This window comes from Mustelus asterias, unplaced genomic scaffold, assembly GCF_964213995.1.
Source record: "Mustelus asterias unplaced genomic scaffold, sMusAst1.hap1.1 HAP1_SCAFFOLD_475, whole genome shotgun sequence".
Classification (NCBI taxonomy): Eukaryota; Metazoa; Chordata; class Chondrichthyes; order Carcharhiniformes; family Triakidae; genus Mustelus; species Mustelus asterias.
Window position 1 is genome coordinate 127,481 of NW_027590427.1, and position 72,089 is coordinate 199,569.

Sequence of the window (72,089 nt, forward strand, 5' to 3'; positions counted from 1 at the left end):
GTATTGGTCATCTCAAATTATCCCATCGCACTCGCCTTAATTTGGAAATTTGTAATCTATTATCTGCTTATGTGAAATGCACCCCAGTCTCTTGGTTTCACCTCATGGTTTGCACCTCTGCTCTGGATGTGTTCTCTATCTAGCTTGTGGCATGTCTGCCTTGTAAGTATTTCATCGGACGAAATATAGAGAGATTTACACTGTTAACCCACGCTGCAGCGACACTGATAGTTTTTTTAAGGGGCAGTGTAAATGAAACTATCTTCTGCCACACACTGTCCTGCATCGGCCTCTGATGAAACAGAGCCTTTGCTTTTTAGAATTACCTGAAACTCGGTCAGTGGCAGACCAGTTTATGAGTGAAATCACCGCGGTTCTTCTCATTGTTCACTCGCTCTGTCTCTGGATTTTATCATAAAAAGGCAGAGATGAAGGTGTCTTTATACGGATTGGCCACTGGGTGGCGCAGTGACTCTTTCACTGAACAGCCTTGAGTTCAAACACATCCCGCACAGAACTGGGCCAACAGACATGTCTGGGAAAGAGGGGAAACCGTATAACATGGAATATGGGGCGGAGTTGATGGGCTTTGGAAAACGGAATTAAGCCAAGCCAGAGATGGTTAAATTTTCATTCAATATTTATTTTAAAAATTCAGAGAATATTTTACAGCGACATTATTTTTTAAAGTTAGAAAAGTGAATTTAACGATCGAGCTTCACATTGAGAACACAACACATGCACAGGGAATCCGTCAATATTTGTACATCTGTCACATACACCAGAAAGAGAAAACAGGACCTTAATAGAAGGAGGAATTAACAAATATGGAAATGGAATGAGAAAAGTTTCTTATTTATACATGATATTTAAACGATGGGGAAACTGTTAACCACAATTACATTATAACAAAAAATGCCTCGTACTTTTCACTTTGAAAACTGAAATACCATCTACGATTGTCTCAGTTACAGATTCAGAATGATAAACTGAGAGAATTTTACTGATAGAGTCACCGAGAGCAGATATTGTATTTGTGTCATACAGAGATCATAATAATCAGCTGAGGGAAATCTGCAGCATCCAAAATTCAACCCATCACTTGATCTGTAAAAGAAAGATACAATAATGAAGCAGATGTTTATGATGCGGGACATTAAAGTTAGAGTTTTTAATCAGTGGAACATTGAGAGATTTTTCAAATCCATTCTGTCAGTTTGATATGTGAGTGCATTCAATCATCTCACCTTCACCAGAGTGACCGCAGTGCTGTAGAAAATGCTCAGGAAGAACAGGACAATGAATGTGGAAGCCGTTGTCCAGATGTTACTGTTATCATCCTCATTGTCTTCAATCCAGATGCGGTCGGTGGAGTCTAGGGGACGGAGACCAGGATATGAAATTAGATTACTTTATTTATCCAGGTAATCTTATTGTTATTTTTCTTTTCCCCGTTCTCCTTTTTAAACTGTTCATTTATTCTTGAACCTAATTTTCAATGTATACCTATTCTTAAGCTCAGGACACTCAGTAACCGATCTCCGTAACTATTTTCACACCTGATCTTTATTGACATTCCTTGGACAGTCCATGTCAGAAAGCACTGAAGGTGTTTTCTTGAAAATCAGTTGATTTTTTGACAATTCGGAACTATCCCCTATTGAAGAATATTATCACTGATATCGAGGAACGTTCACTGATCAATGATTGTTTTCACAGATGGTTACTGATCTGTAAACTGTGAATGTTGTTGTTTAAGAGTTGGGATGTAATTTTCGATCTGTGCTTCTTTATGGTGGAAATATTTAGTAGATCGTGAGCTTAATTCAGTTTCTCAGCGTGTTTATCTGTTCATTGTACATTGGGATAATAAATCTGTGGATATCTCCATTAAAAAGTCACGTTTAAATTGTACTTTCATCATTTGCCTACCGTTTCTATTGAAGATTTTGCATTTGTGTGCGTATGCATGAGCATCTCGTGCTCTGCATTAATCTTTGGCTCTGAGTTAATATGTGATTATGAGTGTTAATGTACGCGTACATTTGCCAGTGATTGTTGATTTGTGTAGTTGTGTGTCTGCATCTGTGCGCATATTTTATTCTTTTGTCATTGTGTGTATATGACTCTATTATTGTGTGAAGTCTATGAATATATATTAATGCCATTCTTAATGCGTGCACATGTGTTTATGCCTATTGCTATGTGTTAATTTCTGTCACTCTAATAATGTTTGTTTTCCTTTCTGTGGAGTTGCCGGCGTTGGACTGGGGTCGGCACAGTAAGTAGTCTCACAGCACCAGGTTAAAGTCCAACAGGTTTATTTGGTTGCACGAGCTTTCGGAGCGTTGCCCCATCATCAGGTGACTACTTACTGTTTCCCTTTCTGTGTGCGTCTGTTTCTCCATGTGTCTGTGTGCACGCCTGTTAACATGTCAGTGTATGTATACACGTGTTGACATTCTTTATAACGGTGTGTTGATGTATATTTGTGTTTCGATGTGTAGTAATGTGTGCTATGGTGTTCTGTTCTATGAGCATGTTAATGTTTGCGTCTACATGTTTGTGTGTAAATGTTTTGCTGTCTGTTCTTCTATATGCAGTCTGGTGATTTGTTTATATATATTTCCATATATGTTTGTGAATGTGTATAACATTGTGTGTCTTTATATCTATATTCCTATCAGCGTGAACGTGTGCTAATATATGTATTTATTTGAGTCTAAGTATGTGCTTGTGTATTTATGTGGGTCTGCATGCGTGTGTATCTGTCTGTATTGTGTCTATGCATGTATGTGTTTGTGTTTGGGTCTGTACCTACTCACGTATGTGTATCTGTATGTACTTGTCTGTTTCATGTGTACATGTGTGCGTTTGTACATATTTGATTATGTGTGTGTATGTTGTTGTTTTAGTGTCTGTTTGTACAAGAGCGCGTGTCTATGTGTTCGTATGTGAGTTTCAAAGGATGAGGGGTGATCTTATAGAGACATATAAGATAATGAAGGGGCTGGATAGGGTAGAGGTGGAGAGATTCTTTCCACTTAGAAGGGAAACCAGAACTAGAGGGCACAGCCTCAAAATAAGGGGGGGCCGGTTCAGAACAGAGTTGAGGGGGAACCTCTTCTCTCAGAGGGTAGTGAATCTCTGGAATTCTCTGCCCATTGAAGTGGTGGAGGCTTCCTCGTTGAATATGTTTAAATCACGGGTAGATAGTTTTCTGATCGATAAAGGAATTAGGGGATATGGGGAGCAGGCGGGTAAGTGGAACTGATTCGCTTCAGATCAGCCATGATCTTGTTGAATGGCGGGGCAGGCTCGAAGGGCCAGATGGCCTACTCCTGCTCCTATTTCTTATGTTCTTATGTTCTTATGTGTGTGTGTGTGTGTGTGTGTGTGTATGTGTGTGTGTGAGAGAGAGAAAGAGAGAGAGAGAATGGGTGTGTCCCTATGTATATTTGTGTACGGATGTGTTTGTGTCTGGGTGTATTTTTGTGTGGGTGTATTTGTGTAAGTGTGTATTTTTGTTTGTGCATGTTTTGCCCATGAGTGCATTTGTGTGTGCATTCTTGTTTCTCTGCATGTGTGTTCGTCTGTGCAAGTATTGAGTGTACCTATGGTGTGTGAAAGTGTATCTGTTGTGTATTTGTGTGTTTCTGTGTCTGTATTTGAATGTGCCTGTTCCTATTTCTGTATATGTATGTGTGTGGGGGTATATGCATGCGTTTGTGTGTGTATATTTACATGTGTCTTTCTGTATTTGTGTGCATATGTGTGAGTATGTGTATTTGTGTGTGTAGTTGTGCATTTGTGTCGATGTGTGTGTATGAGTGTGAGTGTGTGTGTGCGCTTATGTGTGTATTTATAATTGTGACAGTTTTGTGGAGTATTGTCAGTGTGTGTATTTTTTAGCTGTTGCTCCAAGTTTCACCGCAATCATTAACTGAAAATGATCCAAACAATACGAATAATGGAGCATATTTTCAATGTTTTGCTGTATGAATGTAGTTTATGTGAGTGGCACGGAGATATCAGGAGAACGAATGAAATCATTCATTGATGCATCTCAGAAACATCAGGGACAGAACAGTAAAAACCGGGGAGGATTCAACCATTTGTTTCAATTTGCATTATGGGAAATCAATGCCAGGACATGATTAACAGGAACAAGAGTGCAGAAACATTTTAAAATTATGTTGCATAAGTATATATGCATCACATTGATTAGGATAATGATACTTCAAACTCTGCAGCAAATAAGCCAGAAGCTAATTTGTACTGTTGGCAACTGGGTTCTTCTAGTAGAGAGCTGGTCCCTTCCAAACACGTTACTTGCGAAGAGGGAGGAGAGTGAGTTCATAATTTCCCTCTCTCTACCCGGTGAAGCAATGTGCCTGATGGTTCTAACCACTGACGAGGTGGAGGTGAGTGGATTAAATAATGACATTCCTCCTCTTTTCATTGAGGAAGTGGTGGTACATGGGTTAGCTACTGCTCCTCCCCTCTCTTTGTTGGGTGAGTAGGAATCCGGTATGTTAACAATTTCACTCTCCCTCTCTCTCTGATGGGGGATTGTTGCTCCATGTTTGTGTGTGACCCTCACTTCAGTTCCCAGTGGGTGTGGTGCAGCAGCTTAAAGCTGACATCAATGGTAAAGGCATGGACAATGAGAGAAGCAGGAACACCGAGATCTAAATTGTGTTTGTTTGTCAGAAATGTTGAAATTGTCAGATTTCTCCTCAGTGGGAGGAAAGTCGGTGAAGATATTTTGCAGAATCCTGTAATGAATGTGCTCTACTCTGTCTCTAACCCAGGGTGTATCTGAGCTGGGTGCACTGGTTCAACAAGGCTTGGGCCCGAGACGTGAAAATACCTGACTCAAACCAAAGATACATAGTGGAAGTAAAATTGAAAACCAATCAATTAAGCAATTGGGTATTTCATTTATCGTTGGAGGAAAAAGATTTTATTCTTTTTATTGAAGTTTTTAATGTAACCGAGTGATTCTCATTGACATGAATTAACGGTGTCCATCAGTGCAAGGGAAATGTTCACAAAACTGGGTTTACCGCTGGATTTGTCAACTGTTCTGTTGATGATCTTCAAGGGGATGGCTTCATGTCCCACCACACAGGAGTAAGAAGCGCCGCTGGACCATTCCTCTGCTGCAATGGATAACAGGCTGTACATGAAGAAGGAGCTATTCCCGCTCTCCGCGACCACCTCGGTGTTCTTATAGTTCCCAGGATTCACTGGCTTGTCGTTGACGGTCCACTTGACGAAGATCTCTCGAGGGGAGAAACGTCTCACTAAGCAGCTGAGGGAGACGAATCTCTGAGCGGAGACTTCTTCTGCCGAGGGCAGGAGGACAGAGACGAACGGTTCCCGCGGATTTGGATCTGCAGAAAATGTACAATAAATGTCAATAAACTGGAGAATTCCGGAGAGAATGTAACCACTGGCTCGATATCAGAAAAATGTGCTTCGTTTCGATTTTAAATGTTTCCATTTTTGACTTCCAGCTTGGAGCAGAGGTGAACACAATTATTTTCTCAAATAACTCAGGGGGCTGGACTGGGAAGTTTCAGAAATTTTACAGCACAGAATCAGGCTCTTCGGCCTGATTCCAACTGATCGGCTTTATTTTTGGTTTTCTGGTTTTTATGCTCCACATCAGGCTCCTCCCTCATTATTCGATCTAAACCCAATAACATCGCCTTCAGTTCACTTTTCATTCATCAACACATCAAATTTCCCCGTAAAAATATCTACAATCCCCAGTTTTTAGTTAGTGGAGTTTGCACTCAGGGGAGACCATTAATGCACTGAATACTGAATATTGACCAGTCCACTTACACTGGAAATAGACACAGTGACGCATTTATTGCTTCACATCTCTCAGCTCACCTGTTTCCTTGTGGATGGATTTTCTTAAAGGAGTCGGCAGATCCTGATGGCTCACCACGCAGTCAAACACAGCCGCACTCAGCCAGGCTTGTGTCGAGATGTTTAAGTTGCTGACCACGCTGTCAAGATCCGCTCCAGGCTTTTCGGCAATCTCTGATTTCAAATACTTCCTGTCTCGGATCCAGGACACGTTGACTCCATAAGGAGCATTAGAAATGATGCAGGTTAAGGTCACGGTCGCCTCCAGTAAGACCTGTTCTATTGGTGGTGGCTGTATCGTCACTGTGGTATCAGGGCACTGGGGAGGATCTGTGAATGAAAAATGAAAATCAACCCGAGTTCCCTCTTCAGAAGCAGGACAGCAGTCTTCAGCCTGAAGGAGACGAAGTTGCCTTCGATATATCAACCTCTAACTATCACCTTTCAACCTCTCTGGAGGATGGAAAACCAGCCTGCTCTGTGAAATTATTCTCTTTTTGTTCAAGTATTTTAGCAGCGGTATCATTCTCATGAATCAACATTGCAGTATTCCCCAACAAATATACCATTCCTGAACTCAGGAACCAAGTACTGGCAGTTAGTTTATAAGTAGGGTGGATGCACTTCCCAATATTTTACCCCTATGCTGTGACCTGTGAAACAGTCCGACACCGACTGTCTCTCCAAATCTTACCAGCTGTCTCAGGAAAAAGCTGACATCAAGACCACCTCGCTTACTATATTACTTCAAAATGGAAGGGAACACTATTTCAAGGGGAGACAGTGGCATGGTGGTGTTGCCAATGGTCTTATAACCCAGGGCACGACTCTGGGGACACAGATTCGAATCTCACCACTGCAGATGGTGAAATTTGAATTTAGTAAAAATCTTTCATTAAAAGTCAAATGATCATCATGAAGCCATTGTTGTAAAAACCCACCTGGTTCACGAATGCCCTTTAGAAAAGTAAATCTGCTGTCTTTATCTGGCCTGGCATGCATGTGACTCCAGATCCACAGCAATGTGGTTGACACTTAAGTGCCCTCATATCTCATGAAGGAATAACAAAAATTGCTGTTGTGATGAAATTCTGAATGGGGCACTGTCCCAATGCAGCAAACCACATGACAGTAAATTAGAAGTTGTTCTATCTTTGTACTAACTTTAATAGATCCCTAATTTCGATTAACATCGAAATTATATATTTTATCCTCGGTTTGAGTCTCTTACCCAGAGATCCGCTGATGTTCTGAATCTGGGTGAATTCTTGATGAGTGACCTGGCAGGTATAGACCACTTTACTGAACCATTCCTGAGCGGAGACTGTCAGCCGACTGCTGGCCGAGAAGTTCCCATTCACTTCACAGGCGGGAGAGGTGACAATTCCTGAATCCATGAGTTGTCCATTCTTCAGCCACTTCACCGTCATTGACTTTGGCTGGAAATCGATGATTGAACAGACGATGGTTGCAAATTTTCTGGTGGTGATTTCTTCACTGGAACTCACGGTGAGGATAACGGTTGGGGGGAGAACGCGTGGGCCTTCAACAAACAAATGTTCAGACGTTACTTGAAGATTCAATTGACAACAATTAAAATTAGTTCTTTTATTTTAGCACCATCGCTGCCGATTTGAGAATTATATCCATGGTTTGGTTGAATTGGCAGGGAAATGGCGAATGGAATTCAACCGTCAAAAGTGCCACACAATGCATTTAGGGAGGGAAAACAACGCAAGGCAATAAACTGGAATGTTAAGAGGGATTGAGGAAATGCAAGACCTTAGAGTGCACGTCCACAGGTCCTTGTAGATGGTAGGGCAGCTGGAAAAGTTGATCAAGAAAGCATATCGGATTAGTTCCTCTATTATGTGAGGGATTGAATACAAAAACAGTGGTGTAATGATGGAGCTGTATAAAACCGAGTTAGGCCACGTTTGGAGTTTGCTGTACAGTTCTGGTCACCACGTTGCAGGAATGATGTAATGACTCTGGAGAGAGATGAGGTTTACAAGAATGTTGCCAGGGCCTGAAAATTGCAGCCATGAGGCGAGATTGGATAGGGAGGGGTTGTTCTCCTCAGAAAAAGAGGAGGCTGAGGCATGATGTAGGCAGAAATAATTCATTCCCCAAGTGGAGGGCTCAATTACCAGGGAGCATGCTCATTTAAAAGGTATCTGGGTCTGGATCTCGAGTGCTTTAACCTGCAAGGCTACAGGGCAAGGGCTGGAAAATGGGCTGAAAATGACTGGATAGTTTATTTGTTCTCCATTTTGGCTAGTACAGATATGATGGGCTAAATGGCCTCCTTCTGTACAGTAACATTTCTATGGCCCTCTGGTTCTGAGCAACTTTTCAGTCAGTAGACACTTACCTGGATTTTGCACAATTCCAATTTTTCGGAGTGCTACAGATCAGTTATAACTAAAGCCTTATACAGTTCAATCACAGCGTCCCTGTCTTTCCCAGGTTCCACAACACTTACATTGCATTCCAATGCTCTTGACTGAGCCGCTGTGTCGAACCTCACAGGCAATTTTGGGGCATTCTGACTCGGTGATGGTTAACTGGCTGCTCAGGGTATAGGTTCCCTTTGTGTTTCTCACTGACGGGTAAGTCTTAAACCCATTGGTGATCGGCTGCCCATTTTTCTTCCAGGTCAGTTTGGAGACATCTGGAGAGTAGTCCATCGCCAAACAGCCGTAGGTGATGGAGCCGTCGGGGTTGTGTTGCTGACAGGAGGAGACCAGGCTGTAGAGAGTGGGCGGAGACGGTGTCGCTGGGAAAGAATAGTCGATTGAACAAGTTAGACTCTTGCGTTTATTAAGTCATCAAACATGTTTTTACAATTATGTTTCTATATTAGATAAAGCTCTTGGGGCTAAAGGGATCAAGGGATATGGGTAGTAGGTGTGATCAGGATATTGATGAGCTCTGACCAAAGTGAATGGCGGAGCAGGCTCAAAGGGCCGAATGGTCTACTCCTGCTTTATTTTCTATGTTTCTATCTCAAACTTTGACTAGAATTATGAACTAATCCTAATATTTCCTGATCAAAACCTACATCCACCTTTGTGATTCTGTTATTTCTATCATCTGAGATCCGTCATCTCTGTAGAAACTCATATCCCTGTCTCCACCTCTATCAGATTAGAAAGAAAAAACATTCTGCTGTCCTTAAAATGACATATCATTCATTGGATTAACAGAGAAGAGCAAAGATTTTCTCCATTATTGCAACCACTATTTATTTCTCAAACAACAGCACTTTGTGATGAAGAAGTTGTCTCTTCATTCATATCATCCACTCACCTGATGAAGGAGCTCCAAAAGCTCGCAATTCCAAATAAACCTGTTGGACTTTAACCTGGTGTGGTCAGACTCCTTACTGTGCCCATCCCCACCTAACGCCGGCATCTCCACATTGTAGTTTTGGAAATTGCCTGTGTTCAAACTGACATATACCCCTTCCTCTCTCCAACTCACTGTCCCTCACTCCACAAAACGAAGATTAGTGACTTTGCTTCAAAAATACCTCCGTAATGAATACTTACTGAATGACCAGGAAACTCTAAATGTGATTATAAATTCAAATAATTGCAACATTGACTAATTGAAGGGTCATACATTAATAGCAAGAGTTGGCCATTCGGGCCCTGACGTCTCCTCCATCATTCACTGAGATTACAGATGATCTGATTGTGGTGCGAGCTCTATTTTGCACCTCCTCACTCCGCCTGTCGATCACCCACTCCCTGCCCATTTTCCCCGACTCTCTGCCCTTTCCCCTGGCTCTTTGCCATTCCCTGTGGCTCTTTTCCCCTTTCACCCGGCTCTCCGCACTTCCACCTGGCTCTCTACACTTCCCTCCAGCTCTGTGCCCTCTCCCCCTGCTATCTGTCCTTTCCCTCAGCTCCCTACCCTTTCCCTCGGCTCTCTGCCCGGTGTCCCTGCTCCCTATCAACTTTGCCCTTTCCCCAGGCTCTCTGCCCTTTCCCCCTGACTCTCTGCCTTTCCCACTGACTCTCCGCCCTTTCCTCTGGGCTCTCTTGCCCTTTTCCTCAGCTCTCTGTCCTTTCCCCGGCCTCCCTGCCCTTTATCCTGGCTCTCTCCTCTTTCCCTGGTCTCTCTGCCCTTTCCCCCATTTCTCTGCCCTTTGTCCTGGTTCTCTGCCCTTTCACCTGGCTCCCTGCCCTTTCGATTGGCTCTCTGCCCTTTCTCCTGGCTCTCTGCCCTTTCTCCTGACTCTCTACTCTTTCCCCCGGCTCTCTGCCCTGTTGCCCGGCTGTGGGCCCATTCCCCAAGCTCTCTGCCCTTCCCCCCCGGCTCTCTGCCCTTTAGCACGCCTCCTGTTCTCCACGGCTCTTTGCCATTGTCCTTGGCCCTGAGCCCCCAGGGATTCCCCCCTGCTCTCCACATTCGCAGGGCAACTCCCACATTTTAACACCAAACTGCCGCTTGAGATCTTTCTTCTCTCTCGTTGCAGACCTCCACACACAGGTTAGCGAGTGTGAGTGAGAGAATGTGAGTGCGTGAGGGTGAGTGATTGAAGGAGTGAGAGTGGATGAGTGATGGCGTGTGAGTGACGGAAGGTGGGTAACTGAGGGTGAGTGAGTGAAGTTCTTTCAGTGAGGATGAGTGATTGAGGGTGAGTGAGTGAGTGTGGGTGAGGGTGAGAGAGCGTGAGTAAATGAGGGTGTGTGAGAGAGGGTGGGTGAGTGAAGGTGGCTGAATGTGTGAGTGAAGGTGGGTGAGTGAGTGTCGGTAAGAGAGAATGAATGAGGGTGAGTGAGTGAGGATGCGTGAAGGTTAGTGAAGGTGGGTGAGTGAGAGCGAGTGAATGAGGGTGAGGAGTGAATGTGACTTAGTAAGTGAGGGTGAGAGAGTGAGTGAGTCAGGGTGTGTTATTGAGGGTGGTGTGTGAGAGTGTGAGGGAGAATGAATGCGGATGGGTGGATGAGTGAAGGTGAGTGAGTAAAGGTGTTTGACTGAGGATGAGTGATTGAGGATCTGTGAGTTAGGGTGGGTGAACGTGAGTGATGGTGAATATGTGAGGGTGTGTGAGTGAATGTAGGTGCGTGAGTCTCAGTGAGTTTGAATGTTTGAGGTGGCGTATGTGAGAGAGAGAGGGTGATTGAGCTTGAGTGTGTGGGGGTGCGTCTGGGTGAGTGAGGGAGGATAAGTGCGGTGAGTGAGTGAGGGTGAGTGAGAGAGATTGAGACTGGGTGAGTGAGGGAGGGTAAGTGCGGTGAGTGAGTGAGAGTGATTGAGACTGGATGAGTGAAGGTGGGTAAGTGGGGTGAGTGAGAGTGAGTTAGACTGGATAAGTGAGGGTGGGTAAGTGGGCTGAGTGAGTGAGACTGGGTGAGTGAGGGTGGGTTAGTGGGATGAGTGAACGAAGATGACTATGAGTGTTGGTGAGTGACTGAGGCTCTGAGTGAGTGACTGAGGGTTAGTGAGTGAGGTTGAGTGAGTGATAGCGTGTGAGTGTGGGTGACTGAGTGACAGTGAGTGAATGAGGATGAGTGAGTGAGGGTGTGCGAGGGCGAGTGAGTCTGAGTCAGTGAGTGAGTGCTGGTGAGTGAATGAGGGTGTGAATGTGAGTGAATGAGGGTGAGTGAGTGAGGATGGGTGAGAGTGAGAGAGCGAATGTGTGTGAGTGATTTTGAGTGAGTGAGGGTGTGAGGGTGAGTGACTCAGGGTGAATGAGGATCAATGAGTTTCTGAGGTTGAGTGCGTGAGATTCAGTGTGTGAAGTTGAGTGTATGAGATTGAGTGTGTGAAATTGAGTGTGTGAGGGTGGATGAGTGAGCAAGGGTGAGTGAGTTGGGATGAGTGAGTTGGGATGAGTGAGTTGGGATTTGTGAGTGGGGATGAATGAATGAGAGTGTGTGAGCGAGGGAAGGTGGGTAAGTGAGGGTGAGTGAGTCAAGTTCTTTGAGTGCGGATGAAACATTGAGGGTGAGTGAGTAAATGTGGTTGAGGGTGAGAGAGTCAGTGGGCCACCTCCACCTCTTCCTCTCCATCGATCTTTTCCTGATTCTCCACATTGATCAGCTTTCTGTAACAGGGATGTGTAAATCACCGGGCAGCTGCTTTAATGTCGGTGTCTTTCTTCAAGAAACACGTACCAGTGAACAAATAGTCAGACTGAGGGAGCTGTAGGGAAGCTGACAGCAAAACTAGGATGGGTCGCACAGGAATCAAACACCAAGTTTACACCAGTATTGGGGAGCCAGGCGGCCCTGGTCTCAGCCAATTCCCTTCTTATTTTTTGGGTGTTTGTGTCCGGTGTAACACATGGAAATTCCAACTTCTGACCTCATGTTGGAGGGTATTGTCACTGTTGAAGCAGTAGAAGATTGTTGGTCCCAGAACAGTCCCCTGCCGAAATCCTGCAGTGAAATCTGAACTTAGATGTTTGACCTCCAACCACCAATACCATGTTGCTTTGTGCTAAGTATGACTCCAAACAGAGAAGAATTTCCCGCCGATTCTTATTGACTAGTTTTACTCGGGCCCCTTGATCCCACCCTCATTCAAATGCTACCGGGGTGGGGGTGGGGGTGGGGGTGGGGGGGGGGGGCTATCGGGGTGGGGGGGGGGTATCGGGGTGGGGGGGGGGCGGTGGCGGTGGCACGGTGGCACAGTTATTAGCGCTGCTGCCTTAGAGTTGGATTCCCGACTTGGGTCACTGTCTGTGTGGAGTTTGCAAGTTCCCCCCGTGTCTGTTTGGGTTTCCTTAGGGTGCTCCTGTTTCCTCCCACAGTCCAAAGATGTGCGGGTTCGGTGGATTGGCCGTGCTAAATTGCCCCTTAGTGTCAGGGGGACTAGTTAGGGTAAATACATGTGGTTATGGGGATAGGGCTTTGGTGGGATTGCTGTTGGTGCAGACTCGATGGGCTGAATGGCCTCCTTCTGCACTGTAGCATCCTATGATTGTACTCTATGGTGTCAAGGACAGACACTCTGACGTATGTGAGATCGAAAGTGTGTGTGTGTGAGAGAGAGAGAGAGAGAGAGAGAGAGAGTGTGTGTGTCTGTGTGTGTCTGTGTGTGTGTGTGTGTGTGTGTGTGTGAGAGAGAGAGAGAGCGAAAGAGAGCGAGAGAGATAGAGAGAGAGAGAGAGAGAGAGAGAGAGAGAGAGAGAGAGAATGTGTGTGTGAGGATGCCTGTGTATGATAGAATGCGTTTGCACGTGTGTGAGACAGTGGGCTGTGCGTGCAAGAGGAGAGAGTGTACGTGAGAGAAAGGGTGTGTGAGATAATGTGTGTGTGAGAGACAGAATGTGTGTTTGAAGAATTATTCTTTGTGTGTGACAGTGTGTCTCTTCTTGAAAATGTATGTGTGTGGAGGGGCGGGGAGAGTGTGTGTGTGGGGAGTCTGTGTGAAAGAGTACTTCTGTGTGTGATTGTGTGTATGTTGATGTGAAAGGGAGTGTGTCTATTTGAGATACACGATGTCTGTGAAAGAGAGTGTGTGTGCCTGAGAGGGAGGGTATGTGTGTGGGAGAGTGTTGTGTTCATGTGAAAGACAGTGTGTGTGAGAGGGAGTGCCTATTGGAAAGCAAAATAATATGTTCATCAGTGTGTGAAAGTGTGCATGGGATGGCGTGTGAGTGAGAAAGATATGTGCAATGTGTGTGGGAGATAGAAGCAATGTGGGGTGTTTGAGTGTATGTGTGTGTGTGAGTGTGAGTGTGTGTGTGTGTGTGTGAGTGTGTGTGTGTGTGTGTGTGTGTGGAGGGGCGGGGAGAGTGTGTGTGAGCGAGAAAAAGTGTGAAACTTAGACAGAGTGGATGCGTGAGTGTGTGTGAGTGAATTGACTGTTGAGAGAACATGTGTCTGTGATAGGTGGAGTGTTTAAAGAGAGATACATTGTATATACATGTGTGTTCGTGTGTAAGAGAAGGAGAGACTGTGTGAGAGATTGTGTGCGTGTGAAAGAGAGGGTGTTTGTGAGAGACAGTGTTTGAGAGCAAGGTTGTGCATGTGTGAGATAATGTGTAAGGGACTGAGCGTGTGAAAGAGAGAGAAATATGTGCCTGTGTGAGAGAATACGTGTGCAAGTGTTCGTATGAGTGAGAGAGAGCATGGGAATGTGTGTGAGACGAAGTGAGAGTGTACGGAAGAGGGAATGTGAGAGGGATAGTGCATGTGTGTGTGTGAGAGAGAGAATGTGTGCGCGAGACTGTGCTTATGTGAGAGACTGTGTCTGTGTGTAAGAATGTGTGTTAGAGTGTGTGCATGTTCTATGTTTGTGAGAGAGTGATTGTGAGAGAGCCAGTGTGTGAGAGCAAGAATGTAGAGGTGTGAGATAGTGTGCGCAAGAAAAATAGAAATATGTGCGTGTGTGTGAGAGCGAGAGATGCGTGTGCAAGAGGAATTGTGAGAGAGCATGTGAAGAAATGTGAGACAGCTTGAGCGTGTGTGACAGAGAGTGGAAGAGAGAGAGTGCATGTGAGAGTGCGTGCGCGAGAGTGTGAGACTGTGCTTATGTGAGAGTGTGTGTCTGTGTATAAGAGAGAATGGGTGTGTGTGTGGGGATGTGAGCGCTTTTGTGTATGGGGATGTGAGAGATTGATGGAGAGAGCGAGACGATGTATGTATTTGTATTGAGAGAGTGTATGAGTAACGTGAGAGAGAGAATGTGTATGGGTGTGTAAGAGAGACCGTATGAGAGAGAAAGTAAGTGTGAGTATGTATGTGTGTGTGTGTGCATGTGTGAGAGAATATGAGAGTATTTATGTGTGTGAGAGTGTGTGATGTGTATAAGTTTCTATTTGGCTGATTCAGTCTGGAAAACACACTCACTCCACACATACTCACCCATTCACACAGTAAGTGGGAGTGACAAGTGAGCACAATACGGAGCGCGGGCCAAGGGTTGGAAAAACATTTAAATCTTTCGCAATTCGTCGCAATTGAATAATTTCCTCTTTCCTCAATGAGGGAAACCTGTAAAAACTCAAGAAATTTGACACAATCCAGGGCAAAGCCACCCACAGGATTATCCGCCCCCTCATTCACCCTATTCTCTCTCTCCATCACTAACAAGCAGTGACAGCAGTGTGTATTATATACAAGACGCACTGCAGCAACTCACCAAGGCTCCATAGTAAACACTGTCCAAACCCGTTGCCTTTATATCCTAACAGGATAAGGGCAGCAGCCACATATGAACACTACCACCTGCAAGCTCCCCTCCAAGACACACACCATCCTGACTTGAAACAATACCTCAGTTCCTTCTGGGTCAAAATCCTGGAACTTCCGCCTAACAGCACGGCGGATGCCTGCAGCATATTGATTGCAGTTATTCAAGGATGCTTCATATCAACACTTTCTCAAGGAACAATTATTGATGATTAAAGCTTCTGGCCGAGCAAATGACTCTAAAATAGCTTTAGAAGATTAAAAATAAGATGCAAATGAATTTGAACCTTCAACTGTCATACCAAACAGGTCATGGACTGCTTTACTACGGAGCATAATATAGTAAATCTCACTTTGTATTTGCTCATCGAACATTCCCAAGGCCGGTACATGACTGGTTAAAAATCATCCAAATCTCCCTCTACAATCTGACGTTTCTGCTCTCTCTGATGGTCACAATATGCTTTAGGGATCTCATTTCTGAGACGCCGAGCCAAACATCAAGTCAAACTGTCACATTTCTCACAGATACCAGTTTATTGAAGAAATAAATCAAATTTCACTCCCTGAAATACAGCAGAAGGAACCAGCAGTTTTACAACCAGTCAGGCAGTTTCCTGGCCCCAACACGGTGACCACGCGCGCAGAAACAGAACAGACACAAACGGTGCAACAATCGATTTTCCAGCGGGTAGGGATGATCAATCAGTCAATTTAATTCAAACTGTTTGATTCTAATTGATCAATGATCAATTTACAACAGAAAATCAATAACCTCTTTTAAATAAAACTGATATTCATTTCAAAACTCCTGTCGATTTTTCATTATGTCTCTCTGTCTGTCTCACTTCTCGAAAACTATGTAAAAATGTAATTTCGCTGAAAATTAGGAATCAAAAATAACAGATTCAGGACAGTTCAATGTCCCCGACAGAGATACAGTGACACAGTAAGGATTAAATAAACCAAGAAACATTTACATTGAAAATCATTACCTGATTCGATCTAATTTCTTAATTAAATGTAATCAACAAAATATTCGAGGTAAAACACCTTATCGAGCTAAGCATAGCTGATGAAAGAAAGGTTTTGTTTCTGAATTCATTTTCGATACAATTAAACATTCTCTGAAACGGATGATACTTTGCACGCCCGTGCATTATTCAAGGTATTTTGTTTTGAATTAATTAGCACCAATATTATATTTTGTTTTGTTAATTGCCGGTTACTTTTCCTGTTAGCTGATTTGTACTCCCTAATAAAATCAATTTTCAATCATTCAAAACTTTCCCTGCCTCGAACATTGTGAAGTAATTAGGTTCCAATTAAATCTTAAACAATAAACTTCAAATTACTGAATGGAAAGATTCAGACATCTGTAATTCATTTGCTTCAATCGAATAACATTGTCATGTTTTTTCATTTCCACTTTTACTCCAAATGCCTTATTATAACCTGCAAACGTGTTAAGAATGCATGTTTCTGAATTTGTATACACTGTAACGGCCTGGCAGTTTGAGGTCAATGAAGCTGCTTCCTAGATTTAATAATTTGGACCATCCATATAATTTAATTACTGAACATATTGTTTAAATTAAGAAGTTCTGAATTAAACAATGAAAAACACAATGAGGACAATTGATTCAAATCCTCTGCAACACTGAAACATGATGCACAAAATAAGTCGAGACTTTTTCTTCAGTATAACATTTAATACTAATTAAACATAATGCTCAAATAGAATCAATTCTTCCATTCTGTCATTTATTCATCCAATAATTCTATTCTATGTTCAGCAGTAATGGGAGACAGGATGTTATTATTAAATGCAGAGCAAATATTACTAATATAAAAATATTATAATATTATAAAAAATTAATTATTTGAATTTCAAGTATTAAATTGTAAATCTCTAGCCAGTTTCTGTTGACACCTTACGACAATTCAAACACCATTATATGAACAATTGTTTAGTGTGAGCGAATTCCACCTGTCAGAAAACTGTGTTCACTCTGTCACATTTATTCAAACTGTGGGATTCTAATTGATCAATTTTCAAACTACAACAACAAAAATCAATAACTTATTTTAAATTAAACTGATATTCATTTCAAAATTCCCTTCGACTTTTAACTATTTCTCCCTGTCTATCTCAAATCTCGAAAACTAGGCAAAAAATATTTTTTTTTCTGAAAATGTGCACATCAGATATAACCGATCCAGGGTAGTGTAATGTCCCTAACAGAGATACAGTGACGCAGTAAGAATTGTAATTCATGATTTACTTTAATCTGCAAGCATCAGTTAACATGAATAAAATGCTCAAATATATATTTGTTTTATTTTTTCCGATACCAGTTTGTTTTATCCTGACAAGGATGTTTAAACGCAGTTTGTTTTTTTCATTTAGCTAGAAAAAGTGTAACCGCTCAGGATCACCGAGTTGAAACAATACAGAAACAATTGATAAACACCAAACCATTTCACAAATTTTGAGATGAGATTAGTGATTAATTATCTCTGCATCCAACTACAAATTACTTGGAAGGAATGCTGCGCCTGCACAGAAACAATGTAATAATCGGGCACAAAAATTGCCAAATAGCGTTTTATTGCCAATTATTCTCCAAAACTCAGATTTAAGTGAATGCGAACTTCATCGGGGATATAACAATTAATGCAAAGTATCTTGTTGAACTGAGCGCTGCTGTGGAAACAGCATGTTATCATGGAAATAGTTTCTGGAATTATCACAAAATATTTCCAGCCGAGAAACTTTTTTGGTCATGTTAATTGTATGCAAAACACAGCAGAACTATTAAAGCCGATTAACGCGAAATGATATTAATAGAAAATAATCTTTTGTGAATATGTAGTTATGTTACCGATTAATAACAGTTTGATTTATATTAATTTTACTATCAAACTTGTTAATGAGAAGTTTGTTTTTGCAGCAACTACTTAGTGTCCGATTGAGCGTTGTAAGACATGATTTATTTTAATTTCTAAGAGTTAGTTAAAATTTATAAAAATGCTGTAATACCTTTATTTTATTTCTTTCACAACCTGCTTATTTTCTCCCTACAAGGATTTTCAAACTCATAGATTATTTGCATTTAACCAGAAAACGTGTAACCGCTCAGTGCCACCGAGTTTAAGCAATGCAGAAACACCAAAACATTTCACACATTTTAAACCTTCTTAGTGACCCAACAACAGAACCTCCTCAACAGAAACACACCAAAACACATCAATGAGGGAATGAATCCGTTTCACGGGGACGCAACTCAATTATCCATTCAACAAAATCAAAAATATGATTGCAAGGAAATCTCAATATTCAATCCAGCAAACCAGCTCGTCACCAAGTATATGAATGATTGAACTAAACAGAAATTTGGAATAAGAGCAATAGCATTGCGAGGAGGTGGAATATGTCCAACAAATTGATATTGAAATTTTACCACATTCTATTCATATTGGGTCATATTTCAAACAGATTTCAAACATATTTAAATATTGGGTGGGTAAAAGCTGCAGCCGTCAGATGCCACCGAGGTTAAACATGGCATGTATCCCAAATTATGAATGCAGTGGCAAACTATGTTTTGGACGAGTGGCATAAACCATGGTTTGGTTTAACCTGCAATTATCAGCTACGATTTAAAAAAATACAAATACAATAAAGCCTGCCTGATTTCTGTCTGCAGGCACGCGTCAAGTAGTTTAAAACCCGCAGACTGTTTGTATTCAATCACAGTGTGGAACAGCTCAGTGTCACCGAGTGTAAACAATGCAGAATCTCCGAACCATTTCACAAATTTTACTGATTCAAAGTCACCCAGACAGACAACCTCCTCACCAGAAACACGCAGCACTGAGGGACTGAACCCCGGTTCATGCAGAAGCAGCTCAATTCTACAAACAGTTGCAACAGAATCAAATTTCACATTGGCAGAAAATCTCAATTTAAAATCCAGCCAATCTAACCATCACCAAAGCAACTAATAATTAAAATGAGCACAACAATGAGATAACAAAACCAGATTGTGATTAAGCGGAACATGTTTGCAACATTAAAGCAGAAACTTTAACACATTTTGTTAATATTGGGTTAGATTTCAAACACTTGTGCAGTAGATGGTGCAACTCGCAGCCACTAGATGTCACCGAGATTAAACATTGAAGAAACGCCGAACTGCTTAACAAAAGGAAGGCATTTAAAGTAACCCAGCCACACAATGTCCTCAGCAGATACACACCAAATCACAACAAGAGACTGAATCACTCAGTATCACCTTTTGTCAATTAACAGTAGAATTCTATAACCCCCATTTTAAGCAGGATCACATGAAACATTGTAAAGATTTTCAGCACAGAATCAACCAAACCACATTACATTGAACGAATGAATTAATAAAATCGAGAAAAAGTATAAAACAAAAACTCAAATAAAACACTGCCTAAATAAATGCATGGTTCTTACCTGCAGTCACCGTCACCATGGTCCCTTGTCCCCAGTAGCCCATGTCGTCACAGTGTCACATTCTCTAGGCTGGGTCATACAATAACCATCTCTGCACAAAATAGACAGAAATCCATCAGTATTTTAAAAATTCACAAGCCAGAGGGAAAGCAAATTTTCATGAAATTATTATTGTACTGGTGGATACCGTTCGCTCTACATAAATAACCTGAATGTTTTATATTTCATAGAGGGTCACATGATCAAGTTATTGAAAACACCAACTGATAATTAAATAGTTATCATAAATTTTCCATATTAATTCTCGCTATTTGTGTAGTGCTGGGACATAAATAATACAGCACTGTAAAGAATGCTGGATTGGAAAACAGAGCACTGCCCCAGTCTCGGTCAATTAGTGCTGAGGGGTTTGTGTATTGACAGTAACTGCTGTGCCACCCCAGTTATCACAGTGAGACACAGCATGACAAATACTGTGCCCGACTCCTAACTGTTTAATTTCACTGCTGTCTCAAAAATCTGATTCTGCCTCATCCACGAGCGAATGAGTGAGATATTTCAGCTTGTCCTGGTCATTGTATTTATAAAGGGGATCGGAATGCTTTTAAACTCTCTGTGTAGATTTAGCATATCGGTAAATATAGATTTTACGGGAAGATTTTTATACCTTTTCACAAACTAATATTACTTCCACACATTATTTCACTGAAGCCTCGTTTACTTTGAAAATCCTGCTGTGGTACTGATTACCAATTTGAACAATTTTTTTTCTTGAGGTTTTTGTATGAGGATTTCGCTGTACTCAGCACTGTGACCCACTGCTGTATCACAGTGACAGACACTCGCACAAAAACTGCACTCACTCTCTGTTCAGTACTGCCGCTCAATATGTACTTCAAATAAACCATTATTTCGATGTAATTTACAATTTATGCAGCAGTTTACAAAACACAATCTAGAAACACCTCCTCCAAGTATCAGAAATAGTAAAACGAGCGTTATATCCAGGTGTGTAATTGCTGAAACTGTTAAGAGTAAGTATAAACAGAGTGAAAATCCTCAGTCCATTATGTCTGTGTGTTTTCTTGGTTTAATGTTTAATTTTCACTAAGTTAGGTTTGTCAGAAGCGTTTTGTGTTTTGGTTCTGGTCACTGTCGTTAATACTACATTTAAAACAAGCACTGACCTTCAGGTTATGATGGAAGTTGCTGAATTCCCTCTCGAGCTGTTCTTGTCCGGGTCCATCCCTGGTTCCTCTCGCTGTGGTGTCTTGCACAGTAATAGATGGCGGTGTCTTCGGTCTTCAGCCTCGTCATTTCCAAAGAGAAGATGTTGCGTGAAGTGTCTTTGGACGCAGTAAATCGATCCTTAATTGCTGGGGCGTAGTTGTTGTTTGATGAAGAGTAGTAGTAAAGCAACCACTCCAGCCCCTGTCCGGGAACCTGTCGGATCCAGTACATGTAGTAGCTGCCAAGATCGAAGCCGCTGGTTTTACATGTCAGTGTCAGGGAGCCTTCGGGACGCCCGGTCTCTGCCTCTGGCTGAGTCAACACAACCTCCGACTGGACACCTGTAAAAATAGATCAAAGGATTAATTTTGGTGACATGATTGCTGACTCTGGAACATTCCAGAGACAGACTAACATTTTGATACAGTGACAATGAGGAATTGGACAATAAAAAATACTACTCACCGGATAAGATACTCAACAACAAACTGAGAGAAATCGCCGACCTCATCTTTCTGGTGATTTGGGGGAAATGGTTGTGTCAGGAACTCAGTGAACAAACCAGCTCCCGGAGTGTTGGATTCCGGTCCCAGTGAGCGGCATTTAAATACCCGGCAGAAGGGGGCGGCTTTCCAGGCGCCGCCTGTTGATTCCCTGCTGGAGGCGGCGACTGGATCCAGGTCCCACCTTCCACACCCCAACAGAATGGACTCCCAGATTTACAATAGATTAATATTAAAATGGACATTTTATCAGCGTCGGGATATTTGTTTGGCTGAATATGTTCAATGTATTGTCTCCATTATTGCTGATGGTGATATTGCAGTTCATCATTTCTTTATTTAAAAAACTAATTCCATTGTAAATATGGTGTTTTTATTACCACGCCCCCAAGAAGAACACAAATCTAAAAATGATGAAATAACATTTTGGGAAAATAAGGAGACCGTCAGTCTGTGTTGCAACAATTCCGGGTCTCTGTCACATTACAAAAATAAAGCATCATTTATCAGAAGAATTGTTGTCGATTTCTGTAACTAAATGCGGAGTATGAACAAAGTGATTGCATTTACAGTGTGGATGGCTGTCACTGGACATTTTGGGTTTGGAGATGAGAAGAAACTCTCACACAATACAATGTTTCTCCTTATATTTGTCAAACTGCCCCAATCTCGAAGACAGCCCTTTGAAAATACTGAGAATCCCGCCCTCCTGATAATTAAATAGTGAGTTGACAGAGAAACATAAATTTAACATCGACTTTTGACAGAGAAGTTAATGAATGAACGGACACGGAGATCATTAAAGTTCTCCTTCAGCATCCAAATCATTGCAGCTCACTCTATTGGCCACCGGCTGTCGAACATTCTCTGGTATTGGGAACACAAGATATCAGGTCTTTGCTGCACATTGCACAATATCACAAGAATAAATGTTTTATCTTCCATTGAATCAGGTTATGACCTGATCATTTCTCCGCTCATTGGCAGCTATGATTGGAACTCTTCAATAATGGAAATCAGATTATACTGTACAATAGAACACGGTGTAAATCAGGTACAAGAGACGCTGCTGTTTAAATAGGGGGCAAAACTTTCAGAATATTCCAGGAATCCCTGTTGTTCATGTCAGTTTGATGATGTTCTTTTAATATTATTTCGATGCATTTTTGCCATTGCTCTGATCTCAATTGACTGGGGAATTGGGACCATCAACATCTCTCTCGCATTTCATGAAGTGGTTAATAAACAGACTTTAATTATTGGAATGACATTTACTTGGAAGTTATACAAATGAAAAAACATCTGGTCACTTTACTGTTTTGCGATGCTATTTACTCACATAATGAACAGGACATTGAATGAAAATATTTGATTAGAATGATTACTATTTAAAATGTGTCTTTCTTGTGGGAATGAAACATTTACTGTTCAAATGGCTGAATCCCATTTTGTCCATTCAGGTTCACGCTAATCTGTCCCACACAGTATTTGGCAGCAATCCAGCCTGCTGTCAAATGCTCAAAGTTATTGACAGGAAGCATCTGGGGGTGTTTGTGCAGTAGATCTGCTTCCTCAGTACTGACCGCTTGGCTGCAAGCCAACTTCAAACCCTTCACATTGTCAATGAGCCCTATTTATAAAGAAATCTACCCAGCAACAGTACTGGAGGCAATTTAATGTTTTAAGTTGTAAGTCTATATGGATTTTACCCATCTCTCAAGAAAGACAATTTATGCAGCTTCTCTGGCACCCTGTTAGCAACAATGATGATTTTTCCAGCACATCAGGATATTGTCATGGATGGATCGAAAGAATTACAGGCAGACTGAGAGATGACTCAGGGAGACGATACATGTTGTAATACATGAACATGTATGTTTGTGTATTCTTTCCCTATCTCGTTCCATGAGATGTTTGAGTTGGTGGAACGACGAGCACATTATGCCTGTCCCAAGTGCCCTTGAACTGAATGGTTTTCTATGCCACTTCTGAAGAGTCAGCCATTTTGTGTCCGTCTGGAGTCACATTCTTGTGAGTCCAGGTAGCGATGGCAGATTTCCCTCATTGGGGGATCAAAGAGGGTTATATGGTCGCCATTAGAATGTATTCCACATTTATTAATTGAATTCAAATTCCACCAGCTGCAATGCTCCGATTTAAATCCCTGTCCCATCGTTGTCCTGGGTCTCTGGATCACTGGGCCAATTAAATTAATATTACGTCACCATCTGCGCAAACAATAAATGAATGACTGTCTTGATGCAGGAATGAATGACAGTTGAATGAATGATAGTTGGATGAATCACAGTTGGATGCCTGAATATTTTGATTGAGGAATCAGTGAATGGATTGATGGATGTGTTGCGAGATGGCATTGAAAAATGCTGTTCTTCATTCCCATATTTGTGCTTGATTATTTCATAAATTGAATCAGCTCCTTTATTCCATTTGTGTCAGTCTAATACCTTCAACTCTTCCAGAGTCTCTGGGTGAAATCCATCCCGAGTTTATCGGGAGTTAGCAAGCTAATCCTCACGAAGAGAAGGACGAGATATTCCTGCCGCTCGGATGGTTCATTTCTCTGCTGATGCTGAATCTTCATATCCAAGATAAAAAGAGTGAACATGATTAGGTTGAGGAGGGAGGATTGTAATTTTTGAAACATGTGGTTCTTTGACGTACAGCAAATCACTCAACATGCCCTCACCTAAATTAGTGAAGGTAACAGGGTGAAAAGTAAATAAGGTACCAACAGAAATATTGTGAGACTCACTGGACAATAACAATTGTTACATTACTTCCCAAAACAGTGTAATACTGAATCGGGATTTAAAGATTCAGTAACTTCACATGAGGTACAGGTAGTTTCATTTATATCATCACTTTGAAAATCATCACACACTCTAGCTATGTATCAGGACATTCTGTGTGATGATGAGGTGATTACTTGTCAATGAAGAACAGAGGCTGCTGGGTCGCTGTTCATTATGCACGGTCTGAATTAATTTCATTCCCCACTGAATTCTGGGACAGATTATATTCCTTGGCGACAAAAAGGCCAACATGATGCCAATAAATGTTAATATCAATACATCCTACGAAGCAAATTACAATTGTATGTTGTATAGAATGAAATACTGAAAACAAACAGAAAATGCTGGAAAATCGCAGCAGGTCTGACAGCTTCTGTGGAGACAGAATGGAGCCAACGTTTCGTGTCTGGATGGCGCTTCGACAGAGTATTCCTGATGCGTTGGAGAGATCATCATTGTTTCTAACAACGTGTCAGAGAAGCTGCATCACTTTCCTGTGAGATGGGAATAGTTTAAGTAGTTACTGTTTAATGATATACACTATGTCGACCCGCACACAAGTTACACCAATTCAGATATCGATCCCAAATATCATATTCAACTTCTCCATCCTAACTAACCTAATCAACGCCTCAATCACTAACTATATTCTAAAAAAACTTCCTAATCCCTATCCAACCGTATCATTTCCCAATTTCATCATCCACTTCAATTTCCTCCAAATAAAAATTGGTCATCCTGACTCAAAATGTTGGCTCTATTCTCTCTCCCCAGATGCTGTCAGACCTGTTGAGATTTTCCAGAATTTATTGTTTTTGTTTCAGTTTCCAGAATCTGTAGTATTTTGCTTTTATCAAAATGCTGAATATAATTGGTGAAATAATTGTTTATCTGTATGAATTGATGATAATTGGTGAAGTGGAACAACCCCGCCTGGAAATTCCCCCCCCCCCCCACCTCCCCCCCTCCCCAAGACACTCATCAACCCCACTTGAACATATATTACCATTCCTATACTGTCGCTGGGTCGGAATCCATGAGCACCCTCCCGAACAGCACGGTGGGAGTACCTACTCTGCAGGTTTTGCAGCGGTTCAACAAGGCGGTTCACCACCACTTTACTGAATGCAATTAGCAATGGGGAACAAATGCTGGCCTAGAAAGTGTCGCCCACCTCCCATAAAGTAATGTTAAATATACTAATCTTTATGAATGAATGAGAACTGGTGAATGCATTTTTAAAAATTGTGAATGGATGGTCGTTGGTGAAAATAATTACTACTTTTCTGAACATTTATGACATTCTCCTTATCTGCTGGAAGATTTAAGGTTTGAAGTTTATTTATTAATGTCACAAGTAGGCTTACATTAACACTTCAATGAAGTTACTGTGAAAATCCCCGAGTCGCCACGTTGCGGCGTCTGTTCGGGTACACCGAGGGAGAATTTCGCCTGGCCAGTGAACCCTACCTGCATGCCTTTTCGGACTGTGGGAGGAGCACCCAGAGGAAATCCACGCATACACGGGAAGAATGTGCAGATACCGCACAGACACTGACCCAAGCTGGGAACCAATCCTGTGGCCCTGGCGATGTGAGGCAACAGAGCTAACCACTTTGCCACCCTGGCACCCACCATTCCACAAGAGATGCATGATTCAAATTCATCACACTTTTTGCAAAGTAAGCCAATGGAAGAGACTGCTGCAGCTACAGACATATCTCAGTCATGGCATCACGGGAAAGATCTTTGCTAGGGTCACACTTGAAATACATAATCTACTTGCAGACCGGGTGTTCCTGATGTGCAGTGTAGTGATTGTGTTGGAAGATTTACTCCAGCCAACAACTTCTCCATGTTCCATATGTCCATATCTTTAACGTAATTTGATCAATCTCGCAAAGACATTCAACGCCGTCAGCACGGCAAGGACTATAGGATTTTGGTGATAACTGGCTCTACACCAAAGTATCCATTCATGATACAAAAACGATAACACACTATGACAAATGGTAGCTTAATGGGCAGCACTTGTGGCAGAACTAACCTTTCAAAAATTGTCCTCTTCAATCATCAGAAAAGGTGACATATGTAAAGGAAGCCAATTTGAATTGGATGTGTTTATTGTGTGTCCATCATGTACTGTAAATGGAAGGATGCAAGTGATCATTTTGAAATTAATTTCTGTCAAACATGATATATTTCACAAAACACACGCAAACCAAGATGCTCAATTTTTGTTCCGCCAGGATCACTCGATTCCAGAAATGATTTAAAATGAGTCCAAATATAGATACAAATTTTAAATTAAAAGGTGAAGAGAGGTTGCGTGCCCTTGACATCGACGCAACATTTGACCGTTTGTCACATCAAGGAGCCCGAGCGAAACTGCAGTTAATAGGAATCAGGGGGAAACAGTCCACTGGCTGGAACACAAAGGAAGATGGTTGTGGTTCTTAATGGTCAATCATCTCAGTCACACTGCTTTGCAGGAATTCTTCAGGTTAGTGACAAAGCCCCAAGCTTCAGCCATCATCAAAGTTCATATGTGGGATGTTCACTGATGATTGAACAAAGTTCAGCACCAGTTCCGACTCCTCAGGTACTGACACAGTCTGTGTCCATATGAAGCAAGACTTAGAAAACATTCAGACTTGGGCTATTGAGTGACAAGTAACATTAATGCCACACAAGTGGCAGGCAATGACCCTCTCCAGTAAGGGAGATTCCAACCATCTCCCCCTGACACTAAGTAACATTACTAGCGCAGAATCCCTCACTATCAACATCCTGGGCATTATACTTCGTGAAAATCTGAACTGGAGCAGGCATTTAAATCATGTGGCTACAAGAGCAGGTGAGATGCCAGGGGTTCTTCGGCGAATAGCTCACCTCCTGAATTTCCAAACCCTATCCATCATCTACCAGGCAAAAGGCAGGAATATGAACAAAGAACAGTACAGCACATGAACAGGCCCTTCTGCCCATCAAGTCTGTTCCAACATAAATGATTGAATATTCTCTACTTGCCTAACTTGTGCCACTCAAAAAGCTCCATGCCATTCTGGAAAAAGTATCTGTCTCGAAGAACACCCCACCCACCAGCTTCCCAAAGCTTGCCAACATATTCTCAAAGGAAATTATGGTTTGGCAACAACAGTTGACTGTCAGTGACGTCAGAATCCCATGAAGTAATGTTAAAAATCTCATATCTCTGCTTATATTCAACTCACCTCTGACTCTGTCCGTGTTACACTAGGTTCTGCCTGGATCACATTCCAGGAGGTCCTATCTACGTTTTTATGCTGCACTCGGGTCAATATCAGCTGTTCATGTACGGAGCAAAGGCCCTGTTAATATTATAATTTCTAAGTTACGGCTGCACTTAGCCATGTCCCTGCTAATCTGACAAGAGGCCGTGTCTTAATTCTTACTGCCTCAGAACATTTACCTCTGTGCACTAAACTGGAAATACTGTCTTCATGCATTACATATGGTTCTGTCACAGTTATTTTGCTAGTCGTTCATGAGATTTTAATAATCCAAGTCCTTTTTAAGTTAATGCTGCACCAGTCCATGTATTTGGTTATTTAAGGCTATGTCATGTCTCAGTTTTATTGTACTTTGCAATACCTCCTAATTGCTGCATTGTCCGAATCTCAGTGTGCATCAGTCTAGTTCCTTTATCAACAACTACTACGAATGAAGTGGGCTCAGTATAAGTTTATATCAGTCAAGGTACTATATCAGTAATTATCACTAACACACTGGACTTTGTTTCAGTTTAAACCTGTCTCAGTCCTATAATTATTACTAATGCACTTGGCTGCATCGCAGTTCATAAAAATCTCGGTCCAGTATCATTAATTACTCGGCGCTGTCTCAGTTCATGTCGCATAAGCTCCTATATCAGTAAAACTGCGCTAGACACTGTCTCAGTTTTCTTTTCCTTGGCAATGTCATTTTTTAAAATGTTTCTTTCATGGGATGTGGCTGTCATTGGAATTTGGCATTTGACCATCCTCACATGGCACTCGGCACTAACTCATTTCTATTTTGTTGGATCTGGCCCCTGTTTATATTAAAATACAGCCTGGTTCTGTTAATACTCTGCTAGATCGAAATTCAGTTTATATTGCACGAGACACTCTCTCTGGATATGTAATATTTGATCCTGACCCTGTATATATTTCACTAGACTGTGTCAGTGTTATTCCTGCACTTAACTATGTCTCTGTTTGAATTATGTCTGTATTACTACACGATTCTGCGAGTAGAAGAGATAACATATTGGGATAAAAACATTGCTATCAGGCAAGATCCAGAAACGGGCAGTATTGGATCGACAGTATTTGGTTGGTGCAGTCTTGGAGGGCCGACGGGCCTTTCCCTGTGCGGTGATTTTCTTTGTTGTTTGTTCTTTATTGACAACGCATGCTGCACAGGGCTTGGTATCCATTTTCAATGCAGTCAGCAGAAGTAGATTTCAGATATCGCTTCTTCTTTTCCCGTGCCCAAAACCTCATAAAGTTTGCAGAGAATTGTATTCCCCCAACCACTTCCCTCATTACTGGCATTGTCCAGTGCAGTAAAAACTGAGACCATGTCCAATACAATATAAACGTGGACAGGGTCAATTGCAGAAATAAGACTGCATCTAGTTTAATGCAAATAGAGATAGGTCTATATTAATATAAACAGAGACAACGTCTCGCTTAAAATGAACAGAAATATGGTAACGTATAATATAACGTATAACAGCGTCCAATTTAGTATAAACAGATACAACATCCAGTTTCATATGAGTAGAGACAGGCAATATAATATTCTACGTGCAATATAAAAATAGTTAGGGTCCAGTGAAAAATCAACAAAGGTATGGCCTCATAATATAAGCTGACAGAGGGTAAATTTACTGTAATATAAAGAGACTGGTTCAATCCCCATGACATTTGTAGAGACGGCCGACTATCCCATCAAAAGCTTACAGGACAGGAGTAACATGGTGTTAGCTGCAGAATGCAAAGTTCCCTCTGCATTGCCAAATTAAACCCTCCCAAGGCAGGAATAGCATGAGTTACATACAAAGTGAATCTCGCTCTATACTATCCAAATCAAACATTCCCAGAACAGTATACTGTCTAGAAAGAGAGTGAAACTCCCTCTACAAAGTCTGCTCAAACAAAATGAAGGCAGAAAGAGCATGAACTCTCTTCTACGTAAAACCTCTTCTGCACTCTTCCTTCAGAGATTCGGGAGGCAGATTTAAATTACTGTTAGGTACAGGGAAAAGAGCTGTGTACATAGTGCCATAAAACACACCCAGGTCAGGTACAGCAGAGATGAGATACGGATTAAATCTTCCTTGACAAAGTCATATCAAACATTCAAAAGGAAGGTACAGTGAATTTAGATGCAGAGTAAATATTCCAAAGACAGGGACAGCAGCGGCTAAATATGGGGACAGATCCTTTGGTACTGCCACATTGAATCCTTATCACCAGGTACAGCCGATGTTAGACACAGAGGAAAATGTATCAAATATTCCGAGATCAAAGAATGCTCAAGAGACCTTTTAGAGTCAAGCTCTTTCACAGATTCCAATTCATTGAGTTAAATTCTTTTAGAAGTCTATAACTCCGGCTGAGAGAACACATTGGGTAGATGATATTGACTTCATGTTGTGGAGTGAAGGCGACGAACCATTGTGGGGAGATCAGACACTGAAACAGACAGGAGAAAGACAGAGAGATGAAACAGGAAATTTCAATGAATACATTTGCCGTGTCATTATATTTCGGGATCAGAGGGATGTTTTCCTAATTCTGGACATAGATATCATCATGACGTTTTTCCTCATGTAATTTAAAATCATAGCTTTCAATAATATTGAAAAACAATCGTTACTGGAATCCGTTGATTGATTTGCATGTTTGACTCTATTTCTGTGCTGTGTTGGTGGGGAAATATTTGTTGTGTTTTTGTCAGTCAACAATCTAATCTGGGATTTCTATTTCTGTATTTATTTACATAAACACCTCACTGTTTACAATGAAATGTTCATGGCAGCAAAACCATAAACCGTCACTTATTGATCTGTTTCAAATCAAAATAGCGTTTATTTTAAGAATATTAACAGTTGATTCAAAATTAATAGAAACTTTTTGAACATTCATTACACAAGATACAAAGTGGCAAAGATTAGTGGGAAAATAGAGCATTTGGAAATCTTTAAAGGTCAACAGAAAGCCACGAAGAAAGCTATAAGGAAAAGTAAGATGGATGATGAAAGTAAACTAGCTTAGAATATAAAAACAGATATCAAATGTTTCTACAAATATATAAAGCAAAAAGAAAGAGTGGCTAAAGTAAACATTGGTCCTTTAGATGAGGACAAGGGGGATGTAATAACTGGAAATGAAGAAATTCAGAGATTTTGAACATATAGTCATTGGAATTCAGAAGAGTGCCGGGAGAATCTTATAGAAGCATACAAGATTAGGAAGGGAATTAATAAGATAGAAGCGGGGAAGTTCATAGAATCATAGAAACCCTACAGTGCAGAAGGAGGCCATTCGGCCCATCGAGTCTGCACCGACCACAATCCCACCCAGGCCCTACCCCCACATATTTTACCCGCTAATCCCACTAACCTACACATCCCAGGACTCTAAGGGGCAATTTTTTTAACCTGGCTAATCAACCTAACCCGCACATCTTTGGACTGTGGGAGGAAACCGGAGCACCCGGAGGAAACCCACGCAGACACGAGGAGAATGTGCAAACTCCACACAGACAGTGACCCGAGCCGGGAATCGAACCCGGGAACCTGGAGCTGTGAAGCAGCAGTGCTAACCACTGTGCTACCGTGCCGCCCGAGTTTCCACTGGCAGGTGAAACCAGAACTAGGGGGCATAGCCTCAAAATAAGGAGGAGCAGATTTAGCACTCAGTTGAGGAGGAAATTCTTCACACAATGGATTGTGAATCTGTGGAATTCCCTGCCCAGTGAAGCAGTGGAGGCTACCTCATTGAATGCTTTTAAGGCAAGGAAAAATACATTTCTGAACAGTAAAGTAATTAAGGGTTATGGTGTGCAGGCTGATAAGTGGAGCCGAGTCCACAAAAAGGTAGGCCATGATCTTATTCAATGGCGGAGCAGGATCGAGGCGCCAGTTGGCCTACTTCAGCTCCTAGTTCTTACATTCCTAAGATACTACAAACACTGTCCAGGGACCTGTCTGACCCAGACACCCAGTTGCTGCCATGGGTAAAGCCACGCGATGGCTTTCCAGGTCAGTCTCAGGGAGCCTCAGGGACGCCCGGTTTCTGCCTCTGGCTGAGCCAACACAATATCTGATTAGACACTTTTACAAATATGAAAGAAAAACATGTAAAAACAACACCACGCACCCCGGACATACTCTCTCGCCTTTTTCCATCGCGATGATGCAAAAGCTTGAGGACATTTATAAACCGAGTTTAAAACAGTTTCTTTCCTGCTGCATTCAGACTTTTGAATGGACCAACCTCGCATTAAGTTGATCCTTTTCTACACCCTAGCTATGACTGTAACATTACATTCTATACTCTCTCCCTTTCTTCCCTATGTACATTATGCTCTGTCTATATAGTGAACACGAAACAATAACTTTCACTGTGTAGTAATATGTGTGATAATAATAAATCAAATGAAATCAAATAAAATTTATCAAAAATACCGAGGATTACTCCCGGTGAATTGATTGCTGACACTGGAACATTCCAGAAACAGACTAATACTGAGGCAGTAAGATTGAGATCCATTGTAATGTCTCTGTAAGTCCAAGGGGTGAAATTGCATTTGATTATCTGTTATATAAAAGAAACAATTTCATTGTAAATTAAATACCTTCATTTCTGCACCCCTTCACAAGGGAATAGACATAAACAAGGTGACATTATCTTATCAGGGTAAAGACGTCAGTCAGATTTGCAATAATTCTGTGTCTCTAACACATTGCAGCAAAATAATAATTCATGAGAGGAATTATTATCGATTTATGTAACTACATGCTGGGATGATTGTATTTCAGGTGTGGATAGCTATCCGTGTAATTTGGGACTGGATATAAGCAAAAAGGGAAGCAATGGCTTAGTGTTATTATCGCTACACAATTAATCCACAAACTCAACTAATGTTCTCAGGATCCGGCTTCGAATCCCGCCACGACAGATGGTGGAATTTAAATTCAGTAAAAACGTCTGGACTTAGGAATCTACTTATGACCATGATATCATTGTCGATTGTCTTCAGTAATGTCCTTTAGAGAAGGAAATCTGCAGTCCTTGCCTGGCTGGCCTACATGTCATTCCAGAGCCACAGCAATGTGGTTGGCTCTCAACTGCCCTCGGACAAGGAGTGGGCAATAAATGCTGACCATCCAGTGGCATCCATGTCCATAGAATCCCTACAGAGCAGAAGGAGGCCATTGGGCCCATTCGGCCTGCACCGACAACATTCCCACTGAGGCCCTATCCCCATCACCCCACGTATATTCGCTGCTAATTCCCTTGGCATCATGGAAGAATTTATCATCGCCAATCAACCTAAGCGGCACATCTTCGGACCGTGTGAGTAAATAGGCAGACAATTGGAGGACGTGCAGACTCCACACAGACAGAGACTCCACGCAGATCCAAACCGGGAATTGAATCCGGGTCCCTTGCGTTGTGCGGCAGCAGTGCTAACAACTATGCCACCGTGCCGTCCATGAATGAATTGAAAAAAGAAACTCCTCATATGATACAATGTTACACCTCATATTTCCCCAACAGCTCCTTAACCCTGTGAAAATTAACAGTGAAAGAAACCTGGTTGACTTATAATTAATTGAGTTGACAGAGATACATAAAATTGAAATCGATTTGGACAGAGAAATTAATGAATCAGAACCAACACGGCGATCAGGAAAGTTCTCCTTCAGCATCCCAATCATTGCAGCTCATTTTATTGACCACCGCTGTCTAACATTCATTCGTCGTGGGAATACAGGATATCAGGACTTTGCGGCATTTTGCACAATATCACAAGAGTAAATGTTTTATCTTCCACTGAACCAGGTTATGAACTGGTCATTTCTTCACTCATTGGCAGCTATGAGAGGGACTGTTAAATAATCGAAATCAGGTTTTGCTGCACAACAGAACATGGTGCCAATCACGTATAATTGACGTTGTCTTTTTAAAGAGGTGTAGAACACTGAGAATATTCCAGGAATCCGCGCTGTTCAAGGCAGTTATATGACTTTCTTTTACTTTTAATTATTTTAATTTTGGGCCATTACACTGATCTCGTTGGACTGAGGGATTGGGGACATCAAAATCTCTTTCGTGCACTTCATGAAGTTGCTCACAACGTGGATTTAATTGTTGGAACGACATTTATTTGGAAGTTATACAAATGAAATAGCACCTAGCCAATTTGCTAGTTTCCGATACTGTTTAATCACATAATGAACAGTGCATTCATTTAAAATATTTGCTGAGAATACCACTTAAAACGTGTCTTTCTTGTGGGAATCAAACATTTATTATATAACTGGCTAAATCCCATTTTATTCTTACAGATTCACGTTAATCTGTCCCACGCAGTATTTGGCAGCAGTCCAACCTGCTGCCAAATACCCGAAGATACTTACAGGAAGCATCTGAGGGTGTTTGTTCAGAAACTCAAAGATCTGTTTCCTCAGCACTGAGCGCTTGGCTGCAAGCCAACTTCAAACTCTTAGCATTGTCAATGGGGCCTATTTATAAACAAATCTGCCCAGCAACAGTACTGGAGGCAAGTTAATTATTGTTTAAGTTGTAAACCTATATGAATGCTTCCCATTTCTTTGGAAAAGAAAGTTTCCAGCTTCTCTGGCGCCTTGTTAGCAACAATGATGATCTCTCCAACACAACAAAATACCGTGAACGATGGATAAAAATAAACACAGGCAGATTGTGAGAGTTGATTCAGAGAGGTGATACATTTTATAATACATAAACATGTATGCTTGTGTTTTATTTCACTTTTTTCTTCCATGGGACGTGGGAGTCTCTGGAAAGACCAACATTTGTTTCCTGTGCTTAATTTATTTTGAACTGAGTGGTGTGTTAGGACATTTCAGAAGGCATTGCCCAGTTACGCATACTGCTGTCCGTCTGGAGTCACACCCTGGTGAGACTAAGTAGGGATGGCAGATTTCCTTGACTGGGGAATCAGAGTGGTTAATCTGGTCGCTGCAAATATGAATCCAGATTTATTGATTGAATTCAAATTCCACCAGCTGCCATGGTCGGATTTAATCTCGTGTTCACACATCACTGGCCTGGGCCTCTGGATTACTGCTCCACTGGCATTAATATTACGCCACCATCGACACAAGAAATAAATAAATGCTTGTGTTGATGCAGGGGTGAACGATAGTTGGATGCCTGAATGTTTTCATCGAGAAATCAGTGAATGGACTGATGGATGTGATGATAGCTGGTCCTGACATTTGTTGTTCCACATACGCACACTTGTGTTTTACTACTTCAAAAATCGAGGCTGGTCCTTTATTACAATTGTGTCAGTCCACAACCTTTAATCCTTCCAGATTTTCTGGGTGAATTCCATCCCAGGGATATGCGGAACAAATGAATTGAACGTCACTAAGAGTAGTCTGATTTCCCCCCCCTGCTGATGGTGAATCTCCAAATGCAAGATGGAAAGAGGGAACATGATTAGGTTGATGAGGGAAGATTGTAATATTTGGAACATGTGGCCTTCCTAGTGCAACAAAATCACTCAACAGATCATCACCCAATTTAGTGAAGATAATACGCTAAAAAATAAACGATGTGGCAACTACAATATTGTGAAACTCACTGGAGAGCTTGAAGTTTTAAATTACTTGCCAGAACTTTTAAAAATGAATCGGGATTTTAAGCGTCTATTAATTCACATTAGATACAGATACTTTCAGTTCTACAGTCATTTTTAAAATGGTCACACACTCCAGTTATATATCAGGAGTTTCTGTGTGATGATGAGGTCATTACTTGTTAATAAAGCGCAGAGGCTGCTGGGTAGCTGCTACTATTTGGCTGATTTAATTCAATTTCCCGCTGAATTCTGGGGCAGATTTGTTTCTTTCGTGACAGAAAGGCCAATGTTATCTCAATACATTTGAATCTGCAGTTTCATAAACTGCAATTATATTTGCATCAAATAAAATACTGACAATAATTGGTGAAATATTAATTTATTTTTGTGAATTGAAGGTTATTGGTAATATTGACGCCAGGCAATGATCATCTCCAAAAAGGGAGAACCTACCCATTGCCCCTTGTCACTCAATGATATTATGATACTGAATCACCCACTATAAACATCGGCGGGGTTACCATTGGCTAATAAGAACATAAGAACATAAGAAATAGGAGCAGGAGTAGGCCATCTAGCCCCTCGAGCCTGCCCCGCCATTCAATAAGACCATGGCTGATCTGATAGTGGTTTAGTTCCACTTACCCGCCCGCTCCCCATAACCCTTAATTCCCTTATTGATCAGAGATCTATCTACCTGTGACTTCAACATATTTAACGAGGTAGCCTCCACTGCTTCAATGGGCAGAGAATTCCAGAGATTCACTACCCTCTGAGAAAAGAAGTTCCCCCTCAACTCTGTTCTAAACTGACTCCCCCTTATTTTGAGACTGTGTCCTCTAGTTCTTGTTTCCTTTCTAAGTGGAAAGAATCTCTCTGCCTCTACCCTGTCTAGCCACTTCATTATCTTATATGTCTCTATAAGATCTCCCCTCAGCCTTCTAAACTCCAACGAGTACAGGCCCGATCTACACAATCTCTCCTCATAAGCTAACCCCCTCATCTCTGGTATCAACCTGGTCAACCTTCTCTGTACTCCCTCCAAAGCCAATATATCCTTCCGCAAATAAAGGGACCAAAATTGCACACAGTACTCTAGTTGCAGCCTCACCAGTACCTTGTACAATTTCAGCAAGACCTCTCTGCTTTTATACTCCATCCCCTTCGCGATAAAGGCCAACATTCCATTTGCCTTCTTGATCACCTGCTGCACCTGCAAATTGAGTTTTTGCGATTCATGCACAAGGACCGACCCCCAGGTCCCTCTGCACAGTAGCATGTTGTAATTTTTCACCATATAAATAATAGTCCATTTTACTATTATTCCTTCCAAAGCGGATAACCTCACACTTGTCAACGTTATACTCCATCTGCTGCATTATAATCGCTGCATTAACTAGGTATATAAATGCTCCGGCTAGAATATCAGGTCAGCCTGCTGTGAGTAACCCACCTCCTGACTCCCCAAACCTGTGCACCACCTACACGACACAAGTTAGGAGAGTAAAAGGGTTCTCTCCACTTGCTTGAGTAAGTGCAGCTCAAACAGTATTCAAGAATCTTCATACCATTCAGGACAAAGCAGCCGGCTGGACTGGCACAGCATTTGCAAATGCTCAGTCCCTCCACCACAGAGAGCAGCATTATGTACCATCTACAAGTTTCACTTCCGAAACTCACCGAAACTCCTTACGCAACACCTTCCAACCACACGACACCTACCATCTGGAAGGACAGGGGTAACAATTACCAGGGAATATCACCTATAAATTCCCCTCCAAGTCAGTCATATACCTGACTTGGAAATATATCGTCCTTCCTTCACTATCGCTGGATCGAAATCCTAGACGTCCCTCTGCAACAGCACAGTGTGGGTACCAGCACCACCGGTTCTGCAGCAATTCAAGAAGGTAGCTCACCACCAGCTCACTAAGGGCAATTAGGTATAGGCAACAAATACTGACTGAGCCAGCGACGCACGTATCCATTAAATTAAAACTTAAACAATTAATGTTTATGAATGGATGATAACTTATGAACAAAATTGTGTAACTTTGTGAATGGATGGCAATTGGTGAAAATGAATACCAACTTTCTGAACATTTATGACCTTCTCTTTCTCTGCCAGAAGATAGGTTCCGTTCCACAGGAGACTCATAATTCAAAAGCATCACACTATCCGAAGACAAGGTCGACAGAAGAGGCGGCAACATCTGCAGCTGTATCTCAATCATAGCATCACGGGAAAGGCCTTTGATAGGATGACAATTTTGTTACTCATCTGCTTGAAGACCGGGATTAACCTGAAGCACAGTGTTGTGTTGGTGTTGGAAGATATACGTATCATAACCATACCTTCCTGAATCTAAATAAGACATTCGACACTAGCATCAGAGCAGAGACTACAAGATTTGGGGGAACTAGGCTCTCCAACAAAAATTCCTCGGTCTTATTCATGACACAGAAAACGACAATATACAACCACAACTAATAGCTTCATGGGCAACACTTGCCGTTGAATCAACCTCTCAAAAATTGCCCATCGAGTCTGCACCGAGTCTCTGACAGAGTATCTGAGCCAAACCCTTTCCCCTACCCATTCCCCATAGCCCCACACATTTACCATGACCAATCCACCTAATCTGAACATCTTTGGATACTAAGGGGCAATTTAGCATGGCCATTAGAATGTATTCCATACTTATTAGTTGAATTCAAATTCCATCAGCTGCAATGCTCCGATTTAAATCCCTGTCCCCACGTCATTGTCCTGGGCCTCTGGATCACTGGGCCAATTAAATTGATATTACGTCACCATCTGCGCAAACAATAAATGAATGCCTGTCTTGATGCAGGAATGAATGACAGTTGAATGAATGATAGTTGGATGAATGACAGTTGGATGCCTGAGTATTTTGATTGAGGAACCAGTGAATGGATTGATAGATGCATTGTTAAATGGTACTGAAATATGTTGTTCTACATTCCCATATTTGTACTTCACTGGTCCATAAATTGAAACAGCTCCTTTATCCCATTTCTGTCAGTCTAATAACGTCAATATTTCCAGAGGTTCGGGGAGAAATCCAACCCTAGTTTCGAGGGAGCTAGCAAGCTGATCCTCACGAAAAGAAGAGGGGATTTTCCTACGGCACGGATGGTTCATTTCTCTGCTGATGCTGAATATTCATATCCAAGATCGAAAGAGGGAACATGATTTGGCTGAGGATGGAGGTTTGTAATATTTGAAACATGTGCAGCAAATCACTCACCATGCCCTCACCCAAATAAATGAAGGTAACAGGCTGTAAAATAAATAATGTGACAACAGATATATTGTGAAACTCACTGGATAACTACAAGTGTTACATTATTTCCCAAAACTGTGTAATAATGAATCGGGATTTAAAGATTCAGTAAAATCATATTTGGTGCAGGTAGTTTAATTTGTATGATTACTTTGGAAATCATCGCACCAGTTATGATTCAGGAGTTTAAAGCGCAGAGTCTGCTGGGTAGCTACTCATGATCCTCGGTCTGTATTCATTCAATTTCCAACTGAATTCTGGGACAGATTTTATCCTTGGTGACAAAAAGGTGTCAATAAATGTTAATATCAATAAATTATTCAAAGCAAAGTTGTTTAGAAGGAAATACTGGAAACAAACAGAAAATGCTGGAAAATCTCAGCAGGTCTGACAGCATCTGTGGAGACAGAATAGAGCCAACGTTTCGAGTTTGGATGACGCTTCGGCAGAGTATTCCTGATGCGTTGGAGAGATCATCATTGTTTCGAACAAGGTGTCGGAGAAGCTGCATAACTTTCCTGTGAAATGGGAATAGTTCGAATAGATACTGTTTAATTATATGCACTATTTCGAGCCACACACAAGTTGCATCAATTTACATACCGATCCCAAAAATCATCAACTTCTCCATGCTAACTAACCTAATCAACATCTCAATCGCTAACTATATCCTAATCCCTTTCCACCTCATCATTTCCCAATGTCATCACTCTCTTCAATTTCCCCCAAATAAAAAAAAAGGGTCATCCCGACTCGAAACTTTGACTCTGTTCTCTTTCCACAGATGCGATCAGACCTGTGGAGATTTTCGGAATTTATTGCTTTTGTTTCAGTTTCTAGAATCCGCAGTATTTTCCATTTATCAGAATGCTGAATATAATTGGTGAAATAATTGTTTATCTGTATGAATTGATGTTAATTGGTGAATTGGAACAACCCCGCCTGGATATTCCCCTCCAAGACGCTTATAAACCTGACTTGGACATATATTACCGCTCCTTTACTGTCGCTGGGTCGGAATCCAGGAGAACCCTTCCTAACAGCACTGTGGGTGTACCTACACTGCAGATTGTGCAGCGGTTCAAGAAGACGGCTAACCATCAGCTTACCGAATGCAATTAGCAATGTGAAATAAATTATAGCTTAGACAGTCGCCCACCTTGCATAAAGTAATTTTAAATAGACTAACCTTTGTGAATGAATGAGAATTGGTGAATGCATTTATTAAATTGCGAATGGGTGGTCATTGGTGAAAATAATTACTATCTTTCTGAACATTTATGACATTCTCCTTATTTGCTGGAAGATTTGAGGTTTGTAGTTTATTTATTAATGTCACAAGTAGGCTTACATTAACACTGCAATGAAGTCACTGTAAAACCCCTGAGTCGCCACACTGTAGCGTCTGTTCGGGTACACTGAGGGAGAATTTATTCTGGCCAGCGCACATTACCAGCATGCCTTTTCGGACTGTGCAGGAAACTGGACCACCCAGAAGGAATCCACGCATAAACGGGGAGAAAGTACAGACTCCACACAGACACTGACCCAAGCCGGAACCAAACCAGTGGCCCTGGCACTGTGAGGCAACAGAGCTAACCACTGTGCCACCATGGCACCCATCATTCCATAAGACAGGCATGATTCAAATTCATCACACTTTTTGCAAAGTAAACCGATGGAAGAGACTGTTGCAACTACCGACATATCTCAGTCATAACATCACGGGTAAGATCTTTGCTGGGGTCACACTTGAAGTACATCATCTGCTTGCAGACCGGGTGTTCCTGATGTGCAGTGTAGTGACTGTGTTGGAACATTTACTCCAGCCAACAACTTCTCCATGTTCCATATATGTCCATATCTTTAACGTACTGCGGCCAATCTCGCGAAGACATTCAACACCGTCAGCAGGGCAAGGAATACAGGATTTTGGTGATAACTGGCTCTACACCAAAGCTCCTAATATCCATTCATGATACAAAAACGATAACACACAATGACAAATGGTAGCTTAATGGGCAGCACTTGTGGCAGAACTAACTTTTCAAAAATTGGCCTCCTCAATCATTAGAAAAGGTGACATATGTAAAGGAAGCCAATCTGAATTGGATGTGTTTATTGTGTGTCCATCATGTAGTGTAAATGGAAGGATGCAAGTGATCATTGTGGAATTAATTTGTATAAAACACGATGTATTTCACACAACACACACACACACCAAGATGCTCAATTTGGGTCCCGCACGGAGCACTCGATTCCAGAAATGATTTGGAAAGAGTCCAAATATAGATTTAAAAACATAAATTAAAAAGGTGAATAGAGAGTGCCTGCCCTTGACATCGACACAGCGTCTGACCGTTTGTGGCATCAAGGAGCCCGAGCGAAACTGCAGTCAATGGGAATCAGGGGGAACAGACTCCACTGCCTGAGTCACGCTGAGCACAAAGGAAGATGGTTGTTGATGGTCAATCATGCCAGTCACACGCATTGCTGCAGGATTTCTTCAGGGTAGTGACCTAGCCCCAAGCTTCAGCCTTCATCAAAGTTCAGAAGTGGGATTTTCACAGGTGATTGCACAAAGTTCCGCACCAGTTGCGACTCCTCAGTTACTGACACAGTCTGTGCCCATATGCAGTAAGACTTAGAAAACATTCAGTCTTTGGATAATGAATGGCAAGGAACATTAATGCACCACAAGTGGCAGGCAATGACAGTCTCCAATGAGGGAGATTCCAAACCACTCCCCATGACATTAAATGGCATTACCCATCGCTGAATTCGCCCATTATCAACATCCTGGGAATTATAATTCGTGAAAATTTGAACGAAGACAGACGTTTAAATCATGTGGCCACAGGAGCAGGTCAGACGCTCGGAGTTCTGCAGTGAACAACGCACCTCCTGAATTCCAAACTCCTATCCATCATCTACAAGGCAAAAGACAGGAGTATGAACAAATATCACAGAACAGTAAAGCACAGGAACAGGCCCTTCGGCCCACCAAATATGTGCCGACACAAATGATTGAATATTCTCTACTTGCCTGACTTGTGCCACTCAAAAGCTCAATGTCATTCTGGAGAAAGTAGCTGGCTCGAAGAACACCCCACCCACCAGCTTCCCAAAGCCTGCCGCCATATTCTCAAAGGAAATCATGGTTTGACAACAAAAGCTGACTTTCCCAGTGACATCAAATCACATGAAACAATTTTAAACATACCATATCTCTGCCTATATTCAGCTAGCTTCTGCGTCTGTCTATATTACAGTAGGCTGCGCCTGGATCAGATTCCAGGAGGTCATGTCTAAGCTATTTCCTACACTTGGCTCAATATCAGGTGTTCATATATGAGACACAGGCCCTGTTTATATTATAATTTCTAAGTTATGGCTGTACTGAGCCATGCTTCTGCTGATCTGACAAGAGGCCGTGTCTCAATTCTTACTGCCTCAGAACATTTGCCACTGCATACTAAACTGGAGCAACTGCTTCATACATGACACATGTATCTGTCACAGTTATTATGCTAATAGTTCATTAGATTTTGATAAACTCGATCCTGTTTGCGTCAATGCTGCACCAGTCCATGTATTTATTTATTTAAGACTATGTCACGTCTCAGCTATAATTGCATTTTGCAATACCTCCTAATTGCTGCATTGTCCGTATCTCAGTGTATATCAGTCTAGGCCCTGTACCAGTAATTATTACAAATAAACTGGGCTCTGTCTCAGTTTACATCAGTCTAGGTACTGTATCAGTAATCATTACTAATACACTGGACTCTGTCTCAGTTTACATCTGTCACTGTCCTGTATCTATTAGTAATTATTACTAATGCACTTGACTCCGTCTCACTCTAAAGAAATTTAGGTCCTGTATCATTAATTACTGGGCTCTGTCTCAGTTTATATGCATAAGCTCCTATGTCCAGTAAAACTGCACTGGACACTGTCTCAGTTTTATTTTCCTCGACATTGTCATATATATTTGTAATGTTTGTTTCATGGGATGTGGGTGTCACTGAAAAGATCAGCATTTGGCCTTTGACCATCCCCACATGGCACTCGGAAAGAAACCCATTTCTATTTTGCTGGATCAGGACCCAGTTTATGTTAAATTAGAGTCTGTCTCTGTTAATACACTGCTAGACTAGAAATCAGTTTATATTGCACGAGCCACACTCTCTGGTTCCGTAATATTTGATCCTGACCCTGTACATATTTCACTAGACTGTGTTAGTGTTATGCCTGCACTTAATGTTGCCTCTATTTGAATGATGTCTGCATTTCTCCGCGGTTCTACGAGAAGAAGAGATATTATGTTGGATGAAAAACAGTGGTCTCTGGCAGGATTCTGAAACAGGCAGTATTGGATCGACAGTATTTGGTCGGTGCGGGCTTCCAGTGCCGAAGGGCCTGTTCCTCTGCAGTAATTTTCTTGTTCTTTGTTCTGTGTTGACAGTGCATGCTATACAGGTCTTAGTAACCATTTTCAATGCAGTCAGCAGAAGTAGATTTCAGATAACACTGCTTCTTTTCCTTGTTTAAGAGGATGCAGAGAATTGTGTCCCCCTAAACACTTTCCTCATTACTGGCGTTGTCCAGTGCAGTAAAAACTGAGACCATGTCCAATGCAATATAAACGTGGATAGGGTCAAGTGCAGAAATAAGACTCCATCTAGTTTAATACAAACAGACAGGTCTAAATTAATACAAACCGATACACCGTCTAGTTTGATATAAACTGAAACATGTTGATGCATAATATAAACAGGGACAAGGTCTAATTTAGTATAGTCAGAGAAAGCATCTCGTTTAATATGTGAAGAGATAGGGTCTCGTGCAGCATAAACCGAGGCATGACCTTATATAATAGAAGCTGACACAGGGTAAATTGACTGTCTAATAAAGAGACTGGTTCAATCTCCATGAAATTTGGAGAGACGGCCTACTGCCCCTTCAAAAATTCACAGGACAGGAGTAATATGGGGTTAACAGTAAAGTTCCCCCATGCATTGCCAAATTTAACACTCCCAAGTCAGGAATAGCATGATTTAGATACAAAGTGAACCTCCCTCTCACTATCAAAATAAAACATCCCTGGAAAAGGGAGACTGTCTAGAAACAGAGTGAAACTCCCTCTACAAAGTCTGCTCAAATACAATGAAGGCATACAGACCAGGGATTCTCTTCTTGGTAAAACAACTTCTGCATTTTTCCTTCAGAGAATCGGGAGGCACGTTTGAATTGGTGTTCGGTAGAAGGGGAAGATCCCTCGACACAGTCCCATAAAATACACCCAAGTCAGGTACAGCAGAGATTAGATACGGATTAAATCTCCCTTTACAAGTAATATCAAACATTCAAAGGGCAGGTACGTGAGTTTAGATGCAGGTTAAATATTCCTCTACACTGTCCAGTCAAACAGTCCAAGGGCAGGGATAAATACAGGGAAAATTTCTTTGGTACTGCCACATCGAATCCTTGTTACGAGGTACAACACAGATTAGATACAGAGGGAAATGTATAAAATATCCCAAGATAATAGAATGCTCAAGAGATCTTTTAGAGTAAATCTCCCTCATGGATTCCAATTCATTGCGTTGCATTCCTTACTACTCTGGCTGAGAGAATACATTGGGCAACATTGAATTCAGATTGTGGAGTGAAGACGCTGAACTATCGTGAAGAGACAAGACTTAGAACCAGAAGGAGAAAGACAGAGAGAGAGATGAAACACAGGGAATTTCCATGAACACATTTGCCGTGTTATCACATTTCGGGATCAGAGGATTTTTTGCTAATTCTTAACATAGGTATTGTCGTGATATTATTTCTTCATATAATTGATGAATAACTAATGTATAAAAACAATCATTTCTGGAATCCGTTGATCAATTTGCATGTTTGTCTCTATTTCTGTGCTGCGCTGGTGGGGAAATATTTGTTGTCTCTTTGTCAGTCAACAATCTAACCTGGGATTTCTATTTCTGTGTTTATTTACATAAGCACCTCACTGTTTACAATGAAATGTTCATGGCAGCAAAAACAGATAAACCGTCATTTATTCATTCGTTTCAACTCAAAATAGCGGTTATTTTAAGAATATTAACAGTTGGTTCAAAATGAATAGAAACCTTTTTAACATACATTACACCAGATGCTATTTAATTAAATGAATAAATACATTCTATTTAAGAATTTGTTCTGAAAATTCTGATGTCACAATAAATAAAGTATCTGTGAGCAGGCTGGTATTCCACTGAATGTTAATTTGATTGATGATCTAAATTGCTTCAACTAGACAAGTTAAAACAAAGAGAACTGATGCGTGAAATATTCCTGTCATAATTAGTGATCAGACTCACACGAGGGAAGAATAAAAAAATCCAGTGTGGTTATCACTAAGTGATACAAGTAGCATTGCAGCCTCACAGTGACAGGGAAGCGGGTTCGATTCCAACCTTGGGTGACTGTGTGTGGTTTTTCACATTCTACCATGTCCATGTGAGTTTCCTCCGGTGCTCCGATTTCCTTCCACAGTCCAAGGATGTACGGGTTAGGTGGATTGGTACGATAAATTGCTCCTTTGAGTCCAAGGATGAGCAACGTAGAATCACAAAATCCCTACAGTGCAGAATGAGACAATCGCTTTATCAAGTCTGCACCAGCTGTCCAGCAGGGCATCATTCCCAGGCCCAAGGTGGATTGGCGATTCTAAATTGCCCCTTAGTGTGCAACGATGTGTAGGTTAGAGACATTAGCCTCTGAATATGTGAGGTTGTCGGGATAGGGTGAAGGCTGGGCCTGGATAGGATGCTCTGCTGGAGAGCAGCTGCAGACTTGATGGACCGAATGGCCTCCCACTGCACTGCACTGGATTCGATGATTCGATGCTGCTATGATCAGCAGAGGAATGAATATATTCGCATTAATCTCTCAGCACTTCCAACGTATTACAACTTTCATTTTGGTAGAGCTTACATTTATAGAACCCTTTACCCGACTTCATGTAGTCCCAAAGTTCTTAAAACTCACTAATGTACCTTTGCTGAATTTAGTCACTGCTATCATGTTGCAAATACAACAGGTAATGTACGTACAACAAACTCCCACAAACCGAGATGTGATAAATTGCCAGTAAATTTGTGATTTTGTTTGAAGAATCAGTATTAAGGTAGGATATTGGGGAGAACAGCCTTGCTCTTTCGAATATATCAATGAGATTTTGCATCCTGGCATCGATTTTAAATGTGAATCTGGTTCTCTATCTGCTGATGTACACTGACCTGCTGAGTAGCATTTGTGTTACTTTAGTTTTAGATTTCCAGAATCGGCAGCACTTTACACTGTTGTTATTGATCCTCTGGATGTGAGCATCACTGACAAAGCCAACATTTAGTTGTCCCTGCTGAGAAGGCTGTTGTGAACCACCTTGTTGAAACCTGCCCTCTGGATGATTTTATTATTTGTTTTTCCATAGCAGCTTTGATACAGCTGACTGGCCTGCTCGGCAATTTCAGTAGTGGCTAAGAGTCATTTTCATCATAGTGGAATTGGAGTCTATGCAGAACAGACAGGGTAAAGATAGGAATCTTCGGTTTTCAGTTATTTCCAAAGAGACGATGTCGTTTGAAGTATAAAAGCAAATTACTACGGATTCTGGAATTGAAACCAAAAGAGATATTGCTGGAAAATCTCAGCAGGCCTGGCAATATCTGGGAGGAGAGAAAATAGCTGCCATTTCGAATCCAGATGACCTTTTGACAAAGCTTTGACAAAAGGGTCACCTGGAATCGAAAAGTCAGCTCTTCTCTCTCCTTACACGTGCTGCCAGACTTGATGAGATTTTCCAGCATTTTCTCTTGACGTTGTTTGTAGTGTCTTTTGTAGGAGTCAATTGATTCTGAATCCTGGGGCGGAGGAATTGTGGCTTGATCCACGACTATCGTCATGAAGAAGACACTGTGAACACTGTTCAGGGACCTGTCGGACTCAGACCATCCAGTTACTGCCAACATTGAATATGTTGGCTTTGCAGGTCAGTCTCAAAGAGTTTCTGGGGCGCCCACTTTCTGCCTCTCGCTGACTCAACATAACCTCCGATTCGACACTTGTAAAAATATCTAAAATCCTATGAAAATAAAACTCCACGCACTCCGGACATACTCTCTCACCTTATTACATCGGGAACAAGATACAAAAGTCTGAGGACACGTATAAACCGAATGAAATACAATTTATTTCCTGCTGCTATCAGACGTTTGAATGCACCTCTGTCGCATTAAGTTCATTTTTCTCTACACAACAGCTATGACTGCAAAATTACATTATTCACTCTCTCCCTTCCTTCCCTATATACGTTATGCTCTGACTGTATAGTGAGCAAGAAACTATAATTTGCACTGTGTACTAATATATGCGATAATAATAAGTCAAATGAAATCAAATAAAATATATCAAAAACACCAAGGACTATTCCCGGTGAATTGATTGCGGACAATGGAACATTCCAGAGACAGACTAACACCGAGGGAGTGACAGTGAAATCCATTGTCATGTCTCTGCTCGTCCAAGAGGTGAAATTGCATTTGAGCATCTGTTAGAGAAAATAAACAATTTCATTCTAAATTAAGTGCCTTTATTTCTGCACCCCTTCACAAGGGAATGGACATAAACAGATGACATTACATTATCAGGGTAAAGACGTCAGTCTGATTTACAATAATTCTGTGTCTCTGACACATTAAAACGAAATATAATTCATTAGAAGAATTAATATCGATTTATGTAACTTAATGCTGGGATGATTGTGTTTCAGGTGTGGATAGCTATCACTGTAATTTGGGACTGGATATAAGAAGTAGGGAAGCAGTGGCCGAGCGTTATTATCGCTAGACAATTAATCCACAAACTCAACTAATGTTCTCAGGACCCGGCTTCGAATCCCACCATGGCAGATGGTGGAATTCAAATTCAGTAAAAACGTCCGGAATTAAGAATCTACTTATGACCATGATATCATTGTCGATTGTGTAAAAATCTATCTGGTTCATTAATGTCCTTTCGAGCAGGAAATATGCCGTCCTTAACTCATCGAGCCGACATGTGATTGCAGAGCCACAGCAATGTGTTTAGCTCTCAACTGCCCTCGACAATGGATGGGCAATAAATGCTGATCAGCCAGCGGCACCCATGTCCATAGAATCCCTGCAGTGCAGAAGGAGCATGTCGGGCCCGCACCGACAACGCTCTTCCCCAGGCCCTATTTCCATCCCTGCTAATTCACTTGATTCTATGGGACAATTCATCATCGCCAAACAACCTAATCGGCATATCTTTGGACAATGGGAGTAAACAGGCAGACAATTGGAGAATGTGCAGACTACACACAGACAGTGACCCATTCCGGGAATTGAACCACGGTCCATGATGCTGTGAAGCAGCAATGGTAACCACTATGCCACCGTGCCGCCCACGAATAAATTAACAAAATAAACTCCTTATCTGATACAATGTTACACCTTATATTTCCCCAACAGCTCCTTAACCCTGTGAAAATTAACGGTGAAAGGAAACTTCTTGACTTACAATTAAGCATTGAGTTGACAGAGAAACATAAAATTGACATTGACTTTTGACAAAGAAGCTAATGAATTAGAACGGACACGGCAATCAGGAAAGTTCTCCTTCAGCATCCAAATCATGACAGTTCATTTTATTGGCCAGCAGCTGGTATTGGGAACACAGGACATCAGGACTTTGCGGCATAATGCACAATATCACAAGAATAAATATTTTATCTTTCACTGAACCAGGTTATGAACTGGTCATTTCTTCACTCATTGGCAGTTATGAGAGGGACTGTTAAATAATCGAAACCAGATTATGCTGGACAACAGAACACGTTGTACATCAGGTATAAGTTTTTAATGAGGAGCAGAACATTGAGAATTTTCCAGAAATCCCCGCTGTTCAAGGTAGATATATGATTTTCTTTTACTTTTAATTATTTTCATTTTTGTGCCTTTACACTGACCTCTTTGGACTGAGGGATTGGGGACATCAACATATTTTTCCTGCACTTCATGAAGTTGTTCATAAAGAGGCTTTAATTGTTGGAAGGACATTTCTTTGGAAGCTATACAAATGAAATAGCATCAAGTCAATTGGCTCGTTTCCGATACTTTTTAATCACATAATGAAAAGTGCATTCATTTAAAATATTGGCTTAGAAGAAAAACCATTTAAAATGTGCCTTCCTTTTGGGAATAAAACATTTATTGTATAACTGACGAAGTCCCATGTTATCCTTACAGATTCACGTTAATCTGTCCTACGCAGTATTTGGCAACTGTCCAGGCTGCTGCCAAATACCCAAAAATATTTACAGGAAGCATCTGAGGGTGTTTGTTCAGTAAATCAAAAACCTGTTTCCTCAGTACTGAACACTTGGCTGCAAGCCAACTTCAAACTCTCAGCATTGTCAATGGGGCCTATTTATAAACAAATCTACCCAGCAACAGTACTGGAGGCAATTTAATTATTTTTAAGTTGCAAACATCTATGAATGTTTCCCATTTCTTCGGAAAAGAAAGTATTCAGCTTCTCCGGCACCTTGTTAGCAACAATGATGATCTCTCCAACACAACAAAACATTGATGGATGGATATAAAAACAAATACCGGCAGATTATGAGATTGATTCAGAGAGGTGATATATTTTATACGAGATAAACATGTATGCTTGTGTTTTCTTTCACTTCATTCTTCCATGGGACGTGAGAATCTCTGGAAAGGCCAACATTTATTCCCTTTGCCTAATTTCTCTTGAACTGAGTGGTATGCTAGGGCATCTCAGAAGGCATTGCCCAGTTAGTTATATTGTGTCCGTCTGCAGTCACATCCTGATGAGACCAGGTAGGGATGGCAGATTTCCTTCACTGGGGAATCAGAGAGGTTTATCTGGTCGCTGTCAGTATGTATTCCAGATTTATTGATTGAATTCAAATTCCACCAGCTGCCAGAGCCGGATTTAATCTCGTGTCTCCACATCATTGGCCTGGGCTTCTGGATTACTGGTACACTGGCATTAATATTACGCCACCATCTACCCAACAATAAAGGAATACTTGCGTTAATGCAGGGATGAACGATAGTTGGATGCCTGAATGTTTTGCTTGAGAAATCAGAGAGTGGACGGATGGATGGGACGCTAGCTGGTCCAAAAATTTGCTGTTCTACATTCGCATATTTGTGATTTACTACTTCAAAAATCGAAGCAGGTCCTTTATTCCAAGTGTGTTAGTATATAAGACCATAAGTCCATAAGGCATAAGAAATAGGAGCAGAATGAGGCCACTCGGTCCATCGAGTCTGCTCCCGCCATTCAATGATGGCTGATATTTTTCTCATCTATATTCTCTTGCCTTTTCCCCATAACCACTGATCCTCTTATTAATCACGAACCCATCTATCTCTGAATTAAAAACACCCAATGACCTGGCCTCCAACCTTCTACGGCAAGAGATCCACAGATCCACCACACTCTGGCCGAAGAAATTCCTCCTCAGCTCTGTTTTAAACGATCGTCCCTTTAGTCTGAGGTTGTGCCCTCTGGTTCTAGTTGTTCCTACGAGTGGAAACATCCTCTCCACGCCCACTCTATCCAGGCCTCGCAGTATCCTGAAAGATTCAATAAGATCTCCCCTCATCTTTCAAAACTCCAACGAGTACAGATCCAGAGGACTCAACCGTTCCTCATACAGCAAGCTCTTCATTCCAGGAATCATTCTTGTGAAACTCCACTGGACCCTTTCCATGGCCAGCACATCCTTCCGAAGATATGGGGCCCAAAACTGCTCACAATACTCCAATTGGGTCTGACCAGAGCCTTGTACAGCCTCAGAAGTATATCCCCTGCTCTTGCATTCTAGCCCTCTCGACATGAATGCTAACATTGCATTTGCCTTCCTGAACCTGCACTTTAACCTTAAGAGAATCTTGAACAATGACTCCCAAGTCCCTTCGTATTTTTGATTTCCTCAGCATTTTCCCATTTAGAAAATAGTCTATGCCTCCATTCCTCCTTCCAAGAGCATAACCTCACATTTTTCCAAATTGTATTCCAGCTGCCACATCTTTGCCGACTCTGCTAACCTGTCCAAGCCCTTCTGCAGCCCCCCTGCTTCCTCAATACTACCTGTCCCTCTACATATCTTTGTATCATCTGCAACCTTAGCAACAGTGCCTTCAGTTCCTTCCTCCAAATCGTTAATGCATACTGTGAAAAGTTGTGGTCCCAGCACTGACCCCTGAGGCACACCACTAGTCACCGGCTGCCATCCTGAGAAAGACCCCTTTATTCCCACTCTCTGCCTTCTGCTAATCAACCAATCCTCTATCCATGAAAGGATCTTACCCTTAACACCATGTGCACTTAACTTATTTAACAGTCTCTTTTTCGGCACCTTGTCAAAGGCCTTCTGGAAATCTAAATAAATCATGTCCACTGGCTCTCATTTATCTAACTTCCTTGCTACCTCCTCAAATAACTCTAACAGATTTGTCAGATATTACCTCCCCTTCAGAAAACTGTGCTGACTCAGTCCTTCTTTATCATGCACTTCCATGCACTCTGCGATCTCATCTTTAATAATGGAATTTAAAGTCTTGCCAATGAACGAAGCCAGGCTAACCGGCCTATAATTTCTCGTCTGCTGCCTCCCTCCCATCTTAAACAGTGGTGTTGCATTCGCTACTTTCCAGTCCTCTGGTACATTCCCTGCCTCCAGTGATTTCTGAAAGACCACCACCAATGCCGCCACAATTTCCTCAGTTATCTCTTTTAGAAACCTGCGGTGTAGTCCTTCCGGTCCAGGTGATTTATCCACCTTCAGACCTTTCAATTTCCCCAGAACCTTCTCCTTAGTGATGGCCACTGCAGTTACCTGTGCCCCCGGACTCTCTTGGAGCTCTGGCATTCCACTGGTGTTTTCCACCGTGAAGACTGATGCAAAGTAACTATTCAGGTCCTCTGCCATTGCTTTGTTTCCTATTATTAGTTCTCCAGTCTAATTTTCCAGTGGTCCAATGTCAATGTTTGCGTCTTTCTTACCTTTTTTTATATTGAAAAGAACTCTCCCTGTCTTATTTGATATTACATAGAAACATAGAAACCCTACAGTGCAGAAGGAGGCCATTCGGCCCATCGAGTCTGCACCGACCACAATCCCACCCAGGCCCTACCCCCACACATTTTACCCGCTAATCCCTCTAACCTACACATCCCAGGACTCTAAGGGACAATTTTTAACCTGGCCAATCAACCTAAGCCGCACATCTTTGGACTACTAGCTAGCTTACACTCATATTTCATCTTCTCCCCCCTTATTGCTTTTTTAGTTGTCCTCTGCTCGCTTTTAAAGACGTCCCAATCCTCTGGCTTCCCACTAATCTTTGCCGCTTTGTGTGCTTTAACTTTTGCTTTAATGCTGTGCTTGACCTTTATGCTGTGCGACAACCTTTAGTCCTTCCAGATTTTCTCGGTGAATCCAATCCCCGAGATATCGGGAACAAATGAACTAAGAGCAGTCTGACTTTTTTTCCATCTGCTGATGGTGACTCGAGTCATAGAGTCATAAAGGTTGAGAGCATGGACACAAGCATTTCGGCCCTACTTGTCCATACCGCCCTTTTTATTAACCGTTAAGCTTGTCCCAATTTCCCGCGTTTGACCCATAACGCTCTGTACCCATCCTACCCATGTAACTGTCTAAACCCTTTTTAAAAGACAAAATTGTACCCGCCTCTACCACTACCTCTGGCAGCCTGTTCCAGACACTTGCCACACTCTGTGTGAAACAATATCCCCTCTGAACCATTTTGTATCTCTCCACTCTCATCTTAAACCTATGCCCTCTCGTTTTAGACTCCTCCAGCATTGGGAAAATATATTGAATATCGAGCTGATCTATGCACCTCATTATTTTATAGACTTCTATAAGATCCCCCCAAGCCTCCTACGCTCCGGAGAAAAATTCCCAGTCTATCCAGCCTCTCCCTACAATTCAAACCACCAAGGTCTCGTAGCGTTCTAGTAAAACTTTTCTGCATTCTTTCTAGTTTAATAATATCCGTTCGATAATCGGGTGACCAGAACTGTACACAGCATTCCAAGTGTAGCCTCACCGATGTCTTCAAAATCTTCAAATCCAAGATGGAAAGAGGGATTAGGTTGAGGGGGGAGGATTGTAATATTTGGAACATATGGCCCTTTCTAGTGCAACAAATCACTCAACATATCATCACCTAAATTAGTGAAGGTAACAGGCTAAAAAAATAATGAGGCAATTGAAATGTTGTGAAACTCACTGGACAGATCCAAGTGGTAAATGACTTTCCAGTAGTGTGTAAGTGTGCAAGGGCGGCACGGTGTCATATTGGTTAGCCCTGCTGCCTCACAACGCCAGGGACCCGGGTTCAATTCCGTCCTCAGGTCACTGTCTTTGTGGAGTTTGCAGTTTCTCTCCGTGTCTGTGTGGATTTCCTCCGGGTACTCTAGTTTCCTCCTGCAGTCCGAACATGTGCAGTTCAGGTTGATTGGCCATGCTGAATTAACCCTTGTGTCAGGGGCATTAGTGGGGTTAATATGAGGGTTCACGGGAACAGGGCCTGGGTAGGATTGAGGTCGCTCCAGACACGATGGGCTCAAAGGTCTCACTCTGCACTGTAGATTCTTTGTTCCATGAATAATTAATCTGGATCTTAAGATTCTATACCGTCACATTAGACATTTTACATTATATATAACATTAGATACAGGTCCTTTCAGTTATACAGTCACTTTCAAAATGGTTACACACTCCAGTTATATATCAGGGGTTTATGTGTGATGATGAGGTGATTACGTGTCAATAAAGCGCAGAGGCTGCTGGGTAGCTGCTCATTATCCTCGGTCTGATTTAATTCAACTTCCCAGTTATTTCTGGGACAGATTTGATTCTTTGGTGACAGAAAGGCCAAAGTGACCTCAATAAATTTGAATCTCAATAAACTACAATAAATGAACTGCAATTATATTTGTACCAAATAAAATGCTGAAAATAATTTGTGAAATATTTATTTGTTCTTGTGATTTGCAGATTATTAGTAATATTAGCGCCAGGAAATGACCATCTCCAAAAAGAGAGAATCTACCCATTGCTCCTTGTCATTCAATGATATTACGATACTGCATCATCCACTATAAACATCGTCGGGGTTACCATTGGCTAATCGCTGAATTAACTAGATATATAAATGCTCCGGCTGGAATATCAGGTCCGCTTGCTGTGAGTAACTCACCTTCTGACTTCCCAACCCTGTCCACCACCTACAAAAAAACAACTCAGGAGTGTAATAGAGTTCTTTCCACTTGCTTAAATGCGTGCAGCTCAAACAACATTCAAGAAGCTTTATAGCATTCAGGAAAACGCAGGCGGCTTGACCAGCATAGCATTTGCAAATGCTCACGCCCTCCACCACCGACAAACAACAGCAGCATTACACACCATCTACGGTTTCCTCCGGGTGCTCCCGTTTCCTCCCACAGTCCAAAGATGTGCGGGTTAAGTTGATTGGCCATGCTAAAAATTGCCCTTAGTGTCCCGGGATGCGTAGGTTAGAGGGATTAGTGGGTAAATATGTAGGGATATGGGGGTAGGGCCTGGGTGGGATTGTGGTCGGTGCAGACTCGATGGGCCGAATGGCCTCTTTCTGTGCTGTCGGGTTTCTAAGTTTCTAAGTTTCTAAGTATCTACAAGTTTCACTTCAGGAACTCACCAAGACTCCTTAGGCAACACCTTCCAACCACAGGACTGTTACCATTTGGAAGGACAGGGGTAAGAGTTACCTGGGAATATCACCTGTAAATTCCACTCCAAGTCAGTCATATAACTGACTTGGAAAAATATCGCCCTTCCTTCACTGTCGCTCGATTGAAATCCTGGAACACCCTCTGTAACAGCACTGTGTGAGTACATACGCCACAGGCTTCGCAGCAATTCACGAGGGTAGCTCACCACCAGCTTACTAAGGGCAATTAGAGATAGGCAGCAAATGTTGACCTAGCCAGCAACGATCACATCACTTAAATTAAAACGTAAATATATTAATGTCTATGAATGGTTGATAACTGGTGAACAAAATTATGCAACTTTGTGAATGGATGGCAATTGGTGAAAATAAATACCAATTTTGTGAACATTTATGATCTTCTCTTTCTGAATGGAAGATAGGATGCGCTCCACAGGAGATGCATGATTCAAAAGCACAACACTACCGGGGAAAAAAGCCGCCAGAGGACACTGCAACAACTATAGATATATGTACATCATTGCCAGTGACACATCTGAAAACATTCATCTGTTTGAAGATCCGGATTATCCTGAAGCACAATGTTGTGTTTTTAATGGAAGATTGACTCTGGAAAATATCTGCTTTATATGCCCTATGTACTTATCTTTACCTTCGTCAATCTCATCAAGACATTCAACACCGGTAGCAGAGCAGGGACTACCATATTTGGGAAAAAGTCGCTCTCCATCAAAACTCCTCAGTCTCATTCATGACACAGAAAACGACAACATAAAACCACAATTGGTAGCTTCATGGGCAGCACTTGTAACAGAGCCAACCTCTCAAACATTGTCCTTCTCAGTCACCAACAAAGGTGACATTTGAAAAAGAAACCATTCTGAAATTGATGTGTTTACTCTGCGTCTATTTTTTTTATTTTAAATGGAAGGACGCCGGTTATCATTGTGAAATTGATTTGTAAACAATATGACGTTTTTCAGAAAACGCACACACTCACACGGACACACACACATATTTTCCTTCAACTTAAGACTCCATCTTTGCTTCTTGGGGGGCTTAAGAGACAATTACCCCAACTATCTTTCAGATGGAATGAAGAACAAATACATTTTCCCCAGCACCATGTTTGCTGAGCTGAACATTAAAGGCCCCATTGTCTCCAACAGCGCCCTGGTCAGCATTCCTCCTTCTAACCAAAATGAACAAATATACATTACCGTGGATTGAGGCATTATGCTCTGATGCTGACCTGGCATCATAGGAACAGAGGAGCAGAATTTCCCCTCCAAGCCACTCACCATCCTGACTTGGAAATATATCGCCGTTCCTTCACAATCGCTCAGTCAAAATCCTTAAATTTCCTCCCTAACGGCATTGTGGGTCGACCCACAGAAAATGTACTGCAGCGATTCAAGAAGGCAAATCACCATAACCTTCTCAAGGGCAACTAGGTATGGGGAATGAATGTTGACCAGCCAGCGAAGCCCATGTCCCAAGCATGAATAAAAAAAGCAGACGCAGGCCATTCAGCTTCTCGAACTCGCCCCCCATTCATAAGATCATCGCTGATCTGTGGCCAAACCCCATGTACCTGCCCTTGGCCCATATCCCTTGATACCCCTGTTCAATAAAAAAATCGATCTCAGAGATAAATCTAACAATTGAACTAGCACCCACTGGCCTTTGCGGAAGAGAGTTCCAAAAGTCCACCACTCTCTGTGTGTAGAAATACTTTCCATCAACTCTCCTGAACGGCTTGACCCTGTTTTTTTAAAATTGTGGCCCTTTATTCCAGAGCCTTCAACTTATTGATCCGCCCGATCCTACCCGTAAATATTTTGTAGATTTTTGTCAGAACACCCCTCAACCTTCTGAATTCGAGAGGAAAAGTCCCAATTTGTCTAATTTCTCCTCGCAACTTAACCCCTAAAGGCCAGGTCTAATTCTTGTGAACGTGCGTTCAACTCCCTCCAGGACCAAAATCTTTGCAAAGGTGTGGTGCCCAAACCTGTGCACAGTACTCCAGGTGGGCTCTAACCAGGATTTTGCATAATTGCAGCATAACATCTGCATCCCTATACTCCAGTCCTTTAGATACAAAGGCCAGAATTCCGTTGACCTGCTTGACTATTTTCTGCATCAGTTCGTGGCATTTTAAGAAGCTATTCATTTGAACACCCAAATCTCGCTGGGCATCCACTAAATTTTACTTTCTGCCTTCTAAAAACTACCTTTATCTATTATTTGGATTATTTGACTTTTTGTGGCATTATATAAGCCGTTATGAATATTGTAAATAATTGAGACCTCAAGACAGATTCCTGCGGGACACAACTTAACCTGTATTATTCAGCAACGTTCATCTCTTCTATAATTCGTTGCACCTTAAATTTGGGCACTTTCCGCAGAAGGGGATGTGGTCTTACATTTATGAATGTGAATTATTTGTATATTACTATCATAAATCATACCTGACAGCGATATATTTACAGTAACTGTAATTGCAGAATTTTGCCAGCAGATGGAATTGGCATCTTGATGGTTTACATTACATGAAGAAGGCACTGCCTCAAGAAAGACTACACTGGACCCTAACTTTGCAGTTCTGCCACATGCAGTCCTGAATGGTGATTGACATTTAAACAAATAACCGCAGCAGGAGCCTCAAACGAAACCCCCATTCTTGAAAGGGAAAAGAAACAAGACTGAAACAATTGCTACTATGTTCAGGCAGAAGATGTTCCATCTCTGCCTTCCCCTGATGCCCCGAACATCACAGATGCCAGTCTCCAAGGAGGTCAATTCATTCAACATGCTACGAGAGGTCACAGGTTTAAGGTGCTGGGGGGTAGGTACAGGGGAAATGTTAGGGATAAGTTTTTCACACAGAGGGCGGTGGGCGATTGGAATCGGCTGCCGTCAGTGGTGGTGGAGGCAAACTCAATAGGGTCTTTTAAGAGACTCCTGGACTCCTGTACATGGGACTTAATAGGATGGAGGGTTACAAGTAGGCCTAAAAGGTAGGGATATGTTCGGTACAACTTGTGGGGCCGAAGGGCCTGTTTTGTGCTGTAGTTTTCTATATTTCTATGTTTCTATAACATTGAGGATAGGAACAGGAGTAGACCATTCAGCCCCTGGAGCCCGCTCCGCCATGCAATATGATCATGATTGATCTGTGGCCTAACCCTGTGCTGAAAGCATTGGATACTGCAAAGATTATGGATCCTGACAATATTTCAGCAGTAATAATAACGGTTTGTGCTCTGGAGCTAGCTGAGCCTCAGCCAATCTATTCAAGTATAGCTACATCACGGTCACATACACAACAGTGTGAAAATTGGCAGACGTGACCTGTTTCTGAAGGCAGGACAAACCCAACCCGACCAATTACCGCCCAATGCGTCCTCACTCGATCAACGTAATGGTAAGTATGAAGGATCATCTAAAAAAGTAATAATAATATAATAATATCAACACTGCTACAACTACAAATAATAGTAATCTGCTCAATGATGCTCTGTTTGGGTCCCACTCGGAGCACTCAGTTCCAGAAATCATTTAAGCTAAGTCCAAATCTAATGGAAATAGCTGCTTTAATGAGGTGAGGTGAGAGTGCCTGCCCTCGGCATCAACGCAGCACTTGACCGATTGTGGCATCAATAAGCCCGAGCAAAGCTGCAGTCAATGGGGATCCGGGGGAAAACAAAACATTCCACTGGCTTCAGTCATACCGAGCACAGAGTAAGATGGTTGTGGCTGTTGAAAGCCAATCATCTCAGTCACAGGGCATTTGCTGAAGGAACTCCTCAGGATAGTGCCCTCGGCCTAATATTCACGCTTCAATACAAGCTCAGAAGTGGGATGTTCACTGATGATTGCACGATGTTCAGCACATTTACAACATCTCAGATACTGAGGCAGTCCGTGTCCGTAAGCAAAAAGACTTAGAAAACATTCAGGCTTTGGCTGTGAAGTGGCATGTGACATTCACGCCACCGAGGTGACAGGCAATGACCCTTTCAAGTAAGAGAGATTGCAATCATCTCCGCTTGCCATTCATTGAATGACTACAGCTGAAACCCCACTATCATCATTCTGGGAATTGCCATTGATGGAAAGTTGAACTGGGACAGCCATGTCAGTAATATTGCTACAAAAACAGGTCAGAGGCTGGGAATTGTGCGTGGAGTAACTCACCTCCTGACTTCCCAAACCCTATCCATCATATAAAGGCAAAAGTCAGGATTGTGATTGAATATTCTCCATTTACCTGGCGTGTGGTATTGAAGCAACACCCAAAATGCTCGAAACCACCCAGCAAAAAGCAGGCGGCTGGATGGACACCCCACCAACAACTTTAAACATTCACTCTCTGCATCACAGATGTACAACTCTAGCCGTGTGAACCATATACAACTTGTATAGCAGCAACATAATCCTTTGGTAGCAACTTCCAAACACATGGCAAGGGCAGCAGATGCAGGAGAATACAATTGCCTGAAAATGCTCATGAAACCTCCACACCGTCTTGACTGGGATCTATATCACTATTTTTTCAGTGTCAGTGGATGAAAATCTTGCAACTCCCTTCCCATCAGCACTGTATGTGTACTTGCTCATAGAGAATGCAATGATTTAAGAAGAGGGCTCACTGGCACATTCTCAAAGGAAAAATTAGAAGGGGCAACAAATCCTACGTTACCAGTGACAGCAAAACCTCATTAAATGATTTTGAACAGGTCATATATCTTATTACGTTCAACTAGCCCCCACGTCTGTTTGTATTGCAACAGGCCATGTCCCAGCCACATTACAGCATGTCCTAGAACATAGAAGATAGAAAAACAACAGCACAGACAGGCCCTTCGGCCCACAAGTTGTGCCGAACACGTCCCTACCTTCTAGACCTACCTATGACCCTCCATCCTATTAAGCTCCATGTACTCATCCAGGAGTCTCTTAAAAGACCCTATTGAGTTCGCCTCCACCACCACTGACGGCAGCCGTTTTCACTCGCCCACCACCCTCTGTGTGAAAAACTTACCCCTAACATCTCCCCTGTACCTATCCCCCAGCACCTTAAACCTGTGTCCTCTCGTAGCAGACATTTCCACCCTGGGAAAAAGCCTCTGAGAGTCCACCCGATCTATGCCTCTCAACATCTTATACACCTCTATTCGGTCTGCTCTCATCCTTCGTCTCTCCAAGGAGAAAAGACCGAGCTCCCTCAGCCTATCCTCATAAGGCATGCCACTCAATCCAGGCAACATCCTTGTAAATCTCCTCTGCACCCTTTCAATCTTTTCCACATCCTTCCTATAGTGAGGCGACCAGAACTGAGCACAGTATTCCAAGTGGGGTCTGATGAGGGTCTTATATAGCTGCATCATTATCCCCGGACTCCTAAACTCAATTCCTTGATTGATAAAGGCCAGCACACCATACGCCTTCTTAACCACCTCCTCCACCAGCGGGGCCGATTTTAGAGTCCTATGGACCCGGACCCCAAGGTCCTTCTGATCCTCTGCCGTACTAAGAGTCTTTCCCTTTATAATGTACTCCTTCATCCCATTTGACCTATCAAAATGGACCACGACGCATTTATCTGGGTTGAAGTCCATCTGCCACTTGTCCGCCCAGTCTTGCATCCTATCTATGTCCCTCTGTAACTTCTGGCATCCCTCCAGACTATCCACATCCCCACCAACCTTTGCGTCGTCGGCAAACTGACCAACCCATCCCTCCGCTTCCTCATCTGTGTCATTTCTGAAAATTACAAACAGCAAGGGTCCCAGAACAGATCCCTGGGGCACACCACTGGTGACCAACCTCCAATTAGAAAAAGACCCATCTATGCACACTATCTGCCTCCTTTGGGCAAGCCAGTTCTGGATCCACCGGGCAGCAGCCCCTTGGATCCCATGCCATCTCCCTTTTTCTAGAAGCCTTGCATGGGGGACCTTATCGAATGCCTTGCTAAAATCCATATAAACCATATAATCCATATGTCCTGTCTCTGTTAGTTCTCTACTCGGCTCATTATCAGTTGTTCATAAGTGAAGTCAAAGCCTGTTTACACGATGGTTTCTGAATTATGACTGTGCTGAAATATGTTTCAGTTAATCTGGGCGGCACGGTGGCACAGTGCCAGGGACCCGGGTTCAATTCCCAACATGGGTGACTGTCTGTGTGGAGTCGGCACGTTTTCCTTATGTCTGCGTGAGTTTTCTCCGGGTGCTCCGGTTTCCACTCACCGTCCGAAAGAGGTGCTGGTTTGGTGCATTTTGGCCATGCTAAATTCTCCCTCGGTGTACTCAAACAGGCACGGGAGTGTGACCACTCGGAGTTCTTCACAGTAACTTCATTGCAGTGTGAATGAAAGCCGACTTATGACACTAATAAATAAGCTTTAAATCTTTAATCTGGGAAGAGACTGTGTCTCAATTCCTACTGCAACAGAACCTTTATCTGTGACTCCCATACTGGAGCAACATCCTTCTTGCGTTACACAAGTTTCGGTCACTGTCATTACTCTAATGGTTCATTAGATCTAATAAAGTCGACACTGTTTTAGTTAATGCTGCACAAGTGCATGTATTTGTTTATTCAACACTGTGCCCTGCCTCTGTTATTATTGCATCATGTGATCCCTCTAATTTGCTGCATTGTCCATATCTCAGTGTATGCCAGTCTAGATCACATATTAGTAATTATTCCCAATGCGCTAGACTCTTTCTGAGTTTATATCAGTCTAAATATCGTATCTCTAGTCATTAATAACACACTAAATCCTGTCTCAGTTTTTATCAGTCTAGGTCCTGCATCAGTAATGACCACTAACACACTGGACTCTGTCTCAGTTTATGTCAGTCCAGATTCTGTATCAGTAATTACTGCTAATGCGCTAAGCTCTGCCTCAGTTAATATCGGTTTAGGCCTGTATCAGTAATTGACACGATATGTCTCAGTTTATATCGCGCAAGTAACTGCATTCAGTTAAATTGCACTCGACACCATCTCAGTTTTTCTTGTATTCGTTGATGTCATTCATATTTTTAAAATATTTATTTCATGGGATGTGGGTGTCTCTGGTAAGGCCAGTATTTCGCATTTAACTTCCCACAAGGCACTCGGCACGACCTCGTTTCTATTTCACTGCATCAGGCCACTGTTTATATTAAAATAGATCCTGTCTCTGTTAATACTCCGCTTGACCAGAGCTTAGTTTATGATGCACTAGACCCAATCCCTGTTTATATGACATTTGATCCTGACTCTGTCTATAATTCATGAGACCAGGTCACTGTTATTACTGCACTATAGTATTCCTCTGTCTGAACATTACTCAACGGTTCTGTGAGGTAGAGAGATAATATAATGCATAAATATGCTGGGCTATAAACATCTGTATTCAGCAGGATCTTGAAACGGAAAATATTGGATCGACAGTGTATGCTGCGCAGGGTTTGATATCTATTTTCAATGCATCAGTAGAATGAGCTTTCAAATATCACTTCTTCTTTTCCAGTTCCCAACACTTGTCTCCATCCGTCAGAGTTGTATCTGTAGGAGGATGCAGAGAATCGTGTTCCCATAGCCACTTTTCACATTATTGCACATTGTCTAGTGCAGTAATAACTGAGTCCGTGCCCAATATAAAATGAACATGGACATGGTCAAGTGCATCCAGTTTAGTACAGAGACAGGTCTACATTAATAAAAGCAGAGTCATTGTCGATCTCAATATGAACAGAGACATGGTGATGTGTAATATAAACAGAGACAGCATCTAGTTTATTATAAACAGAAAGTACGTCCAGTGTAATGTGAACAGAGACAAAATCTTCTTTAATATAAACCGAAACAGGGATTAGTTAATTTAACATCAGCAGAGACAGGTCACAGATGAGTGCAATATAGAGACAGGGCCTAGTGTCCCATCAAACATTCCAAGGGCAGGTGTAGCATGTGTTTAGGCACCGAATGTAAAGCTCCCTCCACAGTGCAACATTAAACACTCCCAAGCAGGTGTAGCACGGGATAGATAAAAAGTGAAACTCCATCCACACTATCTCAATCAAGCATTTCCAGCAAATGAAGACTGTTTAGAAACAGTAAAAACCTCTCTACACTGTCCATTGAAACAATTGGACGCTGGGACAGAAAGGGTTAGATACAGGGAATGATCAGGAGAAAAGCTCCCTCTGTAGATTGAATTAAATCCATTTAGTTAGAGGCCTGAAAATAGGCCTGAGAGAATACATTAGCTGGAGTTTGACTTGAAGTTGTTGAGTAAAAACAATGACCCATCATGGAGAGACAAAACAAGACACAGAATCAGAGAGGAGAAAGACAAAGAGAGATAAAGCACAATAAATCGCCGCAAATATATTTGCCGTGTCCTTATATTTTGTGATTAGAGGGAATCTTTCCTAATTTTGAACATTGATAATCATAACTTGTTTTGCGCATATAACTGATGAAAACATATGTCCAAAAACAATCACGACTGAAATCCAATGATTGATTTGCATGTTTGTCTCTATTTCTGTGCTGTGTTGATGGGGAAATATTTGTTGTGTTTTTGTCAATCAATAAATCTAATCTGGGATTTCTATTTCTGTGTTTATTTACATAAACACCTCACTGGTTACAATGAGATGTTCATGGCAGCAAAACCAGATAAACCGTCATTTATTCATTAGTTTCAATTCAAAATAGCGGTTTCTTTTAAGTATATTGGCAGCAGGTTCAAAATCAATAGAAGCTTCGTGAATACCCATTAGACCAGACGCTATTTAATTCAAATAAAAAAATACCCGCTAATCAAGATTTTGTTCTGTAAGTTCTGATGTCAGAATAAATAAAACATGTTTGAAAATGCTGGTATTCCACTGAATGTCAATTTGATTGATGATTTAGTCTCCTAAAACTAGATATGTTAAAACATCAGGCGGAGGAGTGACGATAATCGCATTAATCGCAGAGCTTTTAACATATCAATTCTTGCATTTTATAATAACATTTGGAAAGGCCTTGCATTTTTATAACGCTTTACCTGACCTTAGGTCGTCCCAAACCATTTAAAACTCACTGATATATTTTGCTGAAGTTATTCACTGCTGTAATATTGGACAGACAGCAAGTATTTGGTGCACAGCAAGCTCCCACAAAGCGAGATGTGATAAACGAACAGTCATTTTGTGATTTTAGTTGAGGAATGAGTGGCCAGGTTACTGGGCAGAACAGTCCTGTTATATCGAATTTCATCAATGAGATTTTACATTCTGTCATCGGCCTGAAATGAGAATCTGTTTCACCCACTGCTAATGCCCGCTGACCTGCCTTTTTTGTTGTTTTACTTTTAGATTTCCGGAAGTCGCAGTAGTTTGCACTGTTCTATTCATTCTCTGGATATGGGCATCACTGACAAAGTCAGCATTAATTGCCCATACTGAGAAGGCGGTTGCGAACTACCTTTTTGAAATTATTGCCCTCTGTTTGGTTTTATTTGTGTTTGACTTTCTGCAGCAGCTTTGAAACACCTGAATGGCTGTTTTGTCAATTTCAGAGGCACGTAAGGGTCAGCTTCATCACTGTGGAACTGGAGTCACATGTAGGACAGACAGGCTAAACATAGCTTTTATTTATTGATTCGTGGGACTTGCACATTACTGGTTGGCCAGCATTTGTTGCCCATCTCTAGTTGCCCTTAGAGGGCAGTTGAGAGTCAACCACATTTCTGTGACTCTGGAGTCACATGTAGGTCAAACAAGGTAAGAACGGCAGATTTCATTCCCTAAAGAGACATGAGTAAACTCGATGGGTTTTTACAACTATCAACAATGGTCTCATAGTCATCAATAGATTCTTAATTCCAGATAGTTTTTATTGATTTCAAGTTCCACCATCTGCCGTGGCGGGATTTGAACTCAGGTCCTCAGAACATTGACTGAACATTAGGTGCATAGAAATTAGGAGCCGGAGGAGGCCAGTCGAGCCTGATCCACCAGTCTTCATGATTATGGGTTATTTCCGATCTCAAGGCCACATTATTGGATTCTGCCCACACCCCCTGATACCATTAAGATCTAATCACAGATCGATTTATTTCTTGAATCTATTCAGTGGCATGACATCCAAAGCCGTCAGTGCTAGAGGACTCCGTATGTTCACTCGCCTCTGAAGTGAAGAAATGTTTCCTCATTTCTGTCCTAAATTGGCTACCCTATGTCTTGAGACTGCATCCCTGGTTTGAGACTACCTAACCAGCGAAAACGTCCTTCCTTCATCTCGCCTGCTCAGCCCTGTTAGAATTCGTTTAATTATTCATAACTTCATTTCTTATTAATGCACAAATAGACATATACTGCAATGAAGTTACTGTGAAAGGGCCCATGGCCACACTCCAGCGCCTGTTCAGGTACGCTGAGGGAAAATTTAGCATGGCCAATGCACCTAATCAGCACGTCTTTCTGACTGTGGGAGGAAAATGGAGCACCCGAAGGAAACCCACGCAGATAGGGGGAGAATGTGCAGTCTCTGCACAGACAGTGACCCAAGGTGGGAATCGAACCCAGGTCCCTGGCAATGAGAGGCAGCCGTGCTACGCATTGAGAGGCAGCCGTGCTCGTCACTGTGCCACTGTACCGCCCTCATTTGTTATGTTTTGAATGTTTCAATCACAATTTTATGTATTTCAATCAGATCTCTTCTCATCCGGCTAAACTCGAGTGAATACATGAGGTGGAGATGCCAGCGTTGCACTCGGGTGGGTACAGTAAGAAGTCTCGCAACGCCAGGTTAAAGTCCAACATGTTTATTTGGACTCACGAGCTTTCCGAGTGCTGCTCCTTCATCAGGTCAGTCAAGTGAATACAGGCCCGGTCGAATCAATTTCGCCTTATAGGACAGTCCCACCAATCCGGGTATCAGCTGCACTCGCCAGAGTCCCTTTCTTAGGGAGGGAGATCAAATCTACACGCATTACACCAGATGTGGTCTTATGAAGACCCGGCATTACTGCAGTAAGACTTCCCTAATTCCGAACTCAAATCTTCTTACAACTAAGGCCTTCCTAATTGCTTGCTGTACATACCTCTCCGATTTCATTGGTTGGTGTACAAGGATAGCCAGATCCATTTGTACATCACACTTCCAAATATATATTGTTTTGTGCTTCACACACGTATATAACTGTACATTGAACCACGTTGTACTGCAGCTGCCACATGTTCACCCATTCACACAACTTGTCCAGATCACATTGAAGCCCCCCTGCATCCTCCTCACAGCTCACAAGTCACTGCACCCTCCTCATAGCTCACAGTTATATATCGCCAGCCGCTTAGGACATGTTACATTTGATTTCCTTATCCAGATCCCACGGTGGCACAGCGTCGGGGACCGGGTTCGGTTCCCGGCTTGGGTCATTTTCTGTACGGAGTCTGCACGTTCTCCCCGTGCTAACGTGGATTTCTTCTGGGTGCTCCCGTTTCCTCCAACAAATCCGAAGGACGTGCAGCTTAGGGACATTGGCCATGCTAAACTCTCCCTCAGTGCACCCGAACAGGCGCTGGAGTGTGGTGACTCGGGGTTTTTCACAGTAACTTCATTGCAGTGTTAACGTAAGCCGACATGTGACGAATAAATAAATAAAATAAGTCGGGATCCTGAAGTACCCCATCACTCGCTGACTACCACTCGGAAAAAGACCCATGTATTTCCATTCTCTGTTTCTTATCTGTCACCGAATTCTACACCAATGTCAATACATTATTCCCGATCCCACGTGCTTTAATTTGACCTACTAATATTGTACGAGGAACCGTCTCAAACGTCTTCTGAAAGTACAAATGCACCACATAGCCTGGTTCCCTTCCCCCTCCCTATTCTATTATTTACAGCCTCAGAAAACGCAAGTATGTTTGTTACGAATTACATATCTTCCTTAAGCCCATTTTGGCTTCATCAAATTCCGTTAATGCTTTCCAAATATTTTGCTATCATGTCTTTGATAACAGCCTCCAACATCTTCACTGATGCTAAAGTCAGGCTGTAATTCAACATTTTTACTCTCCCTTCCTTTGTACATGTTGGGATTTCATTTGTCACCCTCCAATCTATAGGAACTGATCCAGAGTGTATAGAATTTTAGAGGATGACACCAATGCACCCAATATTTTCAGGGCCATTTCCATTCATACTCTGGGATGTAGATTCTCAGGCCTTTGTGATTTATCAGCATTTCACCTCATTAATTTCCCCAGCATGATTTGCTACTAAAGCTGGTGTTCTTCAATGCCAACCAGCTCTTGGTTCCCTAACATTTCTGGGAGGATATTTGTGTCCCCTTTTGTGAAGATGGAGTCAAACATTGTGTTCTATTCATCCAACATTTCTTTGTTCCCTATTATAATTTCCCTGGATTCTGACTGGAAGCTACCTAATTTGTCTGAACTAATCTTTGTCTCTTCAGATATTCAGAGAAGCTTGTACAATTAGTTTCTCTGCTCCCTGCCATTTTACTTTCATACTCTATTTCCCCCCTCGCACATTGTGTCTTCTTTTGTTGAATTATAAAACGTTCCAAACCCTCAGGCTTGTTGCTTCTTCTGGCAATTTTATATGCCTTAGAAATAAAAAGTAAAATTTCCTCTCCTAAAATACATCAGAGAAGACAATGAGCTTTGCCGAAATATGATTGTTATTAATTAGACAACGATGTTTGATTCAGCTTAATCAATTAATTGAAATGAAATTCCCCAGCTGCTGGGGTGGAATTTGAACTCTTGCCCGCAGAGCATTACTTCAAGCTTCTGGAATACATTCTTAATAATAATATTGCTATGCTACACCTTGGACTGAAATATCATCACATCCAATAATGGAACAACTGAACATTCAGCACTTGGTCACAGGTTGTACCATGAGCTCAGGTATCTGTTGTGGGAATTGAGCACATTACCAGTTGACTCAAAAATGACGTTGATTCCACTGGGATAAGACTGTTAACCGATCACAGTTTGTGTTTTGACATGACATTGAGCTCAGTGTGTCTAAACTCTGAGATCTGTGTCCAATATTTCACTGATGCATTTAATTGTCAGAAGCAAGTCTTTTCTTGGCCTTGAATCTTATTCTGACACGATGCCATTGATTACTGAGAATCCATGTGAAAGTTCCATCAATTCCTAAAATGACATCGGGAAACATGCGAGGCAGAAGGTGGTGTGGAGCTTGACGTTCATCATGCATGAGCTGCACTATCAGAACAGCTGCACGCTGCGTTTCTTTCCTTTAGAACTGAGCAGTTTATGGGAGATTTAGTACAGAAGTTCAAAGTTATGAATGAGAATGTTTTGCTCATTAGGAAGAAAACGCTATCCATTGGCTATAGGGCCAGTATATAGAAGACCCTGCTTTATTAGTTATTAATTAACTGAATCAATCCTCTGATTACATTACACTGGTCCATGCTTCTATTTATGTTGTACCAGACCCAGTCTTTAATGATACGGCAGTGGACCCTGTCTCTCTTTATACTACATTCGGTCGTTTTTCTCGTTATGCTACACTCGGCCATTTCTCTATTTATCCTACATTAGGTCCTCTCAATTAGTCCTACAGTGGACCACAGATCTGATTATATTACGTCGGATCCCAACTCTTTTTATATTACACAGGATTTGTCTCTTTATATTACATCAGAGCCTGTCTCTGTTAATCCAACATGCGACCATGAATATGTTGCCTGTCGAGATATTATCAATCACGATATATGTGGGTGTGCCTGTCCGATACCAATCATTCTTGTTTGAAACAGTAGGTTTATTTTTTGCTAATATTTATAAGTAGCTGTGAGAAACGTCTAATCACTCTGCTATTGTGTGGGTAATATTTAGCGTGAACGTTATAACAATTTATCAGTGATAAACTGGCATTGAGGGACAGGTTAATATGAACAATAGTGCAGTACTCTTTGCAACATATTTAGGAATCTCTGTTATGATGCATTTTATTCGTTGTAGATTGTGTTGCACTATGTCAATTTGCTGCAGATTTTAGCGATAAAGATTGTTTCGCCTGTCGTATTTTATTAATAGCATTCAACTGATACACTGGCGGTATGAGACAGAATTTTGTACTCGCAATATCGCCAGATGGGCTCCCACAGGCCAATTTTCTAACCAATGGTTAATTGTTCATCTGTTTCAGAGAGAAATAAAACGAAATGGCCGCAGAACAAGTTATGTTTGAATAGAATTTAAATATATATATTTTCTGCAATTTCCATTCTTATCTTCAAAATTATTTTTCAGTTTGGGATGTGTTAATCTGCCCAGGCCCTAAGCTCTGTTATTCCCTCCCTAAATCTCCTTATCTCACTTTCCTCGTCTAAATCAATGCATAAAACTGTCCCTGTATTGATCGTCCTTTTAGTAATCTGTTCAAATATCTCCTTGCTCAAAAACAAGATACTGCGGATGCATGGGATCTGAAAAATGAACTGCCAGAAACACTCTGCAGATCATTCATCATAAATGGAGTGATATTAGTGCACTTGTCCATCTCTCTCTCTCTCTCTCTCCTCCCTCAGTCAACACTGCAGTTCATCCTCTCGGATTCATAGCATTCGATCACATATCGTTATTACTGAATTAGGCTATGATTCCGAGGAACATATTAATGGCCATTTTTGTATTATTGCTTACTATGGTACGACGATGTATATGCTTAAATTTCACTATATATTGAGTTTAGTTTTATTACACTGCCCCTCCTTCTGTTATTACTGCATTTAACCACGTAATTTTTTTTATTGCACAGGAGTTGTCTCAGTCATGTCTGTACGACACCATATCTCGTTTTATCTTTCTTTCTGCACTATATAACGCAACCTGAAGTTTAATTTATTAACGGACTGGGCCTTGATCTATAAGGGCTACAATTAACCCTGTCTCAGTTAGTACTGTACTTGACGATGTTCGCTGCAATAGCCCATTTGGTGCAGTCTTATACAGTAATGCACTAGGCCATGCCTCTTTATGTACTGCATTTGATTCATTTGAATCATTATTGCAATATACCTTGTATCTGTTTACATTACATTACGTGCCGCTTCCTTTATATTACATGAAGGCATGCCGTGATATATGCTACAATTAATCATTTCTGAGCTGTTGTTGCTCAGTCAATAGTCCACATATGTTACATTAGGTTCCATCTCAGATATTATTTTTGGTAGGTTGTATGTCATGCACTACTGAGCACACCCGTACCTCACGTTGCATTACATTGGGTCCGAATAAAAAAGCAGGCACTGCCTCAGTTACTAATTTCTATAAAATGCGTCTGATGGATGGAAAAAGAGGAAGACCAAGCTAGCTGGATGGCGCAGTGGTTAGCAGTGGTTAGCACTGCTGCCTCACAGTGCTGGGGACTCGAGTTCGATTCCTGGCTTGGTCACTATATATGTGGAGTTTGTACTTTCTCCCTGTGTCTGTGTCGGTTTCCTTCCACATTCCAAAGATGTGCTAGTTAGGTGCATTGGGAATGTCAAATTCCCCCTCAGTGTACCCGAACAGCTGCCAGAGTGTGGCGACAGGGGGATTCTCATAGCCGCTTCATTGCAGTGCTAATGCCATCCGACATGTGACTAATAAATTAACTTTGAATAAACAGATACTAACTTAAGAAATGAAACGTATTCGTGTGGATGAAAGGGGTTGGAAGTGTGCATTTCATCTTGTTAATAAATATTCGGTGTTGCACATCATATCTAGTTGCTCACGTATTGTGTGCAATAATTTGTTGAAAGCTTGGGATGAATCTTGTAACATCCTCTTGTTCAAAAGAAATTGAGGAATACAATAAACGTATGCCACGTTGGACTGCAAATGGATACTCAGGGACAATTCAGCATGACCACTCCTCCTAACCTGCACATCTTTGGACTGCAGGAGGAAAGCGGTAAACTTGGCGGAAACCCACGCACACAATTTGCAAAAACCAGACAGACAGTTACACAAGGCCGAAGTGGACCCTCTGCCCATAACAATGTGAGGTACCAGTCATAACTCCTATGTAAATAATTGCAATTAGTTTTAAGCATTTTATGGTAATTTGTTCAGTATTTACTTGCACATTCTTTGCCTCAGTCAATGCCGAAAGTTAATGAACTGCTCTGGACGTTCTTGATTGTGATATACAGCTGGCCATTCCACTGCCAAGGCATTGCATCTTTCAAATGACTCACTGAACTTCTCTCCTCTCTTTCTCTGTCTCAGACAAGACCTAAATCGGAAAACCTCTCTTCTCTCTCTCAACCTCCTTTAGCTCACTTACAGAGGTACCCATGAGCCGGATCTGGCTACTCGTTCAAAAATGTTTAACTTTCATGCTTAAGGCAACTTGTGACTGAAAAGATGAAACACAACAATCTCAACAGAGGAAAATTCAGTGCCGGAAACAGACCAGTTCACTCTTTTATACGCTCTCCTCCATTTCACTCACACAACACCTAACACACTTAAACTTTCTATTTTAGAACACCTGTGCGGGGAAAAATGTAGCTTTAATTTTCACTCTTTTCTCTCAGCGATAATCTTCAATCCATCTTCCTTTCAATTAACCTACCTAAACCCCAAATATGATCATTTTCTTGATTCATTAAAATGGCAATCGAAGTGAATGTAATGCTGCGACCGGCAGCAATTCTGTAACTGTTCTTGACGCTTTCAGAATGAGTTCACCCTCGCAGGCAGGAAGACTGTTCACGGTGATAACATTAAACTGGCCCCGTTTGTTTCATTCTCAGGTAATATAACTTCCTGATTCTTGTTGCCAGTTCCAAACCACACATCTCACTTCTGAGCAGAAAATAAATCCAGGGGCCACAATCTGACGAGAACATCTGTCAGTGCGGCCTATATCTGTCCACAGAGCCAGGGCAGAGTTATAAAGATCACATTGTGGTGACATTTACAAATGAGTCTGTTGTGATCTGTTCAGAGTTTCCATTCCAGGACATAACTGGATGGTCAGTGGATCAGTCACTGAGCTCTCCCAGGTTTCGTGAAGAAAGGAAATGATAGCTGTTATCTTGCATTGTTCGATCATTTTCTCTCCATCTGCTATTTATTTTTTGTTCTTCAGCTTTTATCTGTCAGCACCCCGTTTTTCTTTCTCCTAACTCTCCCGGTGTCTCTCTCTCTCTCTATCTCCTTGCCAGTGTATTGAACACTTTTATTCGTGTTCAAAATCATGACGTTTTGAGTGGGGTAATTAAAGAGAGGATATTTCAACTGGGAGGACGGTGAGCAACCAGTGGGCACAGATTTATTTTCTTGAGCAGAGAGACAGAAATGTGATTGTTTACTTTTACACAAGAGTTGTTGTGGACTGGAATGAACAGCTTCAGAGGGTGATCGAATCAGATTTCACAGTAACTTTGAAAATAAATGAGATGTATCCTTCATGGAGTAAAATGTGAAGGATTTTCGAGAACAGGTCCATTTTAATGGTTCTTATGCGTCATTGTCCTAGCATCGTTTTTGAGTCTCCCCCTGTCCTTCATTGAGACTGAATAAGATGCAATATTTATACAGCTGTCGTCTTGTGCTCATCTTATCTTTTGGCAGCACGTGTGTGTGTGTGTGTGTGTGCGCGCGCGCGGTGGGGGGTGGGAGGGGGGGGGGATGGGAGGGTTGGTGGTGGACATTTGCCAGGGACGATTCCGAAATTCAATCATTCAATTCTATTTACAAGCCATCACTTTGAACAAATTAGCATTGGATCGAACTTGTTTCGGAAAAGTGCAATAATCCTTAACAGTTATTGCACTATTCGTTTTGCCTCCGATGATATTTTCATACTTCGTCTTTTCAGTCTTCACATGTCCCAATTCTGACTGTAAATGTGGAACTGTTTGTAAGAATGAGAAGGAGCATG

General features: G+C 41.8%; 1 gene segment (V, D, J or C); it reads right to left on the bottom strand.

The window, feature by feature from the left end:
- Positions 1 to 624: 624 nt before the first annotated feature.
- On the bottom strand, positions 625 to 19,618 carry LOC144486811 (Ig heavy chain C region, membrane-bound form-like). The segment is given in 7 exon segments: positions 625 to 1,107; positions 1,248 to 1,375; positions 5,070 to 5,399; positions 5,908 to 6,216; positions 7,118 to 7,429; positions 8,372 to 8,665; positions 19,528 to 19,618. Coding segments are annotated over 7 exon segments (1,425 nt in total).
- Between the last annotated feature and the right edge of the window lie 52,471 nt (positions 19,619 to 72,089).